We start from the raw sequence: 59,842 nt of genomic DNA on the forward strand, positions 1-59,842 counted from the left end.
AAAATCTCTTATACCGAGTTTGTCTCCCTATCTTATTTACGTTTCTACATTTACATACTTGCATTTTACCTTGCTAGAGTAGGTTGCAATCATTTTGAGTGGTAGAGTAGACACACTAGATAAATTTAGAGTACATTTAGATAGAAATTGAGATGAGTTTTTCTTGTGAAATTTTTGGAGCCATTAGTTTCTAAGTGTGCTAATTCACCCCCTCTCTTAGTACATCTCCGTTCCTCACAAGTGGTACCCCTAATAGACCAGTACAGTCTAGCGAATAGATTTTTTGGTGCTACCCCTAATAGGCTGGTGCAGTCTAGGCAATAGACTTTTCAATTATGCCACATCTATCCACTACCACTAGGACTTCTTGTATATAAATAAAACCCAATCAATTTTCTACTCACACATCACATGACTTGAATTGAATCAAGAAAATAGCGTTTCCTTATCCTCCTGATGGCCCCATCAATCCATCACCTTCACACCCCCATTTAGACATCTATGGTAGAGATTACTACGGAAACCACAATGCTCTTCCTTGCTCATTTTGGCTGTCAAGTTAGCATGGAGATGACGTTGTAGTCCAAGTTTATGAGCATTTCTGTGACACATGCCGTCGATTCTTCCGTCGTCCACATTCCAGAGTACGAACAAATAATACTCATTTTCTTTTCTATTATCTCAACACCATTTACTTATCTCATCTATCACTTTTTCCAAATGGATGAGTATGAGTTCCAGTAATAGATTGACCTATGGATAGAACCACACATTCAAGAATACATCCGTCACTTTCACATCATCATCGAGGAACTATAGAAACAATTGCATCAATAAAGAGCCAGAAACATCATAAGATGCTATATTCTGCCTTGCATGGCGGATCGGAGGAACAACTGGGAGTAATATTGATGTGTTCTAGCTATCGGCAGAGGATTTGATTTTGTATTTGACTTGTACTATTTTTCATTTCCTAAGGCATGTTAGGTGAAGTGTCGGTACACCACTATGGGTATTGTATATGCCACTGTTCATTTGGTCGACATGTTTATTATGATTATTATGGAATGAGCCCTCTCTGTATCAACCTGCAAAAACATATATACGTGAAAACAGGTATAGACATGGATCATATGAAAATATAATTACAATGTTACATACTTGTGTATGTTTAGGCACCAACCTAGTCACATGTAGTGGGAACGCCTTGAACTTCCTGAACTGCCGCATCATGCAATGTTGTGAGTACTCCTCGACGTAGATGTCAAAGATAAGGGTGCAAGTCGTGAGCTAGTACTCCCAATCATGTACCTCGGCCTCCGTGTACGGCCTCCAGCAGACATAGTCCACCATCAGCTCATCGAACTGGTGAACGAAGTCCAGGTATGAGTGGTGTATCTGAATGCTGGATCAACTCGGCTGTGCAACCAAACTAAATTATAGAAACAAAAAGGAAGTAATGAACATATACATACACAAGTAGAATAATACTTACCCTATGTCTGCACCCCAAAAGGACCGTATGGTCGGCCCATCGACGCCGTCCACAGCGAACTAGTACGCGCTATGATCGACAATGGGCCTACTGATGCACTCATATGACCACATCTGAAGCAATATGGGACAGCCGGTGAGGATTGCGTTGATGTTGGTCTTCGTCAGTCGTTGCACAGGCCGCGGTATGTCGCAACCAGCACAGCTGAAGCCCAGTTGTACTGCGGGACCTTCCCTGGGTCAACATCCATAACTTCTCTGGTGTAGGGGATCATGCTCCTCGAGACCGTGTTGCTGTGGGTCTCGGTGAACATGACCCACTCGAACAACTATAGGAGGTACACCACCAGGTGCTAGGAGATGTCCTCATCGCCAGCCTATGGGTCAATGTTATCCACCTATAAAAAAGGAACTGGTACCAGTATCTTCATCCATTAGTAATGTAAAGGAGATGCAAATATAGTACAAGATATATGTACAACAAACTGAATGAGAAATATCTTCGTCAAGCCATGCTTCTCGGTCCCTGGAAAAGGCCTGAATGGGGCTACACCGTCCCTCCGTTCAATGATGGACAGGCGAACTAGCAACAGCGGGATCTGCACAAGGCAGGCCCATTAGGAGCGAGATATTCTCGAGCGTGGGTGCCATCTCACCGTACAGGAGGTGGAATGCGTGCGTCTCGGGATGCCACCTATCAATGAGGGCTGTGAGGAAGGCCCTGTCGTAGTTGAACCATGTCGCCGCTTTAGAGGCCCATGCCAACGCGTCCACCTCCACTAGCTGGCATAGCGGAAGTAGGCCAACAACAGACAACCTGCAAACATAATACAGTTAGAGACGAATACCGATAAAAATTGATATGAAACATTAAATTCAAAATACACAAAGCTCGGGATCCAGCGCTCGTCAATCTGTCCCATGTACTTGCCGGTAAGAAAAATGTTATTGATACACATGATAGACCGAAAATGCTTGAAAGCTTCGATACATGCTCCTAATGCGAAGAAAGATCACTTTATGACGTACTTGCCAGGTTTGGACAACAATGAGTACTTATCAATGTCGTAATACATCCCCGAGTTCTTTTGAGCAATGATCTGCAGCAAATGTGGCAGATTGTCATATGACACTTTTTAGGTCCTGAACCTCATCTCAATTGACTTCCTCTTTGCCCTTCATGCCTTGTTGTAGCTGATAGTGTATTTGTATCCTTCTCAATTTGCCTGATTATGGACCCTGGTTCGTAGTTCAAGTTGTTCACAATCTAGGCGTACATCACATTGGTGACAAAGGCTGAGGTGGTATTCTCGTGGCTGAGCTCAAGTTCATCTATCATACAAGTGTGGTTGACCACAATCGACACCTCCCAATAGTCAAACTACTTCCCCTTAAAGCCGTACACCCACCACAAGCAACCCGTCTTCACGCACTTGAGATCATATTCCTTCTTGCTTGACTTCACAATATAAAACTATCATCAAAGCGATGTCACCTATTGAGTCATTGCATCCTTCATGGCCTGACTGATAGGATACCTACCACCCTGGATCACTCATTCTGCTTATACTCTCATGCCACCTGATTCCCTTCTTTCACCATAAGATTGTTGAAGTTAGAATTGTTTCAGTCCGCGGGAACAGGAGCATCGTGCTCATCATCCGAGATGTCATACTCAGGGAATTCATTAGTCTAAAAAATATCCCGCTCCATCTGTTCAATTAGAGACGGGATTCGATCCCCTTCGTTTGCCTCACCGATCGGTTCAATTGAATACTCCGATGCGAATTAACATCATCCTCATACTCTTTCTCATCACCCTCCTCCTCTACGTACCCCCACCCTGCATCTCCTCCACTGCCTCCTTATTCTTCCATTGCACATGCAACATAAGAGACCAATCTTTGTGCACAACATCATGTAGGTACCTCTTTCACACTAAATCTTTCCATAGCAGGTACACCTCTCAGTACACACCATCTCTCACTCGATTGCCCACAATACTAATGGTCATCTCTTGAACATCGGGATCTATTTTGAAACCCTGTATTAACCAAGCACACAAGTGCTCGACACTTTTGTGCATAGGTCTCTGTAGTATCTAGGCCCTTAGGTAAGTGGTTAGTGTTTCAGTTATTAATGACAACCGTATCATTGTGACTAATAATTTGTTTTGAAGGGAATAAAAAATTTAGTTCATAATGGTAATTGGATATTTTTGTTCCCTAAGGTGATTATGTGGATGATCAAAGGACTTGTGCATCAAAATTAAGGATTTTCTAGCTCTAGCATATGCCATTTTTCTTTAGTCTTTTGATCGTACTATAGAGATAGGCTAAAAGTAGTAGCTTGACCTAGTGAGTCTAGACTTGGTTTGATGCACACTTGTGAAATTCTAGCACTAGGTAGCTCATAGAAGCCTATGGTTGAGATGTCAAGAAGTTAGAGCTCAAGAAAGTTTGAATTGGACGAGTTCAGAGAAAATTTACCTCACCGGATGATCCGGTCTATGTGAAATGATGTCACTAGAGCATATGATTATCTCAAGATAGAAAACACTCTAGATGCACCGGATGCTCTGATAAAAAAAGTGATGGAATCACCGGATGATTTTTTGGGTGACACATAGCCAAAATTGTTAGAAGTGTTACACCGGATAGTCCCGTGTTAGTGTGGTGAGAGCATCGAACTAATTTCAGTAGAGGGGGAATTGCTAGGAAAAAATGAAGTTCAACTCACCAGATTATCCGGTGATACAATGATGATAGCACCATACTATTTATTCCAGAGGCAATTCAAAGTGAAGAAGTTTGAAGCTCAGTTCACCGGATGGTATGTTGATCATGGTATGTACACCAGATCAATTCTTGCAGAGAACAGTTTCTGGGGGCAGAAGAAAGTTCAATCACTGGATGGTCTAGTGAAGGTAAGAAAGTATTACTGAAGCAATATTTTCAGAGAGGGTTGTTTCGGTTGGTTTAAAGGAGTTCCACTCACCGATATTCCGGTGATGGACAAGTGTGTACACCGGAGCTTTCCTACCAGAGAAGATTTTTAGGGCAGAAGAAGTTTAATGCACCGGATAGTCTGGTGATGACATTGAAATCATCACTGAAGCATATTTTCCAGATATAGTTGCAACGGGCAGTTTGGCTAGTTTGTACGCATAGGATGCTCCGGTGTTAGGTTGGTGTTCACCGGATGATGGCACCGGATGATTTCTTAGCAGTAACGGCTAATGATAGCTGGCACAGTGATAATGGAAGTTTGTACTCGCCGGATTGTCCAGTATGAGTAAGAAGGTACTCATCAGATCATCCGATGTTAACAGAAAAAGTGGGTGATTAGGCAACAACTAAAATTTGTATCTCTAACCTATAAATACCCCTCCATTTTATTTCATTTGGCTCTCTTGTGACCCAGAGGAGTTCATATACTGTGTGTGTCATCAAGAAGCAAAAGAGAGCACTTGAGTTGATTTTTAAGTCCCTAATTGAAGATTAATGACATCATTGGTGCTTGAAGAGTAGCAAGTGTGCATATAGTTGTAGTCTAGGCTTTATCTTGGTCAAGTGAAGCTATTGACTTGCTACTCTTATTGGTTGACAACACCTAACCGATATTTGGTGATTAGAGGTGTCTCGGTGAGCTCTTGGAGTTCTTGTGCCAGCCCCGGCAAGAGTTATGTATTTGGTTTGATGCCTGCTAATCCAAAGATGGAGAAGTGACAATCATGAGAGAGCACTTGAGTCTTGGTGACTCAAGAGGGAGCGATATCCTTGATAGATACTCCAACGATGACTAGAGAGAGTGCCAACTCATTGATACCTCGAAAAAATCTGGTGTTCTCTTGTCCATCTCTTTACTATTTCATAATTTAATTTGAGCATTTACATTCTTGCAAGCTTTAACTTCTGTATTTTCTTTATGTTTTTGCTTGCTTATTTTGTTGCCCTCTCCTAGCTTGTTCACGTAGTCGTATTTCCTTTCATCTAGGCTAAGATTGTTATTTGTTTTAGATTTTGGTAGAAGTTTTATTTGCCCAATTCACCCCCTCTTGGGCCGTTTGATCCTTTTAGTGTCGAGATACCCTTGTTTATTGAGTGAAATACGGATAGTACGACCCCTTCTGGATCATATAATATTTCACTGGCTCCATAAAAAAATCCTAAACTGCCACATATCTGATATACCTGGCAAACATCAACAAAAACAATAATATTATTGTGACAGAACAGAAATAATTATGTAAAACGACATCTACAATGGAAAATTGATTACAAATATAGCCCAACATGTAATCTATACTACAACAAAATATTCTCGGATTGCTGCATCAAACACCTCTAAATCATACATCCATCAAATCAGTTATGACTACACTATATCTAAATCATACATCTATTACCATATATCTTAATACTACATCTAATTGCTAAAAACACGTATAAAAAGGATCTAATCGCAAAACTATATCTAACATTAATTCTAAAACTAGATCTACATTCTAACCTACATCTAGTGGCTACTACCAGGTTTGTAAAAAAAAATTCTAGATCTAGCATCTAACCTATGTAAAAACTTAGCACTAGTGGCTATCCTAACAGGTTTATAAAAAAACAAAAAAAAAACATACCTCTTTTCTTCGGTAGAGCTTTGCTCGCACAATTTCCCCCTCTCCCTTCCCCTCCCCTCCCCTCCTCTCCTCTCGGCTGTGTTGGTATGAAATGAGCAGCTGGCGTCGATAGAGCTAGAGCGATCGGATTAAATACCCAAAAGATCTCATTCATTCAACGGGCAAGACCTTTTGGGTGGGTCCGTCCGGTGTCGTAGCCATGGAGATCTCGCCCACTAAACATACAAGATGTTTCTCTCTCCGGTTATTTAATGCACTGAGTGTTAGAACCCACAAGTTCTCGCCTGTTCAACGGGCAAGATCTTATTCTCGCCCATTAAATAGACGATGAGAACAGGCAAGATCTTATTCTCGCCCATTAAATAGACGATGATAACTTACACATGCATTTTTTTTAAATAAACATATATATATATATATATATATATATATATATATATATATATATATATATATATATATATATATATATATTCTCCAAATCTCTATCCATCCTATGGGCCAGTACTGGCATGGTGTGTTTCATGAGGTCCAAGAAGCGACATCACTAAGTTATGGATAAATCTATGATACACTATCGAATTACTAACTAATCTATAATATACCATCTATTATAAGAATGATATATAAAATTTAGATTCATATATCATTAACATAATAATATTATATAAGAAATATGATAAATTATTCAGTGACAAATAATATAATCTCCCTAAGTTATACATGTACCCGGAGACAAAAACTAAATGACAAATTATGTGACGTCAGCGTTTGACACTCAAACAAATCTTGGCTACCTATGATGTGATCAGTGTGAAACAACGATTTTTTATGGATGAGATCTCCGCGTACGATATTCAAGGTACATATATAGGTTGACTTTGGTTTATTATAGCTTGTTTTGGTCCTTCCCCTAGTGTAGTTCGATTTTTGTTCAGTTTAATGATTATTTACCGTATGTTCTAGGTGTGTGACTGTGTGTTGTCACATGCTATCATTCGCGTAAAAATATTTGTGATCCTTCACCAAAAGGAAAAAGAGTTTGAGGTCCATTTTTTAAGTTTCTTGTATTATGTTTTTTATGTATTGTTCCCATGTTATCTTTTGCAGTGTTTCGTGATATACTTTATTTGTTCATTCTCTCAAAAAAATCTACATCTTATTGTCCTAGTAACATTACGCGATCATCGGTAAGCTGAATACATATGCAATATATAGTAGGCATTTTGGTGGTAAGCTCGTCGGTTTGGCCTACATATAGTAAGATGTTGATTTGAATTGCACTGTGGCATTAGGGGCGGATTCAAATATTTGAATTGCACTGTAGGCATCTCTTTGTCCTCTGCTTTCTAATAAATTTTTTTGGTCATGAATAAAAAAAGAGAAGAAGAAACAAATAGGAAAAAAAACTAGAAGAAGACGGAGAGCTAGCCCTGTAGCATTCACCACATATGGCATAACGACTACGGACTAATCGACCGAGAGAAATTTTATAAAACCCATCCACGTAAGGTCTCCGTAAGATCCTCATCCGTACCATACACGCGTGATCGCACAGCTCACATACGTATAGACTTATGCACACAAAAATATGTATCAAAATACTATACAAATCTCTACAAAAGATTTGATCCCATAAAATTTTCTTCCATATGATACTCCTAATTTCAGTGTATGTGACAGATCGCCATCATCAACAAAAGTGAAAAGGACAAAGGAACGACACCTTGCAGTACACACATGACATGAGCCAATGAGGTTGCACAACTTGTCAAACGCACACGTCTTTTGTTGTATGACGTGTTCGATGCCCTGTTCGTGCGGAAGCAAGAATAATTGCGAAGTCCAGTAGTAATTAGGACCGATTTGTTTTTGAAGCTTCTAATAACATCTCCAACTATATATATATTTTTATTTTGTTCCTTTTTTATTCTCTTTTTCTTTTTTATTTCTTTTATTTTCTTTCATCTCCAACAGTTTTTCTTCGAGGGGAATCGCGAAGGGAAATGAGAGAATCCCATTATAAAATGAATGTCCATGAGAATCTTTTTGTGACGGAAACTGTGAAGGAAAATCGTATAGTCTAAAGTTAGAATGTAAAACATATAGTCGAATCTCGCATCCTGCTTTGTCTATTAGAAAAAAAATAATCTAAAATTAGATAATATATATAAGCGTATTTATTAAAATAGATAATATGTTATCGTATTTATAATTTTAGCATTCGTATTCGGTATATTATTTACCGAAAATAAAATTTCGGTACACCGTACGCCGAAAAACCGCGAATCCAGTCATATTTGGCATAACGTGTGTCGAATATAGCATTGTAGCCCATATTCGGCACACCATGTGACGAATATCAACCGTATTTAGCATATTGTGTGTCGAATATGGGCTACAATACCGTATTTGGCACACGGCTATATTGGTCACATTGTGTATTGAATACGATATTGTAGCCCGTATTCAGCACACCGTGTACCGAATACGGCACTGTAGCCCGTATTCAATATATCATGTACCGAATATCATATTCAATACACCGTGTACTGAATATGAATAATATTCGGCACACGGTGTGCCGAATACGGATTACAGTGCCGTATTTGACACACGGTGTGTCGAATATGAGATTTTAACGTATAATATATCGAAAATCTATATTTTAAATGATGCGTCGAATACAGATATTAAATTTATAAATATGATAACATATTATCTATTTCAATAAATATACCCATATATATTATCTAATTTTAAATTTTTACCGACAATTAGAGTTACGGCCCGGTCGTGTCGGCATGTAACGTGCCTTGGAGACCTTTGTCCTGCACCGTGGCCCACATGGTACTTATCTCATGCAGGACAGGAGACAGATTTAATAAAGCAAATTCTAAGTAATAATACGTATTTATATTTTCTTTCCTTCAATTTAATCATTAAATCATATATCCATAGTATGGATAAAATATCATAAATTTTTTTCTAAACAAACTTATGTAGTAGAATTTAGGCTCCGTTTGGTTGCAAGAAACTTTCAGATTCTCTGATGATTCTCTAGAATCTCTGCCAAACGCATCAAAACGTGAAACGTTTCACCTTGAATCACCTGAAACATTTCTCATTTTTAACACTACGAGGAGAATCACCCAAAATGGTGTTTCACCCGTTTCTAGAATCACTCAGGTCATTTTTCTTCAAGAATCCGAATCCAGAATCCCTGCCAAACATTTTCAGAAAATTGAGGGTGATTCACCAGAGAAACGTTTCCAGAGAAAATCTGAAATCGAAACGTTTTTAAAGAGAATCTGAAGCCCTACCAAACACGAGCCCTTAGTTGCTAGATCCAGATCCGGACGGCCCCCACGATCACCGCGCTCCCATGCAGCTCGGTGGGATCCAGCCGTCGGCGTCCCATCAATCAATCGCCTAGCCGGCACCCTCAAATTTAGCCCGTCCCTTACCGTACACCACCTCCCGCTCTACGCCTCCCACCTTTCCCCCAAACCAACAACAGCAAAGAGGAGGGAGGAATCAATCCGCCCCATGCCCCCATTCGTCGCCACCCACGCATCCCTCCTCCTCAAAGCCGCAGCCGCCGCGCCCGCCCACCTCCACCCCAAGCCCTTATTCTCCCCACGCGCGGCCGCCCGGATCCCTGCTGCTCCCCGCGCCCACGGCCGCCGCCTGGCGACGACGACCACGGCCACTGCCGCTGCCGCAAGCCGCTGGTTCCGGTGGCCGCCGGCCGCGTCAGCGCGGGGGCTGTGTGCCGCGTCGCATCCTGGCGGTGGGGCCGGCGGTGAGGGGATGGGATCTGACGGGGCGGGGGTGAGGAGGCGTGGGGTGGCCAAGGAAGCGCCAGTGGAGACCGGGATGTCGAAGGAGGTGCCGCCGTCGGCGGCCCCGGCGCCTCCCAGGCTGCTCACGCTGCCCACCGTGCTCACCATTGGCCGCGTCGCCGCCGTGCCCCTCCTCATAGGCAGTAAGCGAGACCGAAAGCTTTGCTTTTTCCGGTGCTGTTCGTTCATATGTGTTAGCAATGTGGGAAACCCGCCTTGAAGATCAGGGCGTGTCATTCAAACATGTACGAATAGGAGAAATATAAAGGCTGAAAAGGCTAATGAGTCGTACGTTTTTTGTTGCGACTAGATTGCTAGAACAAGTACAAGTTGGTTGAATTGTTAGTCACCTTTCAATCGATCACTGTTGGAGGAACCATGTTAGTGTTTTAACCTTCCTGGTTCCCAGTCTTAATCTTTAATTGCCAGTACCCAGCTCATTCATGTTCATGAAACTTGCACAAACAATTAAAGTCTGCCTTAGCTATCAAGGTAAAGAGTTTATGCTCCAAGTTGCAAAGAATCCTAGGGGTTATGGACTGTGGCACATAAACACAGGTTTTGACTTTTGAGGTCCTACGGTTACACAAAACTCCATCCCTTCTAGATAATCCCGAACTGCAGGACCTGGGCAGCATTGTCGTCCTGCATGACCTGCAGAGATGCCCACACCCTCCTCTGGAAGAAAACTAACGTACAGTCGAACAGGTCAATCGTTTGTATGCTGTTAGTAGTATATAGTATCTGTTTGCGGACATGAACCAGGAATTAATTAAATTAAGGTACGTGGGAGAATGTATCATTCAAAATCTTAAGGAAGGACATATCAAATGTACTCAGCTGCGCCTTGGGCATATGGCTGAGCTCAAAGATGCTGCTAACCTTTTTACTGATGTAATTGGAGAAGTTGTAGCCGTTGGATAGCAAGGAACCCATGTAGCCCATGAGCATCATGGTGCACGCCTGCACGGCACAGGCACACACCGCACAATGCACCTGGAAGAGAAATACCTGAAACTCATACTCCAGCAATGGACACAAGCATCGCACAAAGCCAACATAATCGAAAAGGTGGCTGTAGATGCAGCAGCCTGAGGAGGTTGCGGAGATGCCTGTGCAGGTTGTGGAGGTAATGGTTCATGGAGGACCACAAAACCCATGGTTATGTGCCCATGCCACAACCCATAAATCCTGTGGTTTTATGCCAACTTGAACCACAAACCATGTGGTTCCAAAATCCACTAAAAATAGAATCATTAGAAGAGGAGAGTGGAGAGGAAATAATTCATGAATCATTGAAACATCTACAACCATCGCTAGAGTCCATGAGTCCCGAGTGTCAAAAAGAGTTCTCTTTTCTTTTACCCTCACAGCCCAAGGATTTACCAAAATGACTAGGGAAATATTTTTTGCTCTCAATGATGCTTGTAGTTCATACAATGATTCAATGATTTGCTACAAATGTATCCAGTGGCGGATCCAGCCCAGGCTAGGGAGGGGTGCTGGGCCTTTTGCTCTTCAGCATTTTGGGCTGGGCCCGTGCTATGTGAGAGGGATTTTTAAAAAATTTCTGAATTTTCTCCTTTATTTCTCTGTGCTTCGTGGGCTGGGCCCGTGCTGCAGCCCCCCCCAGCACGGGCCCTGAATCCGCCCCTGAATGTATCATCCATAGAAAGTCAGAAACAGTACTTTGTTTACTGGAGTTTGAATAGTGGGTTTCCCTCATAAGGTACAACAGCTTAATTTCATGCAATTGGACTTTATCACCTTGACCTCCTTGAGCAGCTCTGCTTTTCTCTCCTGCTCTATCGTTAGCAGGTTTTAAGCTCCATGCACAGCTTTAGACACAATATGTCTCTGTTGATTGCTGCTGACCATACTGCTGTTTTATATGCACATCACACATGTTTGGTTTTGTGCTTATGTTTGACCTGATAATGTTAATTTGACTGCAGAAGTATTCTTTCGTGGAGATATATTTATCTTCTTTTTACTTTTTATTACTAAGAGACTAAGAGTTTATTACTTTATACTGCCAACAGCTTTCTACATGGATGGTCCTTGGGGAGCAACTGCCACAACTGGCATCTTCCTTGCTGCTGCAGTCACTGATTGGCTAGATGGATATATTGCTAGAAAGGTTTGTCAAAGATATTGTCTGAATAATATGCTAGACAGGGTTACTATACCAGCGTTTTCAACTCCTGTTATCGTTTCCTGACAAAGTTTACTATACAGATGCATTTAGGAACACCTTTTGGTGCATTTCTTGATCCTGTGGCTGACAAGGTTCCTTTCTCTCGCTGCCGCTCTGATCTTAAATTGCCCTTCCCACCATTTTCTGGCATCTTTTACAACTTAGATAATTAATTTTCAGAAGGTACACTACTCACAGGATCTAACTTAAGTACTCTCATTCTTTACCACAGCTTATGGTAGCCGCAACATTAGTTTTGCTGTGCACCAAACCTTTGGAAACTTCACTGCTCAGGGATGGGCCATGGCTTCTCACAGTTCCTTCCATTGCTATCATTGGGAGAGAGGTAGTTATTCTGCCAATCTACCTTGCCACTTCCCAATTATTTGGTGAAACAATTGGTTTTTAGTAAACTTGACTTGGTGGGAATAAAAAATTCGAAAAGGTAGCATGGCGTATGTGTTTTTTTCTTAAAACTATCATGGTTTATGTTGATATATGTTTTGCTCTGTTGCAATTATGACATTTGCTTTATGGATATTTTGGTGCACTACTGCCTGCTTCCGATCTTTATGTTTATCCCTCAAGGCTACATGATAAGTTGACAACATCACAATTACCATCCTAGCTGTTAACTTGGTGGTTGTTATACCGTGTCTTGCTAGAGCATGAAAGTATGCAGCTATACATGTTTACCTTACTGAAATGTAAAATGTGTTGTGTGGCCAACCTGTATCCCATTTAGTGGAGCCAGTGCAGTTTGCCTCGTAAGTCAGATGAAATAATTCCACCATGTGGCATTGTGGCTTTGTTGAAACAGAACTAGAGCCTGAGCCTACCTTGAATAGAAGGAAGTTAACTCTTTTCACACTTTAGGAGCTTTGACAAGCTATATAAGTTGCTCTAAAAGTTGGGGGAAATCACCATATTCGTCTGATAACCTTCCAATTCCATGTGAAGATATGGGCTACCATGAGCAGCTTTAGTTCTTTTTTCTTCTTTAGCGGAGACATATGTGTCCACTTTCCTTTTGAAGAATAACAATTGTGTCTGCTGCAATGTGGTATGGGAGCTTGCTATGTTCCGCACGAGCTAACTGTAACATATCACACTTGTGTCTGTAGATTACAATGTCAGCTGTGAGAGAGTGGGCTGCTTCTCAAAATAGCAAAGTTCTTGAGGTTCCTCCTGTGCTCTGTCATCCTTCTTTTCTATTTTATTGTCTTGAATTAGATTTTCAACCACTGAACAAATTTCTACTTGCCACAACAGGCCGTGGCAGTTAACAACTTAGGGAAGTGGAAGACAGCGACGCAGATGACAGCATTGACTCTCCTTCTTGCCAGCAGAGACCTAAGGTACTTGGAACTTTTTTCGTCAGTGTAAATATAGCTCTGTTATTGTTTTCACTTTTCTCTTTTCAAGTTATTTATGATACGGTTCCCATCATGTGCTTTGCTTTGCAGTCTACCTGGGCAAGGTTTTCTAGTTGCTCCTGGTGTTGTGCTGCTTTATGTATCTGCTGGACTTGCCATGTGGTCCCTAGTGGTGTACATGAGAAAGATATGGCGGATACTTCTAAAATAGCATTAGCACATAGTGTAATAGAAGAAACAGAAGCAAGGTGACATTCCATTCAAGATTATACAATTTTGGAAAGACTATTGAGTTGATTGATGGACAAGAGCTGGTTGTGATCCTCAGTAACATATGCGTCACTTGTATTTGTCGGATTAGCCGCCCAATTTGCTGAGCATTCCAGTATCTTCTTAGAAGCAAAACATAGCAGGTAGTATGTTGCTGAGGTGATTGCTTAAAGCTATTTGGGACCATCACAGCTTGTGTTGGACAACGGGTGTAATGAGTAAATCAACGACACAGAAGATTGCAACCATATACGAGCACAAGGCCAGGGGGGTTTATGTGTATGTGTGTGCGGAGTTTCTACCATTGTAATATACTCATATCATATGTCAGGAGCACAAAATTATTCTTTGCTGTGAGTTGCATTCTCGTTGTTCAATCTAGTCGTCATTTCATCTAATTTGTTTGGTTACATCCCTGAAGTGTCACTGGGTCTGAATTGTGCGTTGGCAATCTCTGCTGCAAATTGTCCTGTAGTACTATTGCAACTGAAATTTCTTTATTTTTTTAATCTTTCAAACGAGATCGAATTGGGCCTTGAAATTTGGCATGGATGGCCATAACATCACCTATTGCCAAAGATTTTTTGAAAAGCTCTAGTTATGTTTCCGGCGAGTTTGCATTTTTTTTTTCAAAACTTGCCTTATTTTAAGTACAGATGCACCTGTCTAACATAATTTTTGTTTAAAAAGAAGTTGGTGAAGGATGCAGGTGTTATTCTTTTCTTAGTTGTACTTGTTCTTGTTCAGTGGCGAGTGCAACAATTGCTATTGCTTCTCGTGGTCTTATGATCTAACCTGAACTGTTATTACCGTGTTTGATTCTCTTAGGGCTTGTTTGGGAAGCCCGAACCCTACCGGGATCCCCGCCAATTCCCAGGGGAGGGAGCCCACGGGGAACAAACCCCGGGCCAACTAATGTGTTCATTTGGAAGCCCACATGAGATGGACCTCAGGCTCGATCCACTTTGTTCTTATGGGGAAATGTGCCCCACCTAGATAGATTGGAAAGTAATCCCCATCTCGCTTGCAACACTATCTCCATCCGCAACGCTTGTGAAACAATATTGTCGTCTCCTCGATCGGTCCCTACACTCGCCTCCACCTCGGCGGCTACCTCCCCATCTGCACGCTCACTCACCAGCAATAATGTGAGCCCTCTCTACCTCTTCTACTCCCACTAGGGTTTCTCTACTCCTCACACCTTTTTCTTTTAGATCTTGTTGGGGGTGAGTACACTTAGAGACAAGGAAGGCGGCTTGGGAAGGAAAGCCACAACTACATCGGTTGGAGGTCGGAGGCCGTGTCGATGGAGTGGTGTTGTTTGGTGTTTGATCGATAATGCTAGCAAAACTACTTCCTCTTGGAGCCCACGATCTGAGGTACCGTTATGTGCTTCCTTTATCATATTTAGGCCTGCTAATGGGCTCAAACACACCCTGCACCAACCCAAGCCAAATTAAATCAGTCGATTTTCCCAATCCATCTCAACCCACAAAATATGTGGCTGAGATTGACGACGAACCCAAAGAAGAAGAGGAGGAGGTGGTCGAGACTAACTATGAGGATCCAGAGGAGGTGGCTGAGACCAACGACGAGGACCCAAAGAAGAGGACGTGTAAGAGGAGCCTGAGGATGATGACGATGAGGAACCCGATGAGGAGGAAGCGAAGCCTGAGGAGGAAGACAATGGCGACGATGAGGACGATGAAGATGACGAGGGTGGTGGCAGGAAGGAGGATCTCGAGGCAGAGTATGACGACTGTAGAAGTGATGATGAGAGCGGCCCCAACTGCATAGGGTATTCAGGGACTGTTTGTTTGGGCTTCTGCTTTTAGATTTTTCTGAAAAGATGTGCTTTTGACTTGTCTAAAAACTACTTTTAAAAATAGGTTGTTGGCTTCTACAATAATTTTTTAGCTTCTTAGCACATAGCTTTTCAGAAAAGCGTCTCTCAGCGAGTTTCTCAGCTTTAGTTCATTTTTCTCAGAAGCATGCTTCTGACTTGTCCAGAAGTCGCTTATCCAAAATCTCATTTATTCTGGTTTCTCTTCTGGCTTCTAGCAGCAACAGAAGCAGAACCAGAAGCAGAAAACAAACAGGGCCTTAGACTTGTCTATCGACGACGACGACGACGATGCTAATGTCCTGTTGCCATCAAAGCATCTAAATATTGAGTAGATATATAGCTAGATAGCTATTGTAGATAGGGTAGTTATAGTATATATAGCTATTAGTAGAATATAGTTAGAAAATTCTTGCTAGCTGGTGCAAGAATGTAGTGACTCAAGGGATAGATCTAGAGATATCAATTGAGATGTGTTCCAACTTTTGCTTCATTTTGGCTAGAAATGCATGCATGAAGCAGTGAAGTGCATGCGAATCGGTTCATGTTATTGAGGCCTTTTGTGGGAGTAGTTTTGGGGACATGGTTAATTTCTTCCTAAGCATGCAAAGGTTCCTAGGACTAGTTTCATGAACATGGGTTGAGAGAAGATATGGAGTACATATCGACAAATGATGATGTCATTTTTTTGTGGAAATTTTCTTGCTTATATTGTCATGGTTTTTTGCTGCCAATTTTTTGTTGGTTTGTGATGATGAGGCAAATGATAAACTATGATGAAGTGGTTGTCTATACCACTACTATGGCCATTCTACATCTTCTTACACCGTATCTCATCCTTATTTGAGAACAAGAGAAAGAATATAGGAAATGGCCACAATATTATTTTACTCCACATCTAAGTCCATATATGATAACTTTGTTGATTTGTGCCTTAATATGTGGCCCATGGTGTTGCAAATGATAAAATTTAGATGCATTTTGTGTTGCTTTCCTCTTTGAACATGCAAGTGATGAAAGATGAGGCTATTCTTTTCAACTCTTGTGAGTGCAAAGCTCTAATTGGGTGGGTTTTACATGCAAATATATACATGCACTGAACTTTCCCCGTAGCTTGCATTCACCCATAGGTGTCTCCATATTCCGATGCAAATGATGAAACACTCGAATATCATTTTCTTATATTGTCATAGTTTTTTTTTTTGCAAATGATAAATATGATTAATTTAAAATGGGTCGATTATACGAGGCCACATATTGGTGAATGATGATTTTGTAAACATATTTGCTCAATTGAGGCATATATTGCATCTATGTGTAGGTCAATGGCGTGGTATGCCATATTTCATGGCTGAAAGCTTGTGATTTACTCAACTTAGCATGAATGCCATGAACAGGTTCATGATTATTTGGTGCTTGCTTTAGGAAGTATCAAAATCATGCATATGCTTTGTAAGTGTTCAGCTGAACCTTTATCAACTCAATTGATCTCTCTCCGGGTGATAGGGGTTCTAGTAGTAGAAAAGGGGAATCACATATACTTATTGTAAAAGTAATAACATTGTTCTTCTTTGTATAATAATTGTAATGCTTTGCTACAAGTTGATCTATATTTATGTGTTGTTGATGTGATATTTGTACATATGCATGGTGCATGGTTAGCATCCCTGAGGCGAGCACTGGTATGCAAATATATGCATAGCTAGTGTCAGGGTTATTCTAGACGATTCCAAGAAGGACATGTCTGTATTATGGAACCAAATGTTATCAGTTCCAAAGGAAAACGATCTGTAATATGGAATTGAATATTGTCGGATCCAGAGAAAAATGTCTGTAATTTGAACCAAACGATGTTAGTTCCATGGCGAAACTGTCTACAATATGAAACCAAATATTTCCGATGCTCTAGGATAACCATATGTAATATGGAACCAATTGTTATCGGTTCCATAGGAAAACCACATCTTTGAAGGCAAATAATGCAGACGGTGTTTTCACTTATCTGTCTGCAATAATTTTTCATAGAAGATGGTTGTCTAACCGTATACAATATCTTGTTTATTCCTGACCCTTTTGTGCATACGGCACGGAAATCATTTGCTTTGTAACTTTTTAGCTATATGTATTGACCTGTTATGTAGTAAGCAAGAATAGTCCTTTTGAGAAACATATGATTTGCTTCTCTAGTGATACTAATTATTTGGTCTGATCAGGGTACTTTTAGTTACCATAACGAATAATATAAAGATCACATCTAGGTTTATACATGCATGAATACTGATGAATAACTCAATACGGACCCATATAATTGTGCATTTAGAAATTCTTGGTTTCCCATGTCTTTTTGTCACTACCACAACATATATACATGAGCACATGTTCGCTAAACATAAATTTGATGAGATTGTTGTATACACTAATTTTGAGGGTGTGAAGTATATAGACCTTTGGGCTCTTGTTTATCTATCATGCTTGACTGGAATCCTAGATTTGGCCAAATAAAATGGATGGAAATATGCAATTGCAAGTTATGGGTGCAGTTTTGTAAAGTTGCTATTGTTTGCAATCTGGCACTCAAGTGTTGTTTTCAGATAGCAAGCGATCAATTTATATAGGCAAAGTTGAATGTCTCCTATATCTGCTAGCTTTCTTTTTGTCTATATAATAAATTAGTGGATTGAGATTGCTTAAGTATCATTTCATATTATTTACTGGTCAATTTTCAGATTGCTTCATCTAGGCAAATGGAGAAGAAGAGAAATAGAATGTGACTGGATCTGTCATCTCCTTATGTGTGGATGCCATAGATTAACCCTGTTGGATGTTCAACTTCTGCATGAAATGAACTCTAGTATAATTTTATATTTCAGTTATCTATGTAAATTGATGGATGGAGAGAACCATGATTTGAATGTTGGTGCAGATTTGAGATACTCTTCTTGAATTTTAATGGATGGAGGAACCATAATTTGAATGTATGGATGATCTTGTAATTTTGTGCATAATTTTCAATTTGTAATTGACGATGAATGCGTAATTAATAATTATACATTTACTGAATATAATATATTCTTATAACGGATATCCACCGTATATTTCCTTAACCCGATACGGTAAGTTTTAAAACCGTCATGGGGTAAATAAGGCGTGTGCCAATATTCTAGGCAATTTATCATGTTCTATATGGAAATTATCCCCAGATTAGGAAGGAATCTTCCATATACCTAGAAGAAATACAATCTAGGAATGTTACATTCAGGGTTGCCGAGTAGGATATGACTACTCCGCCCCGACTATATAAGGAGGGGGAGGATGTACATCAAGAAGGTGATCCGAAGCGGAAGCAAAAGTAAGTTGATTACATCCCAGAGTAAAGAGCTAGATTGAATTCCCAGCAAGGAGCCGGATCATCAATACAGATCATGTCTAGTCGGGTAGGACCAGAGACACTGTCGAGACCGGTCTAAGGACATATCAATACACATGCTATATATTGAGTCAGGAATCAATCTTAATATATAGGGGCTTTATAGATGATAACAAAACACATTGTCACAACTTAACATAATTATTCACGATTACAAAGGGGACCTTCGAGGCTGAAAAGAAAATAAAGCTCTGCAGCTAGCGTAGTCTTCTTATTCCGTATCTCCCACAGGCAGTCGATGTAGAGCACCTCCTTAGAAATCCTCGTCCTCTGAGAAGTCCTTAGAATCTTCCCCCTACTGAGCAGTATGATTATAGCAAGTGTGAGTACATCTCGTTATATGGACTTATTTGCATAAAGGCAAAATTTAACAAATGATTAATAAAAGCAAAAGTAATTAACAGAAGAAAACAACCTCAAGAACTAACCTTCTTGATATAAACCACCTCAACCGCAATTGACCACCTCAAATATGGTTCCTACAACCATGAATGAACCACCATCCCAAAGTTATCCATCCCAAATCACTACAAGTGTATTCTAATCATGTGTGCCTTTCTTCACCGCTCGTAATTGTGAGCACGACTGATTAATCAATTTTACACTCCGCAAAGGTTGTACACTTTACCTAAAAGTCATGATTATCCGTTGTGCCCGTGTCGATCAAATACTTACACACTTCCGAGGTGTGCAGCTAGAAAAATCACTACAAGACCTTTACAAAGTTTCTCCCAACAAGTGTCTACCCGCTAAGGTTCCACTACCACGTAAATAATAAACTCAATAACAGCCCCCTCTTGTTGCATACGGTTCTAGAGAAATTCCATCTGTTTCCCGTTTCACCCTCTGGTCTTCACTGTGTTAGAAAAAAAACTAATTAGTTGACCATGCCCATCCCAGACCAGGTTTGTGGTTTACTGTAAAGCTCGGTTCGATCGCACTATGAACCATTCCTTAACATGGTCTGGGCAAGACCGCCATCATCCAACACAGAGAAATCACCATTTATCAAACAAAGTGTAGGATCGATAACACTCTAATATGGCAATTAGAGGTAGGGTGAATGATTGTGAAAACCAAATTCAAAGATTAATTCATCCAAATTGAAAATAAACTTAAACTCGGTATTCCACTCAAAATAAATCGTACACACTCTAATAAAAACATGTAGAGAAAGATTTGTTCGTCCAATTGCCCTCAAATTTGGATAGCCGAAACTAGATTCAATACAAAACTTTTCCAATAAGAATAGAGTCAATCAGATATGTGGATCAATAATTATGCCTAGTCAAAGTTAACTATACCACACGGAATCGAGTAGATAAAAATCTAGTCGAGTTGACCAAAAAGCTACTCGAGATCAAATCGAAGCTACTTAAAATTTTCTCAGATCAAACACTAGATGTTCTAGCTAGGTTTTGGATGGATTAAACCAAGATGAAACTCGCTAAAAACATGGAATTCATCAAAAACCAAAATCGAGCACGCAGAATAAGAGAGAAAATTCTGTATTAGCAACTCATCAACTTACAAAACTTGATTTCATTGCACTGATGAGTTTATAAGATGCCCCTACATAGCATCCAACAAGAATTTTCACGAAATCCTAAAACCCTAGATAGATCTACTCTCTATATCAAAAGTCTAAATTTGATCTCGTTCTTGGCGCACACACCCTTTTTTGCCCTGATCGAGACCCTCTTACTATATAGCCCTCCAAACCAACCTTGATTTGGAAACAATTCTAGTCGTATCATACCCGAACACAAACCATACCAAAACATGTCCACCCATAACCGAATCCAACACGTGCTCGAGTCCAACTCCGACTAGCACTCGGTTCCTTATGGGACTGGACTTTTTGACCAATCAGACTGTAGCTTGACCTCACCATGTACTCGAACGACTCCATCATCTGAACACACAACCTGGTTGCCCACGACCTCGTGTACGTCTGCCCTTCTCCATAATGCACCTAGTCGCACAGATGCAACCTTACATTCACGTACACTGTTCTCTAGCCCGAACATCCCGCATGATATCTTCGATCACTAGAACCTCAGTTCCTCCTTGAATTTAGTTCCAAACCTCAGTTCCTCCCTGAACCTAGTTATAATCCTATCGTCAACCATGTTCGCCTTCGAGCAACACCTCCACATGAATCAAATAACAAATGAGTACGAGCACAAGTCCTTCCCGTCTTGACTCAAGATCAGTTCACGTAACACCACACAAACTCCAAGCAAAACCAACACACTAATATAAGCAAACCCAACTACTGATAGTGCAAACCATCTATGCTATCCAAGCATATCTAAGCAATATCATAGCAACTCATGAATATCAAACTAATGTCATTATACTAAATCACTTTGCTTTTCCAATTTCATCATTCGAACTAATTTTTTATCACATGATCTCACACAAAGCCCACATTTGCCTAGAACACATCATAGGCCAGTCAACATGCCAAACTTGTCTAGACCCTAAGTTTCATGTTTCTAAAAACATCATCACAATTTTATCTTATTACATAGAACCATTATAAAAATTATTATACCAAGCGTGTTGATCCAACTCCCAGGCAAGGCTAAGCAGTTCTACCCTTCATCCCAACAAAACTGATGCGACAAGGTAGATATGAGAAAAACTAAGTCAAGCCTATCTTGGGTTTCTCACTGACATCTATAAGCGTGCAACTTTGTACAACAAAAAATATTTAGAAACTTAGGAGCAAAATGCATCAATGACAACTTGCCTTCACACTATTGCTCAATGGAATTTTCTGGCATTTTCTAGAGGCTTCTGAAATTTTCTTGGACTTTTTCGGATTTTTTAGCAATTATTTGGAATTAAAAAGGATTTTTAGAAATTAAAGAAACACTAAAAAGAATTAAAATAGATTATTCAAAAATATTTTACTAAAGAAAAACTCATTTTCTAATTTACCATAATTATTTAGTAATTTATAGAATTAAAAACATTAAGGAAAACTATTTAAATATTATTCTAGGTTTTCTAAATTATTTTCATAATTAAAACCTTTATTTTATCAAAGGAAAACATATATAAAGGAATTTTCAAAATTATTAAAGAATTTTCCAATTTCTCTTATTAAGAAAACCTATTTTCAGATTTATTGGATTATAGAAATTATTTTTAAAAGAAAAATGGCTTTTATTGCGCACTGTTGATGCGGCTTGCTGACTCGGCTCGGGGTGTCTGCCTAAGCTGCCACGTAGGACACAAACAAATGCGTGGCAGACTGACGTGGATAGGCTGACTGGGCTCTTGTTCTCCGATCCGACTGCTAAGATCAACCTGTGGTGAAAGGGTATCTTACCTTCTAATTCGGACTGGACAGTGGCGATCGAACAATGGCCGATGTCCTTGGTTGATCCTTGGCGTAGCTCGAGGACGGCAGTGGCTTCCCACGGAGGAGCATTGCTAGAGAAGAGTAGAACGATGCCGCACGGCTCGGTTGTCGACGGTGAGCGACGGAAAAGGATGCAGGGATGACGATGAGTCCTTTTTGGGGGCATGTGGATGTCGGAGAGCAGCGCAGATGCGTGGCGATGGTGGCTAGAGCTTGGCAAGGGAGCTCCTAGGTGACGCTCTCGCTCGGTAGAATGAGGGGAAAAGGTGTGGAGGCACTGGTGATGCTCGAGAGGGGATCACAGGGGGTGGTTATATAGGTCGGGAAGTGGAAGTGAGCCTGGGATAGGGTTTTAGGGCAGTGGCAATCGAGCAGCGAATTCCTTGCGTAGAGCTTTGATTTCGGTGTGAAATTGATCTCCCCTTCCTTCCTCTGCTTGCTCTTTCCATTTATGCAGTAGCACGGTGATTTCCTTTCATTGTCGAGCGCAAGATTGGGGGCGGGTGTCGATTTGCTACAACACGGGAAAAAGGAAATGGCGGCGACGTGAGGAGGTAGACGGGTCAGCCGTGTGGGCCTGGTTCGGCAGCGAGAGAGAGAGAGAAAGAGCGAGGGGCGCGGGGGGACACGAGCGTGGGATGGGCAACGTGGCTACGGCCTAGAACGGCGCACACGCGGGAGGGAAGGAGAATGGAGGGAGCGGGCTGGGCCAGGGCGAGGCTGTCACATCCCAAAATTCTTAAATATTTCATTTAGCATTCTTGAGCATCATAATTGAAGCTTTGTGCAAGTAATTAATACAATTGAAGTTAAACGTAAATCGTTAAGTTAATGAGAAGTGATGTTTTGTGAAGTAGCTCAAAAAATCACTATAAATTAGTCCATGTTATATGAAGGATATTAGTGAATTTTCCTAGATTTTAGAGATTTAATTTGAATTCTTAAAATTGGAACAAGTTAGAAAAGTTTACAAATTTGAAGACTTTTAGTTGAGTTTTGGCTCAGGATTTTTGGGCCAAACCACTTAAAATAGGTTGCTATAAATTATAGTATCTCACAAAAATTCTCCCAAAAATTTTGGAGCTTGGGACTACCTTTTGAGTAGAGAAAACGGGAAGGAGATACTTAGTATGTCGGTCACTAGTCATTTAGGCCCACCTCTCATCTTCCCCACCAACCTTCCCTCTCTCTATTCACCGTTGGGCTTTCGCGCTCCTCACCAACCTGGGGCTGCCACCAAGCTGCTTGGCTATCACCACTTTCCTTGACCCTAAGCGAGGCCGCCGCCTTTATCTCTCCCTCTCCTCTGTAGCTCTCTCTCTCTGTCTGTCTGTCTCTCGTGCATGTGCACGCCCTTTTCCATCTTCTCCCCTAGCCAAACAAAATAGAGGAGAGCAGCACGCAACCACCACCCAAATCTGCCACATCGAGCACAGGTCTGCCCCGGCCAACCCCCAAGAAACACTTAGGAAGGTCACAGAAGCTCCCCAAGGTCGAATCCCCATCAAATCGAGTGTGTCGGCCTCATCTTCCTTGACACTGGTGTCTTGCTTTGCCACTCCATCGTCAACCTATCACCGCACCACTTCTCTGGCCCAACCAAGAGCTTGGTAAGCTTCCTCGCGCCTTCTTGAGTCTTTTGCGTGTGCTTGATCGACGTTGGCCTGACGCCAACATGCGATTCCACGATGAACGAGCCACCATTGCCCCTTTGTGCTCGCCGCCAACCACCTCCCGACCAAGCACGCCGGCTGAGTTTTGATTAGATGGGTTCCTTGTCATGCGCTGGTTCTTGTGGTGTCCTCGGCTGGTGGAACCTTGCCGCCGTTCATCGATGGTGAGATGCGCCGCCGCACCGGGCGCTCATTGCCAGCCATATTCTGGTCGGGCCCGCCCGCCATAACCCATCAGACGGATTTATGTGCATGAGTTGATGCTCCTGCTACCCTTCTCAGTCCGTGCCGTCGCGCTGCTCTCTGCGACTGAGAGGCCGCCGTGCCGACCGACCATGGCTGCACAGTGTTGCCATGGCCTCAAGGCCATTTTGATCGGAGTCAACAGCTCAGCCGCACTTCCATGTGTAGAGCTATCTAGCCCCCGGTGCAAAAAGGTTTAGGGCAATTCGTTTTCAGATAAAATCCCAGAAATTGTGAAATAGTTTTTTTTGTTACACTATTAAATCGACGAAAAACTTGTAAAACCCATAGGAAAATGATTTTTGCTCCAAAAAAAATAATGATGAAACCACTTTTGTTAGCTTCATGTGGTCATACTCTACTTCTTAAAAATGCTAGGAGCCATGAAATATGTATTGCAATTTCATATAATTAATGATATGTGTTTAATCTTTAATAATTCATAATTAATTGTTGGTAAGTCCAAAATTGGTGAAACCAATTAATCTTGTTATATTTTGCCATGTTCATTAAAAATACTCACTCTTTTGTTATACATAACTAAACTTTCTCTTTAGGATTAAGTTTTGGTTTAAACTTAATTAATCTAGGAAATGTTAAACGATTAACAATAACCCAAATTAAAAAAATCATTGATGATATAGATTCATGACATGATGCATTGAACCTCCATAAATTGTCTTGCATTGTGGAGCGTCTCTCATCGCATATCATCAATCCACATTGCGATGCCTCATTCCTTTAATTAGAAAATGACGTTTCAGAGAGTCTTGTGCTTGAACCCGGAGTTGAACCCGTGGAATTTATGAGTGAAGAACAAGAAGCATCAGGCGAGCATCTATCATATGTCTTCTATATTTTGGTGAATTATTGGTCAATATGCTAGATATTGTTATATGTCGTATATGCATATTTAGCTAGTCGATGTTGGGAATCGGGTAGAACCTATCTTGTTGCATTTATCCCTATCTGGTTATTGATGATCTTAATACTTGTAACTTGGGGATAACCATGTTAATGTCTAACTTAAAAATTATCTAAAATACTTGGCAATGCATAGGTTACCGGTAGAAGTCGAGTGGTAGTTCATCCATCGTTTGTGAACTATAGGGCTCTCAATCAGTGTTTCACAAGATTGATAAGTTTCGATGATGAGTATGATGAGGTGAGATGAGATTTGAGCGGGTGATAGGGGTAGTTCAGGAAAAGAGTCACGAATGACATGGGCCTGTTTGAGTCGATTAAGCACTGATCGTTGGTGTCGTTAGCTTAAGCACTTTTCATACTCTCCATATATCCGAATATAATAAAGATGAGCCAAATATCTTTTGTAGTTGTGACCCTTTGGCTTGAATGTCTATGGTGTGAGCGGGCGGGCTTATAGAGGCATCTAGGTTGCTCTGGGAGTAGACCTAACTGACCTTCGTAACGAGAGGTGCATGTTCCAATCAGTCGGGCCTTAATTGAGAAAGTTATCATTTGTGCCAAGAGGATGGTCTCGTATTATGTGGGTAAAGAAGTACTTTCCTGCAGGGTGTAAGAACTATTCTAATAGCCGCGCTCTTGATCATAAGCATGCTTAATGTCCATTGGTCATCATCGTAGAAATTCATTCAGTTGGTGGGATGGAAAGTATGTGGGCATTTAGAAGAAGCATCTGTTGATATTAGTTGAGTTGAGCAAGTTTACATTCTTGTAGGTTTTGATTATTGTCGATCAATATCAATTGTTCATATTATTATATTGATTAAAGTGCTTTTCGCTAAATCAACTTAACCTTGTGGTTATTCTTTGCTATTCAACTAAATGTATTATCCTTGGAGTCAGGAATAGTATATACTCATATTGTGTAAGACTTGCGAGTACCTTCGTACTCAGGGTGTTGCCATTAAATTGTTACAGGTAACGACAAACTAGTGTATGGATATTTCTATCCCATCGAAGATGGCGATGGATATGAGTAGAGGATGTCTGTCTGAACTAATCCTGGTGGTGCCTTTTGGGAAATGGCGCCACCGATATTTTGTTTATTAATACTTTCTGCTACGTATGAAAACTCTAATATTAAGTAGAAACTAGTATGGTGAACAATGTATGTAATATAAGTTAAACCTTTACACTCTATTCATATCTTATGATGAAATTATGTTGTAAACGATATATGCTGTGATCTTAGACTTTATTGAGCATATATCAGGACTACTAGAATTACTCTCATTTTAATTGAATAGTGGTTACGACGGATGTTTTTAGATGAGTGTTAGCACTCGACATGTCAAATAACGGGTGTCTGCTAGCTCTTATCTTTATAGACAACCGACACTGTCAATTAAGCTGTGTGCGATTTGGACAATTCTGACAAGCGCTGAGCATAGAAAGGGAGGGCAGGCCAGAACAGTTGGACCGAGAGAGAGAGAGAAGAAGAGAGGGAGGCCGGGGGGGGGGGGGGGGGGTAGAGTCGAGCTGGGTCGGGGAGGCGAGGGGCGGGCTAGACCGAGGAAAAGAAGGGGGGAGAGAGTTGGTTGACGGAGAAAGAGAGAGGTTGGGCCCGGGGATCTTTTTCCCTTTCCTTCTCTTTTCTTTATCTATTTCCTCTTAAATTTCTTTAATCCATTTATTTCACTCATTTGATTACCAAAAAGAGACTTTAGGTTTTTTTATTTCTTGAGAAATTTTTTATGTAGCAAATTTGAGCTGTTACAGACATCCATTGAGATCCATGATATAGTCATACTACGACAAATTCATCTGGCAGGAACTTCAGGACCTAGAACATGAAAGAACTAGCCGAGACGCTTAATATTGGATCTAAAGAAACTCTAGTTATAATCGTCTTTTTCTGAGATTAATAAAGGCAAATAAGGTGTAAAGCTATTATTCTAAGAAAGATCTGAACTTTTATAACAACTAGTGTCTCTATCTTTGATACATAAGTTAACCAGCAGGTATCCTTGCTTTATACAAGCATTCATATAATTGACTTTACCGATCGTCGATAGAAATGATCTTGCAATGAGGTTCTCATTTTATTAAAATTTTCTGATTTTTCTTTGATTTTATAGGACCATTGTTGTTCGGGGGAATTTCTCCCCTTCGATTTTCAAACAATGGCAGTGAATATAACCCCTAGGCAGAAATCCCCCAAAAAGTGACCTCTAAGTCTCCCTAGCGGATTTCATTTCTTGGGTTTTCCTCCTTTACTTCCAAACAAGGTCTTATAAAATAGAATACCCTATGAAATTTGAATGAAACTGGGAAGATTAGTGCACCTACGTCGCGTCGTTTTATTTTTTGCACAGAGTATAACAAAAGAAGACTAAAAAAATGGATTCATCATTTTTGGACATCTCAATTTTAACATGTAGATGACACTAATACGAACATAACTAAATTTGTTTCATATTTTTTTTGAGTTTTTGATATTTTCCTTTACATTTTAGATTATTTCAGTCGATTTATCATTGTAACTATTATTTCTTTCGCTATTTTCAGAAAGTTAAAAAAATTATGTATACTTATGTATACACACGAATACATATATATATATATAATACATACATACATACATATATATATATACACACACAAGACCTATGTAAACAATAGCTACAATAATTTAATCATGCTAAGAGCATCTCCAACCGACTACTCATATTTGATCCCCTATTTCTCTTATTTAGGGACTCATCCTCTACTTCTCAGCGCGTTCTAACCGACCCCTCATATTTGACCCCATATATTCAAATCATATCTATTTTATTAATATCTGGTAACTCTCTCTCCTCTCTCTCCCCTCTCTCCCTCTCTCTCCAGAGCCTCTCTCCCAACACCGGCCAGAGCTCCCTCTCTCTCCCCACTCCTCTCTCCCCGACCTCCCTCTCCTCGAGATCCCTCTCTCCACGCCTCCATGGCACGGGCGGGCAGGTGAGGAGGCGACGGCACAGTGTGGGCGGGCGAGCAGGTGCGGGGAAGTGTGGGCGGGCAAACGTGGGGTAGTGCGGCGGTGCGGGAGGGGCCGTGCGCGGGCGTGACGGAGCGGGTGAGGGGCCAGATGAGGGGTTGGATGAGGGACCTCTAGATGTAGGGGGTGAGGGAGGAGATTTAAGGGCTCCTCAAATGAAAGGGGCCGGATAGGGATTGATTGGAGACCGATTTTCAGCGTTTTTTTTAAAATATAGAATAGAGGTGGAAAGAGAGCTCAGTTAGAGATGCTCTAAAGCGGTATAGCAAAGCCGAATTCAATCACCCACGCTAGCCGTTGATGAACAAGCGAATGATGCTGTCGTCGTGGCTCACCACCGTGCCGCCGGACCCTCGGTTATACGGTCACCTCATCCAGCTCTGCGCGGACTCCGGTCACCTCGCCGCCGGCCGCCAGCTCCACGCCCGCCTCGTCGCCCTCTCTGTGACGCCGTCCAACTTCCTCGCCTCCAAGCTCATCTCCCTTTGCTCCCGCGGCGCACGCAGGGTGTTCGACGCCATCCCGCAGCCCAACCTCTTCGCCTGGAACGCCATCCTCATCGCGCTCTCGCTGCACACGCCCGATCCCTCCGCAGCGGTCCGCCTCTTCGCCGCCTCCAGCATCTTCCCCGACGAGATCACGCTCTCCGCGCTCCTCAAGTCCCTCGCCGCGTCCGGACCGGCGCTCTCCTCACTCGTCGCCGGGGAGCTCCACGCCGTCGCGCTCCTGCGCAGCTTCGGGACCGACATATTCGTGTCCAATGGGCTCATCACTGAGTATGCCAGCGATGGGGACACGCGCTCCGCTCGGGCAGTGTTCGATGAAATGACGCGGCGAGACGTCGTGTCCTGGAACTCGCTGATATCAGCGTACGCTCGTGCAGGGTGGTACCGGGAGTGCCTGGAACTGTTCCAGGAGTTTGCACGGGTTCATGCTGGTGGCAGTGTAGGACCGAATAGTGTCACGGTGACAAGTGTGTTGCATGCTTGTGCACACCTCAAGGCTGTTGATTTCGGTGTTCGTGTGCACCAGCTTTCTACCGAGAACGGACTTGACATGGACGTCGCAATGTGGAACCCTATCGTCTGTTTTTACGCCAAATGTGGTCGGTTGCTGTATGCAAGAGAGTTGTTCGAAAGGATGCCTGAGAAAGATGTAGTCAGTTGCAGTGCCATGATTACTGGGTACATGAACCATGAGCATGTCGACGAGGGAAGGAGCTTTTCTGCCGAGCAAATGCTCAAGGAATCAGCATTTGGAACGCAGTGATTGCTAGGTTGGTTCAAAATGGCCGCCGGTCCGACGTGCTTGGATTAGTGCATGAGATGATTGGTTCTAGCATACTACCTAATTCAACCACATTTTCAATCATCATTCCTTCAGTTCCTTTGTTCGCAGATATACAGGGAGTAAAGCAAGCTCATGGGTATGTGATCAGAAACAACTATGATCAGAGCATCAGTGTTGTGAGTGCATTGATCGATGCTTCCTCAAAAGCTGGATTTCTTGATGGGGCTAGGAAGGTGTTTGAATTGATTGGTGACAGAAGCAAAGTTGTGTGGGCATCAATCATATCAGCTGTAGCGGCTCATGGAGAAGTCGCGGACGCATTGCGTCTGTTCAATGAGATGATCAGTTCTGGCACTAGGCTGGATACCATAGCTTTCGCTGCTGTGCTTACTGCTTGTGCTCATGCTGGCAAGGTCGCTGATGCTCGTAAAGTTTTTGACTCCATGCAGGTTGTGTTTGGTATCACTACGGTGATGGAGCAATACGCTCGCATGGTTTCTGTACTCAACCGTGCAGGGATGCTAAAGGATGCAGTTGAGCTTGTCAACAAAATGCCTTGGAACCAAATGCAAAGGTCTGGGGTGCATTGCTTAATGGGGCAGCAGAAGTTGGTGATGTTGAGCTCGGTCGAGTTGTGTTCGATTGATTGTTTATGATTGAGCCTAAGAACACTGGTAATTTCATTGTAATGGCTAATTTATACTCAAATGCTGGGAAATGGGAAGAAACTGAGATCATAAGGAGCATGATGTGGGGAGTTGGATTGGAGAAGGTTCCTGGGTGTAGTTGGAATTGAAGGGATCAATGGTCTGCATGTTTTTTTGTTGCTGCAGATGCATCAAACAAGCGGGCCACAAAAAATAAACTTGGTTGTTGATTGTTTAATTGGGTTGAATGATAGAAAGGAGCTTGTCCTCAACCAGTGTTAGATGAAGACAAGTTATATTGATGGCATTCAATAGATCTAATAGTTGAGATGTGATTATCATGCCTGAGAGGATACCATACTTTTAGAGCTATTTGGACCACATCACTCGACTGTGTGGTCGGTCATATTGATTTGATTGATTAACTAAATTTCGTAGGACCAATAAACATGGGAATTGGATCCAATGAGAGCATCCTTCCAGGATCTTCTTATCTGAACCTTTTGAACTGAAAGCTGGCCTTAAACTCTATTTCTTTACAAGACAACATATACCAAAGCAACAGGTAATTTCAGATATAAAAACTTTGGAAGCAGTGGCAATCTAATTTGCATTTTCAGGACTGCAGCCATCAGCGGTACCCGAGTCCTGGATCGAATACCAACCAAGCAATGTGCAGAACATTATTCACTTCATCAACAAAAGTTGCTTTAATGCTGTGGATCCAGTGAATAAAGGTTATAACTTGCAACATTAACCTACTGTATTCAGTATTTACTCTATAGACAACACCATAGCTTATGTATAAAGAAGTAGAATACACTGTATTGTTGTACAATCCATCATGTTTTCCTCAACGTTTGTTCTCTCCGTCCTGCTTTGCATGTCCCCTATCCTATCCTATCCTGGCATTAGAATCAGAACCGCAAAGAGCTAGCACGACAAGATCTGTCTTTTAGTGCCCTCGTGCCTGTGGATCACGGTTCACATGCTTGGATCATTCTACTTCATTATTGCCCAGCTCATTGTTAAGGTTATAAAAGTCATCTCCTAGTCTAGGGTTTCCCCCCATCCACCTCTCTATATAGTGCCCATTGGGCTTCAATGTATTCATTCATCATTTGTGCAATTTATACAAACTTAACACTCATGAACTCCAAAAAGGAAAAGCACGCAAGCAGTTCTCTGATTTGCATCCAACATGTTCTGGCCTTACTACCAGAAAGCCATCACTTTTATTTTGTTTTGTGCCCAGGGCTCACATGCTAAAACTTCACAGGCTGAAAGCTGCACTGATCTCCACATGCAGTGACTGACTGTGCAAACGAGGCAATGTGATAACATCACTGGTGGCGACTTTGATGAGATGTTTTGAAGCAGGCCACAGGCTATGTGCAGCCTTGTAATCTTTGATGTGTGGTCCATCTCACCCTGGAGCCTTGGAGTTCAAGTGAAGCTAAGTGAGTATAATCACCACATCTCTTTAATCATAGTGTACAGCCTTGTATTCCCATCTGAGCGCACACAGAAAAAAAAACATAGCTTGAGAGGTGGGGTATTTCATGATTAGGAGCACAGAGTGCCTAGAAGTAGAGCCATCACAAGTTACCACAAACAAAACAGGCATCAAGACAGATCAGGGGGAACTTTTGTCACTTCATTTCCCTTTGGCTTTATCTCTACATTTTGTATGTTTCTAGGAAAATGGTCGGGATCGAAACCTGGCCATTGGCTAATTATGTCCAATTGTCCATTCAAAATATTTTGAATGGTTTTGGTGGTATTATGCATGTGGATACTGATATCTTGTGCACGTGATACACCTCCCAGCAGGCCACTGTAATAACCAGCGGTGAGGGACTACAGAAGCTGCGTCCTTTGTGCATGGGCTATGTGTGCTTGCATTCACTTGCCGAAGAAGCGTCGTCATCATCATCATCGATCGTCAGTCTCGGCGCAAAAGCACCACTCCCAGATCAGGAAAGATGGTCACCGTTTCGTAGTAATCATGCCGGGAAAAAGGGCAGTGAACCAGCAGTGGAAGAATACTACTGCACTGCAGTACCCAGAAGTTACCATTTCCAGTGGAATCTGGTTGAGTTCTTGGAGCAGGTACAGTCCCCATCTCGTCATCTTTGTCATTCTACTTTGATCTCTTTTTACTTTCTTTAACTGTTGCTTTTCAAAGCATAATTTTTTACTGCTTAAAGCTATATTCTAACCATGGTGTCAAAGATCCTGCTGTGGCAACTGCCCTAGGACCCTATGTGGTACACTGTACGGAGCCTGGCATGATCCCATGAGAAATGTCGCAGCTCTCTGTCTGTTTCCTTCCTGCCCATTATTCGCGCTTTCATGACTGTTAAGCTAGTGGATGGAGGAATTTTCGTACTGTACAAGAACAGCAGCAGCTCCTGTAGCAGCACAAGAATGTAAGGTAGTGCTTAGTTGGTTGAAGGAACTTGAATGAGATAAGATCATCCTAAATGAAATGGTTCTAGATGGGGTAGTATAAATAGGTTGTTTGGTTAGATTATGAGATGGTATGAGAATGTGTTTGGTTGGATGCATAGGATGATATGAGAATGTGTTTGGTTAGAAATATGAGATGATATGAGAATATGTTTAGTTGCTTAAAAGCTATATATTATATCCATGTATAACTTAATTATTATAAAAATAATAATTTTTTGCTTGTTATTATTATATGAAATGACAAAAAAAAACATATAAATAGAGTATTACAAAGTGACTCACTTTTTTTTACTATATAACTTAGGGCTAGTAATAATTATAGAAATTAATCTATCACATAGGAGAAATATTAATGAATTTTCTCAGATTTTTAATAATTTATTTGAGGCACTAAAAATTATTAGAAATTATAAAGTAGTATTTTTTGTGAAATTTAGTTTAAATTTAACATAAGTGTTTTAGGTGGATTCAATTAAAATGAGTTGTACATAAATTATAGAACATGTACAAAAAATTCTAGAATTTTTAGAGCAACAAAATACCAATTTTTAGAACAGCACTGATTTTCTGGTGCCGTTCATATGGGAGTACTGTTCACACAACGAACCTGACGGAGTTGTGCAGCGATTTTGACGGACGAACGGTACATCATCTCGTGGGGATATTTCAGGCATATGTATCACCTCATTCTGTATGAGTTCATCTTATTCGGGCATCCAAACGCTTGAATGAAACCTAGTTCTGCACCGTCCCATGCAGGTGCGGGCTAGTACAGGCAACCAAACGCACTCTAAAGTACATGCACATTCACAAATCACTCATGCCTCAGAAAGACACAAGTTGGGGCGGTGCCGATCTCATTCTCGTCAGCGCAGCGCCAGCGAATTCCTCGCAACATTTGATATGGAAGGTATGCTCACACCGTATGTCTATGCTTGTCTCACCAAACTCTGCATGCTCCTCTCATGCTTATATTGTTAGTTTTTTTTAGGGAATATTGTTATAGTGTATTTGAGAGCCACATGAGACGACAGCTCAAATGTCATTGTTAATACTGCACATCTTGTCGGTTATCACTCGGAGTCAGTTTAGTTCAAATCGCAGAAGCAGCACAGGCAGCTTGTGAGGCAGGGCGACAAGGACACTCGAAGCGTTTTTGTCCTGGTCCTCCATATAATGGTACGTACTACGTACATTCGTCCAGATCAGTTCCACCTGTAACAGAGAATACTCTTTGTGTTATGTACCTTTTTTATTTTATTTTATGAGCTATATGCATCTTAGTTATGCAAAAAGCTAGAAGTAAACTCTTGTATAGCTATATCATTTTAATATAACGATGAGAATTAATAAAATTTCTATTCTCAAAAGAAAAACATTCTTCTAGATATTTTTTTATAAAAGAAAACAACTGAGAAGTCGGTGGCTGCTGGGAATTCATATGCTGCTAAAAACCACGAGGAAAAGAAAATGCAGCAAGAGGACACAAGGCGATGGGGCCGGGCAACAAGCGGGTTGAATGCACCAGCAGGATCTGGCTTTCACGTGGTTTCCTTTCTGCCCTCCGCTCCTCTCTCGCTTACAACATTGCAGAATCAGGATTGCAGGTTGCAAGGCCGGTGATAGCCCCACATGGCCACATGTCCCCTGAGACCGTCTCTTTGTTAATTATACGGGTAAGTACAGTATTGCTTTTACTGTACCATCTATTTTGCAAGTTTTGTTGGGTTAGGGCTTGTGTCTTGGCACTTGGCAGGTGCCAAGTATATCTTGAGTTCAACGCACAATCTCAAGTGACTGCTGCAACGTTGCATTCAAGACTTTATATATTTTTTCTCTTTTCTTAGCAAGAAAAAAAAGAGTTCTGCGCGTGTCTTTTGACGTCGGTAGATTTTCAGAGACACAGAAGTAAAAGAAAAAAAAGGGGAAATGCAGTAACTGAAGAATGTACTGCAGTGTAGTGAAAGAGAGCGATGTTCCCAGTGACGCCAGTAATGCACCTCACGGGTGGCGGTCACGGACAAAACCGGCTCCTGTGGTCATAAAAATCCATGCTTCTTTTCTAGTACTCCCCCTGCCTCACGGCTGACACCTTCCACTTCAAGCCTCCTCCAGTTCAGCTGCGCTGCACCCTCCCCTGCCGCGCGAGCTTAAAAGCAGAGGCGCACGCAGCAGAAGCGCCCAAAGCCGCCGTCACAAGGTGAGGATTACTGCTAGTGCTAGGTAACCAGAGCCCGAGCACAAGCACAAGCACAAGCTGGTATCGCACATCCCTCCCCTGCCAAGCTTGGATGCGAGAAGGATAGGAGAAATGGCTGCGCAGACCATGCAATGCAGGTCGGTACAATTTGCTAGAGTTGCTTGCGTTCTTGGATAGTTTCTTTTTGCAGCATCGGTTCCTACGCTGTTCCTTGGATTGCTACTTGGTTTCTGGCTAGCAAGGATCAGTTCTTGAGCTGCTTGTTGTTGGCTGATGGGTATCCTATGAAAGGATCAATTCCTGACTTGTTTCTGCGTTTGTGTTTTGTTGCATTGATTGCAGGGTGAGTGGTGGGGGTGGGGAGGGTGGTGGTGGCACGAGGACGTTGGAGTGCCTGAGGGGAAGGCTGCTCGCAGAGAGGGTGGCATCCAAGGCTGCCAAGGAGGAGGCCGACCAACTGACCAGAAGGGTATCTTATCTTACTTTCTCTCACACACACATCCCGTATTGCTATTGCTTCACATTCCAATTGAGATTTTTGCCTTTTGAATGTTAGTTTGATGGTTGATTCCGCTGCAGCTGGACGAGCTGGAGAAGCAGCTCGCCGACGAGGTCAAGGTGAGGAACAAAGCGGAGAGGAGGCTCAGGAAGGCTATCAAGAAGCTGGAGTCCCTTAAGATCCTGGACGTGGAGCTCTCGGACGGCTCCATCGGGTCGCTATCCTCCAATGGCCGCTCCGGTCACCAGGAGCCGGAGTTAGAGAGGAACAATCATGGCTCGTTGAGCAGCATTGGTTCTGCACGGTCTGGCCCTCCCGGAGACGCTGACAGTGCCGGGGCCTCCTCCGCCGGTTCCTGCAATCAGGTGAACTCCTCCCAGGACGGGAGCTGGTGCTCAGTTGTGTCCGAGCAATCCCAGGCCAGCCCTTGCAAGGATCTTGGGGGCACCTACAACTACTGCAGTTCTGGGGAGAGTGCCGGTGATCATGATTCAGATAGGTACGCATACAGATAAACTGATGACAACAAGTACTTTGTTGGTTGAAAGTTAAATACTAGCTATATTGCTTTAGGGGTTAATTTTCTTTACATAATAGTTATTTCCGGAGTTTTTTCTTATCTTTTCTCAAGAGAAATTGCCTTTCCTCCAGCTAGAATTTGGACAAAGAATTCCTCCTTAATATTTTCCTTTTTGAAGCTCCTGCCGGCTAGCTTCAATAGGCATCTTTCACCATGTTAGGTATCGAGGACACAATTAGTGCTTCCCTTTGCGTTAGAACAGAATGATTGCCTTTTAGGATAGGAAAGGAGGTGGAAGGATTGTCTGGCATTACACGCCACATAGACTGAAGCGAACCAACCTTAGAATTTCCCTTGTCACGCCAGCCAATGTTAATATAGATGTATAAAATCATCATGCACTTGCGAAACATAACTGAAAATGAGCAGAAGGTGGCAGTGTTACTAAAAACCACAACACTCACATGTAACAACATAGGATATGGGCATGGGAATATTTAGAGAAAACCTTGCTAAGAAACTGTATTTGTGCAGCTATCTTGGCAATTCCTTTCTCACTCATTGCAATATATATAACTCATTTAATGTTTTCTTGCGCCAGGCACCACCTTGATGCTTCCAATTTCTCTGTAAAATCAGAACAAGACTCCCGCGACGATGACGATGACAGGGACAGGCTAGCGCTGGTGCTGGTAGACCCTCAGCTCGTTGTAGGAGCGGGCGATGATTCAAGAAAGGAATACAAGGAGGCGCAAACCGCAGATCCCCAGGCAGGGACTCACGAGGAAGAACAAGAGGAGAACAAGCTTGCGATCGTTCTAGCCAACCCGCAGCCCCAGCCCGCCGCGGAAACGGGCGCGCCGAAGCCGCACTGCGACGTGGAGTCCGTTCTCCTGGCGCTGCGGCGGGTGAAGGAGCAGCTGCGCTACACGATCGAGCGGAAGTCGGAGCTTGTCGCGCACCGGGAGCTCTACGGCCACTAGCAGCGGAGTGACGTTCGTAGTGTTGTTTAGGGTAGTATCTTTATAAAATGGAATAAGATCTGCTCATGTGGTTGTATTGTCATACTCGGGAGGAGTCACACTGTTTACAACAAATGTATTCCTTGTTTCTTTTTCTTTCAGTTATGTATACAACGAGATTAGCCTACCGCAACTTGTTTAGACTAAAAGACTCTGTTGTTGTATGTATGTATAATGGGATTTTTTATATATACTGCCATCCATTTATCGAGCGATACCTTATAAAGCTCGGTGGTCAGAGCATATTAAATGGTTTTTCCTAACGTCTTGTCCGCTGAATGAATGGGGTTTTTGTTGCTACGACGTCTACGGGTTCATCCAAAAGGTCTTGTCCAAACAGTGGGCGAGATCTTTTAGGTATATAATTCGATCGGCGTCGTCCTGCCTACGTCAGCGCCCTATTTGCTTCGAACTCGGGCGAGAGGGGAGGAGAATTTGCAGCGAAGTAAAGAGGTATATTTGTTTTATCTGTTTTTTATAAATCTGATAGGATAGCCACTAGCGCTAGGTTTTGATATAGATTAGAGGTTAGATCGATGATTTTTTTACAAACCCGATAGGATAGCCGCTATACATAGGTTGGAATATAGATCTAGTTTTAGAATTAGTGTTAGACATAGTTTAGCAATTAGATATAGTATTTAGACATATGTTAGGTATTAGATGTAGGATTTAGACATAGTGTAGGTAAAACTATGGTAGTAGATGTAGGATTTAGATATGTTTGATATAGCGACTTGTATGTTACTAACAGATGAAGATATTTGTAATTGTTTCTTTTTTTGACAAGCAAACAACATCCACCCACTATCAGGCGACGAGAACGTGTCCCACCACTTGGAGGTGTAGCTCTTGTGGTTGTTTAGGTAGGTCATATTCACCAAGACCCACAACAACACAGTCTCGAGGAGCATACTCCCCTAAGTCAGAGAGGTGATGGACACCGACCTGGGGGAGGTCCTGTAGTACAGTTGGGCTTCTAATGTGCTGACTATGACATACCACAGCTTGTGCGACGTATGCACGAAGACGGATGACAACGCCACTCTCATTGGGTGTCCTCTATTGCTTCAAATGTGGTCCTACGAGCGCATCGCCATTGGCAGGTCTGTTGTGAACAATAGCGCCTACCAGTTCCCTATGGACGGCGTTGACGGTCCAACAATGGGATCGTTGTGGTGCAGACGGAGGGTAAGAGCTCTAAGCTTTGCACGTATTTGTTAATTACTTTCTTTCTTTATTTGTCTAACTTAGTTTGGTTGCACAACCATCTTGGTCCAACGTGCAGACACATCGCGTGTATCCAGACTTCGTTTACCAGTTCGATGAGCCTCGAAACAGGTCGTTATGGATTCCTAGAGGAACCACCCTATGGGATGGCCATAATGGCACGAGCGTCTATTATGCAGGTGTGGCGATCGAGCTCGAATGTCAACGTCCTTCGAGGTCTAGACTTTTGGTAGGCAATTGTTTATGTGTCCGGAGCTTGACGACGATTTCATGGTGTGTCTCTCTCTTTACCTTTGTCCACACCTTCTAATTATACCTTCAATACATCACTTCTAACTTTGGGTTTATTATCCTAAGCCTTGTCGTTTCAAGGAATTGGTCAACCTTGCTAGGCCGACATACTGTAGGAGCTACATCAAAGAGGCTGAAATAAAATGCGAGTATGAGATTAGGATGGAGGAAGCACGACTGAGGTAGGAGACACAACACGAGCGACAACAAGAACGTCAACACCGAGAACAAGAATATAAACGATAGGCCGAGGAACTTCAGAGGCGTGAGGAGAAAAATTGTTTTCAGCAGGATATTCTAAGGAGACATGAGGCTGAACTTCACAGGCGTGAGGAACACCTACAAAGGCGTTAAGCACTCATGTGCGCAAGAAGAGGCTGAGCACGAAGCAGAACGTCAACGAAGGGGAGTCATCCTTGGTCCACCCAGTAGAAGACTTTTTCCTATCTGTATCAATGTAATATTACCGTCAACTTTGTGTTACCTATACATATCCAACCATGATAATAAAATTGAAGGCTTCTACTACAACTGATCATATTAATAAACATGGACTCCATTTTTAGACCAAGTCTTTTCAGAATTAGCATTCTCATCACTTTCTTTTTCAAACCTAGCCTTTTCATATAGTCTTTTCTGACCTAGACTTTTCAGATGTAGCCTTTTAAGACGTAGGCTTCTCAAATGTAGTCTTTTCATAATTAGGTTTTTCAGAAGTAGCCTTTTAAGACGTAGTCTTTTCATAAGTAGCATTTTTAAAAGTAGTCTTTTTAGAAAATAGCATTTTCAGTTGATATGACAATACCTTCCTGCAGAATCAACTGCTTAGTCCATGAGCTAGGATGAATCTATTATATAAATAGATGATCTTCTGCCCACATGTAGAACCACATCAGTAGCCTCAACCTCCAAAACTCGAACGCAAATAGCGTCTAATCCATTCCCCAAGAAGTACATGTCGGATACTACGCCTGATGGAGTCGAAGTGCCCATGTCCTGGGGTGGAGATATTTGTAGGGTGATGAAGTTCTTTGAGTTCTCATACACCTATGAAAGGAGGTTCTTCATGTGTCGTAACTACGAGTACGATCCACCCCAGTGAAGCACCAATATTGGCTCCTACAGCTAGGTAATAACTTATGGCCAAACTACTCTAGAAATAACTAAGATTTACCATTTAACATTTCATTCCTCATTGCAGTTGTTGTCACCACTATATGACTTCTTACAATGGTTGTATACTGAGCAGTCCGAAGAGGATGTGTTCTCCTTCACACTGAGCACCGCGTCGTTTGGATATGCTTCTATGAGATAGAAGCTGACGAAAGGAGGGAGGCTACACGCAAGCGCATTTAGGAGGGGCAACAGAAGATGAGGGAGGAGCGTAACCACATAATGGCGGAGACCCGTGAGGCGGAAAGGGAGAGGAAGCGTCATAGGGCATGTCGAGCATGTGAGCCAGGACTATAAGCGGCGAGGAAGGAAAAGTATCCACGTTGCACTTAGTGGACCAGATGTTGCAATCATGTTATTTACATTCACTAAGACATGACACGTTACTAATTTAAGTTATAATGGTCGTGTATCATACATACCAACGTCCGTGTATGTCGCAGTTCCCATTAAAATCATCGTGTTTAACTATATGTTACGTCAAATTCGGGTATCCAAAATGTTGTACAAACATCTAATGACACTGAACGATTCGACAACAAAAAAAATTACTTATTCTATCGCAAATTAAATTAATTCGACCAAAGCAATGTATCGTTCATTTACTAGGCGAGACATTGATGTCACCCAATGAACAAACAATACAAAGGTGTCGCACTCTAGGAGGCACATTGCTTTCTCCAGTTTTTTAATGCCCTGACGCCGGAGCCTACATAATCTTACATGTTCATCGAGCGACATCTTATTCTTACCTGATGGATAGATAACGATAGACTATTTCTGCCATTTCCTAAAATAGAAGTGTAGTCTTACAAATATTAAAAATATATATATATAAAAATCTGTATAGTGGATACAACTAGATATAGAGCCCAACAAATTATTTTGGGCGAGCCTGGACAGCAGATTTAGTCCCAACAAGGACCAGAATTTTCCTCAGCCCGTCCCGAGAAATGCACATGTATACTTGCTGGGTCCATACCGTCTTTGCATCACGGTTCAAAAATGCAACGGTTATCGAGCAAAAACCATGGTTACCAACTTTCTCGGTCCGGCTCGGTTTCAAAAGTCGAGCAGTAACCGAATTTAAATTCAAAAAATTCAAACCAATTTAAAAAAAAAATCAAAAAATCCAAAAAAAAATCCGATAAAAAACTAGAGCTAATTTTAAGAGTATCTATGCAAACAAAATTCGAAACAAATCTCGTTTGGAGCTCCAAATTGGCGAGCAAAGTTCGGAATTCATTTAAATGGGCTATTTTGTTAATTGGGCCAAATGAACAGTACTGATCCAGCCCGTTTTGGCCCACGTTCAGTGGATAAGGTTGCGCCGGTGTGGAGGGCGCTGTGCACTGCAGAGAATCCCCACCCCATTTCCCGCAGCAGCAGATGCAGCGCCGGTGACTGCCCGACCGAATCTGGTGCTCTCCGGTGGAAATCCGGCGACGCAGGCACGATTGTCGAACGGTGGAGCTCGGTTACCGACCGCATCCGAGCGGTAACCAACCGTCTGCACCGAGCGCGTCGAAACTCCTCGCCACAGTTCGGTAACCGACGATGAAGCTTCGGTAGCCGCTAATAATCTTCAATTTTGCATGTTTCTCGGTCGGTAATCGTGGATATGTGGTCGGTAGTTGTAGATTGCGTGGTATTTCGACGATGCAGTGCGTGATACGTTCGGTTGTGGACCGTTTAGTAGCGTTCTTTCGTGTATTATGGTTGGTAAGCGGTGTTAGAAGGGCAACAGTTCGTCGTGTAGTCGATTAGGAACATGTAGCGGTTGATTCGCTCGGCTATGGACCTTATTACATTGAATTGTCCGTATACATGCGAATGTTGGTAATATTCGTGCAAGATAATCAGCCATTTACTATCGATTTTAGGTGCAAATGCTACTAATATTCGTTCAAATAAGTTTATTAGTAGGCTAACCTTTGATAATTTTTGTTCAATTGAGTTGACTAGCGATTTGAACATGTATGGAGATATTTATTAGTAGGCTAACCGTCGAGTTTTCTTCTTCCAACAGAAAAATTGCTAATTAATCGATGATGGATAAAGATGTGGTGTGGCAGCATGGGGAAAATTTGGCCCCGAGATTTAGGTGCAATTACTGCATAAGGAAAGAGAGGCAGTGGTGCCACAAGGTTGAAAGAACCTTTGGCAGGATGTGAATCGAATGTTATATATTGTGATAGGGTGCCTCCAGATGTGCGTGATTATTTCAGACGTGAGCTGGATAGGGCAAGAGATAAGAGGAAGGGAAAGACTGAGGAGAGGGTTCGAAGGCAAGAATCAGCTAGAGTTCAGGTAGATTTGACAAGCGACAATGAGGACACGGAAGAGGAACATGTGCAGCGTGCCATGGCTCAGTCGAGGAACGAGGAAGAGTTCAGGAGGAGGGCAGGCGAGTCCTATGAGTATGGAGGTGGTAGTGGTAGTGATAGAGGGGGCTCTGTGTTAAAGAGAATGCTTAGGAGAGCATCTTCAACAAGAGAGCCACCACCAAGTGTCAGAGATTACAATGTTGCTTTAGCAAAAGCCCCTGTGCAACCGAAGATTGACACCGGGTCATGGAGTGCTAAGGGAAAGAAAGTGAAGGAAGGTATTGGTTCGGCATGGTCCAAATTTTTCCACACTTCAGGCATACTTGGTAGAAGGACGGACGATGCATTCTTTGTCACTGCAGTGAAAGAAACACAGAAATGGGGTGAGTGATTAAGTTTGTAATGAATTTATTGTTGTCATATTTCTTTCTTTTTAAAATTTGACCATTTGTTCCATAACAGGCGAGGGTGTACCATCTCCAACTGGTTGGGATATAGATGGTAAGTATCTGGACGAGAACGAAAGTGCATTGAAGAAAATATTTGACAAGTGGAAGCTAGAATGGACAAAGTATGGTGTTACCATAATGTGCGATTCGTGGACGGGACCGACGCACATGAGTATTATTAATTTTCTCTTATATTGCAATGGTCGTATACTTTTTTACAAGTCTGTAGATGTGACTGGCTACAGTCAAGATGCAAAGTATTTGAACAAGGTACATTATTTTCCTAAGTTGCTAACATAGTATTTCAATTGTTGCATATTTATTTGGTTTATTCTTTTATGCAGGAGATAAGAGAAGTGGTAAATGATTTGGGGCCACAAAATATTATGCAGATTGTGACTGATAACGGGTCCAACTACAAGAAGGCCTGTCAGGTTCTCAGAAGGGAATATCCTGCTATCGCGTGGCAGCCTTGTGTGGCACACATGATAAATTTAATGTTGAAATCGGTTGGTGATTTTAGAGAACACGACATGGTCATCCAAAGTGCAAGGTCCATATCATGATGGCTGTACAATCATTCAAAACTACATGAAATGATGAAGGCTGCGATTGGTGTAGAGTTGGCGAGGTGGAATGCCACAAGATTTGGCACGAACTACCTATTTCTTGATAGCTTTCTACACCGAAAGGATAAGTTCATGCAATGGATGGCATCTAGTGAGTTCCAGCAGTCTCGATACATTAGTTCTGATATTGGGAGAGATACACATAGTTGCCTATCTAGCTTACCATAGTGGGACAATCTTAAAATGGTTGTCGATTCCGTCTAGCCATTGTATGCATTCCTCCACTTTGCTGATCAGGACAAGGTGCCAACATTGAGTGAGGTGCTCCTGAGATACACCGTTGTGAAGCAGGAGTATGAGGCATTGTATCGTAATGATAGAGATTCTTTTGAAAAGTACATGGCATTTATCGATCGCAAAATGCATGATCTAGCCAATAGGACCTACATGAATGCCGGTAATACACTCCTACCACTTGCTATCTTATTTGTACTGATGCTTGTGTTTCTAATGCTTGTGGTACTAATGCTTCGATCATCAACTTGCAGCGGCCGCTTTGAACCCCCGCACGCATTACGCGTATGGCATGGGTCCAACCTTGTTCGAAGATCTCCGTGCGGCATTCGAGAGGATGATTGATGTTAGTACTGCCACAGAAGCACTTATTAAGGCTGAAACTGTCGGAGAGTGAACTCCTCAAGCGAAGATCCGGAGAGACCCCCTTTGAGATTCGGCCGGGGGGATGATTCTGAACCCGCTTCGTAGGTGAAATAAATGGGAGTAAATGAGATGCAGGTGGAGGTGGAATGATCAGATGCAGGAAGTAGTAAATGCTCAGGGGATTTTTAGACAGGTTCAGGCCGCACTGAGCGTAACACCCTACTCATGTGTGTATGCTATAAATGCTCTGAGAATGTCTCTCTGAGTATCTGCTGGGTTACAAGAATATTTGTCTAAGTCTAAAGCTTCGTGCTCCTTGTTCTTCGAGACTTCTCTTCTGGTTCGTCTTCTGTTGTCTTGATCTCAACCCCAACTCAACCCGAACCATCTCTCTCCGGGGAGCCCGCCCCGCTTATATACCCACCGGGGCGGTAGCGTGCCCAGAAAGGATGGCGCGAGTTTCAAGGTGCCATAAATGGAAAGCAACCATCATGGGCTGCTACGCGAGGTGACGGGGAGGGTTGAAAACGTGCCCTCGTCTGGTCTTGTTCGTCATCATGCCGTTTTTCAACGGGCGCCACGGGGAGGGCCCACCGGGCAGCCACCGAGTAGCCCGGCATACCCGCCCAGTCAGAGCAGGTTTGACACAGCAGGGCGGCAAGTGGGGTGCCTCGAGTTCTGCGACGTTATCCCGAGGCACGCCGGATGACGCGCGATAGGACCCGTGCATTAAATGTCCCCACGCCTCCCTGCCAGACCGTGACAGGGACTGACAGCAGGCGTGGGGGGAGTGGTTGGAAGTGACAGGCTACGCGCCCTCTTAAATGCAGCATCGGGCCTCTCACCAGTTGACACTTCACCGCTGGGCCTCTGTGGGGACCACCGGCAAAGGACTTCTCAGGCCCTCGGGGAACTGTGAGTGCTCGGGAGCTACTGTTCGCAGCCCCGAGCACTCTCTCCCGGATATGCCCTTTCCTGGTCCTCGGAGAACTGAGTGCTTGGGGGCCACTGTTCACGGCCCCGAGCACTCTCTCCCGGAATTGACTTTTTGGGACCTCGGAGAACCGAGTGCTCGGGGGCCACTGTTCGCGGCCCCAAGCACTCTCTCCAGGAGCTTGGCTTTTCTTATCATCGGGGAACTTAGGTGCTCGGGGGCCACTGTTCGAAGCCCCGAGCACCCTCTCCCGGAACTTGATCTTCTCAGACCTCGGGGAGATATCCCCCGAGGGAGGACGCCACGTGGCACTCTGTTGTTCTGGCCTCGGGACTCGGAGACCCCTGGTTCCTGTGTCACCGACAGAAACATATCGGACAAAGTCTCTCTCGTTCACAGGTCCTCTCGCTGCACGGATGACTTGTGACGGCAGGACTCATCCTGGTACAAAAACCTTTACATATCTATCCATTGCATCATTTTATCTACTTTTCCAAGCCTCATATCACTTTACCTACTTGCAGCGCAATGGTGGTCTATGTTTGGTTCGTCTACACCTACACTATCAATGCTTGCCAGATACCTAGTGTCTCAGTGCGCTTCATCTAGTGGGTGTGAGAGGAACTGGAGTACATTTGCTTTTATCGACACCAAAGTTTATAACTGTTTAAGTTACAAGAAGCTCCATAAGTTGGTATATGTCAACTACAACATGAGAATACAGAACAACTTGGATGCAGGTATCAGGTCGACTGTTGATGATGATCCATTTCACAGCTTATGGAGCTCACATTGAACGAGAATAACAATCTGCTTCGGGACTGGATTGAGACCAGCAGATCAAATGCAGCCCCTGAGCTTGACGAGGAGAACACAGATAGCGACATACCCTTGCCTACTCACCTGGTGACAGACACAGCGAATACACTAGACTTACAACAGTGGGCTGCTACAGTGGTTGGTGACACACACATGGGAAAGAGGAAGAAGCAAATGACGCATACAAAGAAGAGCAAGAAGACTAAGGGTAAAGGCAAAAGACAAGTGCAAAGCAATTAGAGCATGGATAGTGACCCAAAGAGTCTAACTTACCAAAAATCGAAGGACAATAGCTCAAAGACTGATAGTGATGATGATGATGGTCAGGGCGGCGATGTTCCTCCATGCCAATCCTCTGTCGTTCCTCCCGTGCAATTCACTGGTGAGAATTAGTTCTCGCATGCCATATAGGATCAGGACCACGGTGCCCCATCCTCACCAATAGGGATGAAAACGGACGGGATAAATTTCGTTCTGTTCTGATCCGTTTTCTATATTTTCTCATCCGTTTTCGATTCCGTTTTTGAGAGAAAATGTGAAAATTGAAAACGGTTATGGTGTTTTCCCGACCGTTTTCGGATTTCTCGTTTTTAATCTAGAATTTCCCGTTTTTCTAATTGAGATCAAACTTCACAAATCACAATGTAGCCTACATGCCAAGCTCGGCCGGTCAATCCAAACATAACCCCTGTCCCAAAGTTCAACCAGATCTCAATGGTCTAGTCTCAGTCGGCTGCTGACCTACCGATGTTATTCAAGCTCTTGCGGCACCTACAATCCTAGTCTTTGTGTGATTGTATGTTATGTCGAATACTCGAGTTACGACATGGTCGTTGTTTTTCAGTTGATACTTATGTCATTACGTGGTTCATCTGTGTATGATATAAATTACTTTTGTTGGTATGAATTAATTATGTGTCGCGTCGATGTTTGAAACCATTGTTCTACGGATAGGTGTTCTTATTTTAAATTATCGGTTCCTGACTGATACCCGCATATTTATGTTTGGATTGGTTCGTTTTTGATATCCCGACATTTCTGAGTTCGTACCCGTTTCCGGCTTTCCCGTTTTTGATTCCGTTTTAGAGAGAAAATGTGAAAATGAAAACGGTTAGAGGGTTTTCCCGACCGTTCCCGTTCGTTTTCATCCCTACTCACCAAGGCATATAATACAGGGTGGCTACGATGGACCACAAGATAGTGGGAGCTATTCCAACAGCTATGGTATAGAGAGTAGTTCTGGATCGTATCCATACCATTATCCTATCCCCGATGCTCAGTCAGAGCCTCATATTCAGTGGGTTTATGAGTGGTAAGACCCTGAGTTTTATGCTATTTTACAAGGACAATGGTCAACCACTTCTGCATGGACAGAGCAAACATGGGCTGAGTTTAAGGCGGAGTTGCTATTGACACGACAGATAATGCTAATGTCCACCGATGAGTACAATATGGCCGAATTTAATCGCCTCCCAAGCTGTGGTTCTAAAGGTGATGCAAATTTACCTTTTGCAACTACTTTATTTCCATCCATGTTATTATACTAATTTTTTTCATCTCGTAGGTTGCACGTGGCATGGATACCATGGTAAGTACTGATGGATGAGATGTAATTGCGTTTTTAGCTTTACTACGGATAATTTGATATATATTTATTAATTTCAGGCACTGCATAGGTAATATACGCATATATTCGAAGCAACAATTATATATCCGTGCTCGCATTGCTCTGTTTGTTGCCTTAAAAACTTCCAAAATATAGCAAATGTCATGCTAATTTTTTTTTCTAATGTTACAAAACATACCATGATATTATACTATTTTTTCCATGATTTATTGGTGATTTTTTTTTTGTTTTTTATGATTTTACTACACAATTATTGATTACGCATCCATACCGCTCGGTAACCGACCCAATTTGACTGATTACTGAGCAGATAAAATCGTAATTTATACTTAAATTTTAAATTTATTCAAATATATTTTATCCGAATTTTTTAAAAACTCGACTGGTTACCATGGTAATTGCGAATTTTCAGTTGCCGCCGAGCGACCTCCGATCGGTAACTAAAACCCTGATCGGTAACTAAAACCCTGTTCTGCATCGCACTTGCATGACGTAATCAGATACTCAGATGCCATGCTCCCTTATATGGCTTTGCATATATTCGTTGCAGCACGAAGCAAATGAAACATACAAAAATAACGAGTGCTGCGTTGTCTTCTAACAGTTAACTAGTCCAACTGGGAGTACATAGATAAGTAATCATCGTCGCCAAACGGGGAGAAACAAGAGGTACATAACCATCCACAAACCTAGCTACGCTGCCCAGCAAGTCCACAAAAACAGCCCTCAAGATGACTAGGAAACACATGACGCCGTTCACGTAGTTAGAGTACAAACTATTGCTTCATCCAAAATCTCCAGGGATAATATCTGAGACCTGCAAGAAATGAAGTCGATTCATTCCATGTTAGGTAAACTACAGCAGCAAGCCTTGACAGGGAAACATTATTATGGGACGATAACAACATCTAACCTCACCCAAGGCAGAGTGCTTCAATCACGCTGTGCCTGTCACAGTGGCTGCGTCCTGTGTTAAGCATATACAAACAGATGATGAAAAGAGCTTATTAGAATCAACTGGAGGTGAAAGTTCTGCGCAAAATCATGTGGAACAGGAGGCAAAAGTTCTTCACAAAACCATGTAAAACATACCGGCTTGGAGTCATCCTTGCTGTTTCCCCGAGGTGATCCACTAGATGTTTCTGCAAACCTAGAAAAGTTGTGAAGAGGTGTAAGCTAAGCTGATTACTAGGTTAAAGTTCCACAGAGAAGAATCAATAATGGCATGACGCTGCCGGATTCACTAACCTGAGGGCCCGTGCCTTTCGTTTTTCTTCTTCTGCCTTGTCAACATTTGTACCCTGACCAAATCGTTCTAAACGAGCTTTTTTCTTAGCCTCTTCAAAAGAAGGAGAGGATGAGGCAAGGCCAAACCTGGCAATTCCATTCGTTCAACTATGCATCAGTTCACTACTTGGGAGCATACGAAAAACCTAGAACACTATAGCAGATTTTTTTCTGAGTATAAACAGAGGTATTAACACACCTCTCAGCCCTGGACTTCTTCTTCTCTTCCTCCTTTACATTTGAAGATCGAGTCCCAAACCTTGTACACAAGACAAGTGAAAGACACTTAATATTTGTAATATATCATTTGGAAAGTCGAACAGCCAAATAGGAATGATGCGAAGTTTTGAGTATGATGAATCAAACCGAAAGGTCAGAGGATCTACTATAAAAATAGAGACACTTCTTTCAGCTGCATTTGCAATCAAATTGAAGTGAAGAACAAACAGTATCAGAGAAATATGATTTTCCTCAACTGGATTGAAGAGTCAGGTTTGCTCAGTTTTAAGCACCGTTGTCAAATCACTCAATCTCCTTTAGTGAAACTTACATCAAAGACTACACAAATGAATAGATTATATATTTAAAATTGACCGCTTCAATTAGTTTCAGTATAAGCCCCCAAAAGGTAAATTTCAAAAACCTTCTCAGACAAAATGTATCACCGCAGTCATCTCATGGATAGAGAAATAAGTTGACTGCCTTAATTAATGAAATGAAAGTTAATAGCTCGTAGGATTTATAATACAACACAAAAAAAAAACTATTTTCATCATATAAAATAAATTTTACAAATTTAGCATTATAATAAAGTTACACATGCCATATGCATAATATTTCAGAACAGAGGATCAAGAAGCATACAATAATAGCACAACATCATTTTATTACCCGGATCTTACCACCTAAGGCGAAACTAATCTAGCACATCTCAAACTTGTAGCTCACTGAGGTTAGAACATCAGACTCAAAGTAAAACTTCCAACACTTTTAGACTGCGAAATAAAATAGAGATGGCTCAGATCTAAAACACTGGTGGTTTCACAACATAGTCAATAATTCAATATACCCAGGAAGCTCCCTATGAGAAATTGTGATTTTTTCTCGCAAAATTACCAAGATACAACTGGCTGTTCTTTTCTCTCGCTGTGATATTTAAAGTTTATCAAATATCTCCAGTACTAGAAAAAAACAAACTAAAATATTGTGATTTTTTATTTACTAGGTTTGCATCTAATTGCCTACAATTATGTTTGGGTATTTAAAGGCTGGGCATGAATAAAAATAATTATGTAGCTAAAGCTTTTGAACTCCTATAGCCTATCATAAACAATGAACCTGGAAATGGAAGGTGGAAATCAAGGATAATGTTCAACACCGCACTACACAAGCAGTATCAAGGTGAACATGAACTACCAAACTATAAAGGCTCAAATGGTTTCATCAATCAAGTAATTGAGTTAGCAAGCGCATGAAACATATCAACTATAATTCATGCTAGGGCGTAGATATTTAGGTCCTGCAATGCACAAAGATTCATAATTTCATATCAATCAAATCACTCCCGCGGGAAGTATGAGCACCCGTGGGAAGTATGAGCGCCCGAGGACCCGAGGAAAACTAACCCCACCGCTGCCGCCTTACCTCCTCCGCTCCAGGACCGTCTGCCGCCATCACCTCCCCCTCCCCTCTGCCGCCTCCTTACCTCCTCTGCTCCAGGACCATCCATGCTGCCTCCCTGCCTCCTCACCGGCCGCCACAGAGAAAGGGAGAGGGAGAGAGGGGGGGGGGGGGACCAGCTGCATATCTGGTGATCCGGAGGCTTTCTGTTCTTGGTAGGATTAGGGTTCAGAAGGGGAGGGAGGGGTGCATAGATGGGCTTTGGGCTTGAGAGGGGCAGTGGGCTGAGTTGAGTTGTGGCCCAGTTCTCTTCATTTTCCGTGTATTCTTTGAAATATTGATCAAGGTATGCCTTTCAACATTCTTGTTTCAAAGTGTCCTCGTACATTCACATGAGTATGGCGACATCTTGCCTCACCTCATACTCGCCTAAAAGGTGTGAAGGTAGTCAGGCGCCTTGACTCACCTTGCTGCCGTGACAACCATGTACAGGATAATACACAGTAAAACAAAAAGGGGAATAGTCTTCGTCCTAAAACTTGCGAATTACTGCAACATCATCCACTTGTTTTGCACTATTGTGAATAGGCGCAAGTGTAACCTTTGAAGCACACAGGTATTAGAACTGAAAGCTATGACGCTTAGACCTTACATTATACATTACTGACTGTAAGTTAATACCCTACCATCCCAAAGAGAATAATTCTGCTCTACAATATACACCCAACGACCAAAAATAAGTGCTGGATCTCATCTATGTGGATTATTCTATGTCTAAGTCTAAAAGTAATAGGCTAATTGCTCGGCATTACCCAAATACTGTGGTTAAATTAACATTTTCAACACTAACTTAACACCAGTAGACATACTACACACAGATACCACTGAATATTAAGGATTTATCAAGGAAAACCTATAAACCCTAGGAAAGGGGATCCATAGAACAATCACCTCTCGGCACGGCTGCTGCGCTTCTCCTCCTCGGACATCACCACCTGCGTCCCAAACCGCTCCGCGCGGCGCATCTTCTTCTCTAGATCCGTGGCCCCTGCCGTCGCGGTCGCGGCAGCTGCAGGGTTTTGCGCGGGCGTGGAGGAAGCGGCGCTCGGAGGCACCTCCCCGGTGGCTGCGGCCGCCGGCGACGGCGCGGCGGCGTCTGCGGGCGTGGAGCTCTGAGACGCCATCGGACGGAGAGGGGAGAGCGCTCGTCAGGGAGGTCGCGGTCGCGGGGTGCGGCGAGAGATATTTCCCTTCTCTTTTTCGTCGGGGAGGTCGCGGTCGCGGTCGCGAGGTGCTGCTTTTCTCTTTTTCTGCACAGTCGCTCGCCGCTACTCTCGTTTATCTCTCACGGTTTTAACAGTGTACGTGACCCTGATACGGTGGTAAGATCTACATATTAATATGTGATATGATATATTTTATATGTAGACATTCTAATCAGATGATACGTTTGTAATCTCGTATCTGCTTTTGCTCCCTCCGTAGCCACTGCCCCCTTTTTTCTCGAGCTCTGGCAACAACTGCTACCACTCTTTAAAGCTTTATTGTTCGATCCGAGCATATTATCGTGATCGCTGCACTCTCCTGGCTCTGTTTTGCTGAGCCCAAAACGCTCTATCTGAGCCACCTTTGTCGCCTTTTTCAATTTCTCGCCGACAGTAAGATCTCGCTCCAATCCCCTCCGTCTACACCATCTAGGGCATCACTGCTAGCTAGCCGAGCCCCCAATTCGAGCCCTCATACGTCGAGATGCCCTGGTCTCGTGCCGCCTCTGTTTCAACCACAGAGCTCTATCACCAGACCAATAGGTAGCCTCTAGACCTAATCCAAGAACGAGACCAATGTCGCCCTAGCCTCTAGCTGCTTCGGCCAAGCTCAATTGACCCGAGATGCCACGGTTTTCTCTCCCCTCTCCGACGGTCGAACACCCATGGCGCTGCCGCTCGCCGTGTTCTCGATCCCTAGAGCCCTATCGGAGCCGCTTATCTCCTTCCTCTCTCCTCCCCCCCCCCTCTCTCTCTGTGCAAAGTATTAGAGCTCGAGTCACCATGGTTTGCCCGGCTAAGCCCAAGCATTGCTGGTCATCCATCATCTTCATATACCTTCGGCCACCCCCGCCCAACGCCCACTTGCTCGCCCATGAGTGTAGTGGTTGCTAGTTGTGGCCAGGCGTGTGATCAGGAGTGAGGACGCCGAGGGAGGGGATGACACGGCAACGGCGACGCTCGAGCTAGTCGTCGTAGGTGGAAGCGAAGCTTGAGCTCTGGGCGTGCACGCTCCTCACACTTTGGCGCTACCATAACACCACGGACATGCTCAGTGACTACATCCCCAACTGTGGCAAGTCTTGCTCCAGCGACGAAGCGACCTCCTCCTCCTTCTCACCGTCCTCCTACTCATTCAGCTCCAGCGATCTCAGCGCCGCCTCCCGGACCGAGCTCCTGTCCCTAGGGCACGACCACTCCGAGATAGCTGGCACACACCGTACGCTCACAGGGTAGTGGCGTCATTGGCGCATGGCCACAGTCGAGCGTGCCGGCACTGTGCCTACTTGAGAGCGCTGGGAACCTGCACCTGAGCCGGTTGAGGTGATCGAGGAGGCTGGGTCGGCACCAATGGTGAGGAGGCGGAAGACGACGGTGGTGGACGAGACGTCTCCTCCTCTCTCTAACCCGCACGCATGCAGAAGACCGGGAGAGAGAAGAGGGAGGAACAAGATGATGAGATGCCATCTGACATGTGGGTCCCACTACCACATCAGTGCCACGTAGGATGAAATCACCATCAAAACTAGTTAAGTAGGCAAATTGCACCGAATTGAATAGTTGGAGGAGGTGGTATATCTGGTTTTGCGGGAGGGGGGACATATTCGAGCAATAGTTAAGGGAGGCAATATTTACTTTTTTTTCTCCCTAAATACATTGACAAAAAGTGCACACATAATGGGCCTCATTTTGGCCTGGTTTGTGGCCTCTTTTATCTTCTTTCAAGAGTTAATACTTCCTCCAGTCATAAATATACGTGGTTTTAGAGAAGGTTCGGTTAAACTTTTAAAATTTTAGCTAACAATAGATTTCAAAATATTTAGTTTGAAAACATTAAAATCATATGGGTAGATTTGTCTTGAAAATTGATTTCATAATATCACAAATTCAATAAAATTTGTAAATATATTCTAATAAAAATAGTGGTCAAGTGTTTTATCCAAAACGTAATGTATTATATTTAGGTGTAATCATGTCAACTTTGTTGTAGGAGTTACCCTGTAAGTTTCTCGCTTGTTAAGTCCCCATGTATTGTTGGGGAGTACTCCTATGACAAAAAAAAGTGATGTTTTGAGATGAGATTTCGTTAACATATGTGGTATTACAAGGTATTTTTCGAGACACAACTACATATAATTTTTCATATGACAAATACTGCATAGCATGATGATGACCCAATCAGTTCTCGCTCCGTCAATAAACCAATAAAGCAAACTCTCTTCAAAACATATTTTTTATGACCATAAGGAGTATATTATTACTTTGAACAAATGCATATATTTGATATCTCTTTAAGTAACGTGTTAGGACCGGTGACACCAAAAAAGAGGAAGTGAATTAGGATTTTTAAAAACTATTCAACTCAATTTAACAAGATAAACCCAAACTAATTTTTTATCTAAATATGATATAGGTTTATCTAGTGTGGTAAATCTATCATAACAAAGTTTTGCAACCAAATATTAGCAACTACACATGCAATTTTAGAAAAGTTAAATGTGAAATATAAAATAATGCAATATAAAATTACGGAATGTAAATAAGATAGAGAGCACAAATTCAGGATGTCGATTTTTTTTATAGTATCGGCGAGTTGTGCCTCACCCCTAGTCCACGTTGAAACCCCTCGCAACGGACAGACTCCCTAGTTGATAGCTATGTAATTATTGCCGTTAGATCTCCTACTACTATCATGGGACTGAAGGCCGAATTTTACAAGACAACATTTAGATTTTTGGGAGACACAAGCGCCAAAACTAAAAAGGAGATTTCGTAAAGAAGATTGAAAAGGAGAGGGAAAATGAAAACAAGTAACACTCGCACCACTCCCCCTTAATTAGAAATCCCCAGTCCGACGCCACCTCCCTCTATTGTGCTCCTCCTATGTCATCGTCATTGCCTCTTGCCATTTCCACCACTCTTTGTTGTCCCCTGCCCCACTCGCTAATCACGGGCATTGTAGGAGACCCAACGTCGCCCGTAGGTCATCACTGGTCGGTGTAGCACAGTGCTCGAATGTTGCAATGTTGCATGAGTTCCCTCCGCTCGTAGAAGGAACACCTCTCCCCATCATCAGATCTCGTCACCATCTTGCCGCCAGCAACGTCATCGACCATGACCTCCCTCGTCGTCGACCCATATTTTGTTCAAAATATGTGTATTATTCTAATAATACCAGATTCTGCTCAAGGTATATTTCATAACTATTTACTTATGCAAAATAATCTACTGCTAGTAGCAGACTATATGACATATTAAACATCAAGAATGATATGGACTCACAGTCGAGTTGAGGGGGAATGATTTGACACAGTAACAATTTTGTAGCTATGCAGATCAAAGAGAAAATAGTGCATAGCGTCAACGAGACAATGCATGAGCGATCGCGCAGTTGCACTACCTAGAAGCCTTATTATCGCCCCTCATGCAGGCTTCATGATAGCAACGGCTCGGAGATACTGCTCACCCTCAACCTTGGTGCACGCCAAGAAGTGGGTCAGCAAGATCCAATGGCTCAACACAAACACAACATGGATCACTAGAATGTGAAAGATAAAAGTATTTCGTGGGTGAAAGAACGTGGATGTCTCCGTGCCTTATTTAGGGGCTGGCTCCCTCCAGGAGCCGTTTCCCCTCTAATTATGTCCACTAATTGCCAATCATTCCATAACTGACCAATTAATCATGAGATTATGGCATTAACCATGCATTGATCAGCTCTTGAAAAGTACAAAACAGTTCAAATGGAGAGGGAAAGGAATACATAGGTGACAAAAAAGATTACGTTGGCTTAGAACCACGTCATGATTGCACGCGACAAGTCACACAATTTTTCATGCCAAAGTACGCCAGTGCCTACTCTCTCTCTCTCTCTCTCTCTCTCTCTCCATCCATTTGTTTCTCTATTTCAAAGAAAGGAGGGAGCTCTACTATTTATATTGGTGTACTGTGTACATCATCTTACACTAGTAAGATGGGACTAAGCCACCAATACCTTTGTTTTAAAATTCATGAATGAGCCCCATACTCATGAACCACATTACAACATATTTGCTCTCTCCTGTGCACTATCCAAGGTGAGCACAAAGTCCCTTCCATTCCTCCTCTCCCCTGCCTAGATCTATTGAAGTTCTACATGTTCTTATAAATGGTCATTGGATGATTTATTTGTGGTAGCAAATTTATTTGTTCTTACAAAAACTTGTGGTTCGCTGAATGTTTTGATCGAGTTTCTCACTCAACAATGGTTTTATTGAGTTTCTCACTCAACAAGAGTTGTATATACCTTGAAATGCAATGATATTGATGCGGAGTTGTGCTGGGGAAATCACAATGAATGATTTAGTTCTGTTATACAATGTTAGTGTATACATGCTAATGCAAATCCTTGTGCATATACGTGTCTCACAATGAATATGTGCATTTGATTTCTGCAGGATTGGCGGCCCTCTAATTTATGTGTCATTTTGGGGCAAGGTTGGTACTTGTTTGCTCGAGTAGATTAAAAAAAATATTGTGTTCTTGTTAGCTGAGTTGTTGTAAGCTGAGTATATATTTTGTGTATAGCCGAGCTGCTAACTAGATGAAAAAATTGAGGGTTGAAGGTCTCGCACTCCGCCACCCCTTCCTGCCACATGCCGACCCGCATACCGTCGAGGCCACCCCAACGACTAGGGTTAGAGCTCGGGGGCTGGACGCGCACCATGCGACGGGTCATGACAAATTTACCCCATAAGATTTTTTAGCAAAATCAACTTGAAATCCGAATTTTCTCTTCTTAGTGTTGAAATAAATAGGAAACTAGCAGTTTTCGATAAAAACATCGAGCGTGTTTAATTCTCATCCCGAGATGAGTTGGACTGCGGATTGATTTTGATAACATGGAGGGGTCATTCTTCAAAAAAAGAGGGACACTTGTGAGGATCATGGTGGGGCAACATGGGTGGAACAAGTCAAGAATAGATTACAAGTGTAAAGATAGTACTTACAAGTGGAAGCTGTATGGTAAAGCAAGAAAAATTGGTTCAAGTTAGAAAGTACAAACTTGTGCATATCCCCACTCGTGTCATGCACCTGCTGATCGATTTGATCATGCACAACTGACAGCTGCGTTATTGCTTATGTGATACGTGATGAAGTGAAAGAGAATTTGGAGTTGAGTATAATGAGCATACATCAATTGGTTCGACAACGATATAAAAATGTGAAGTTGCACTACAACAAGTTATGGCGTGGTCAGGAGTTAGCCATAGCTCAACTTTTTGGTAGTTGGGAAGGATCATATGCACTCCTCATACCCTCTTTGGAGGCTATAAAAGCATCTAACCCGGGAACAAAATATCAAATTCTATCACAACTCACAACTCCTAAAATTTTATCACAACCCACAACTCCTAAAGGCCATGAAGCATTCAAATGTGTGGCTTGGGCTTTTGGACCATGTATTGAAGCTATTCCTCACATTCGATCAACAATTAGTATAGACACTTCTTTTTTATCCGAAAGGTACCGACACAAGTTGTTGATTACATGTGGGTACAATGCTGAAAATATGTTACTACCTCTTGCTTTCGCAATCATGGAAAAGGAAGATAGTGACAATTGGGGTTGGTTTATTAGTTGGCTGCAGAGAGAGGTGATTGGTGTTGGTAAATTCATGTGTGTTATTTCTGATCGTCACAAGGCTATAAAGTGGATATTCAAGCAATCGCACATTGGCTGGAATGATTCTTGGTGAGTGTGTTCATAAATTTTGTTCACAACATATTGCTGGGAATCTTTACAAGCAATGTAAAGATGATGATGTGATAAACATATTCAAGTGGGTTGTCAAGAAGAAAAAACCACGTAGATTTGCAGAAGGCATGGATGCAATTTCAGAAACTTGTCCAAATGCAATTGTTTATCTAGGAAATGTTGGAAAATATCTGCAACAAGATAAAGATGAACCCGACAAACCAGGGATGGTGTTTTAGTGCAGTGATGATGGTTACTATTGGGATATAATGACAAGTAATGGTTCTGAATCATTAAATAATGTGTTCAAGTACTCAAGGAGATTACATGTCCTGGCAATAGTGGAGGAAACATTTAACAAATGCTTACGATGGTTTGTTGATAGAAGGCAGTCTACCCTTGATCTTGCAAATTCAGGGAAAATATGGTCCCAACGGGTTGAGATTGTTAGTGAAGAAAGGTAAAAAGGTTGGATCCATGCATGTGACATCTTACGATGATGAAGGTGGAGAGTATGAAGTGAAGGTTTACCATGAACGAGTTGCAATACACCAAAGAGACCATATTGTGTATGCTCAAAGGGATTTCAAGTATAAGGTAATTGTGCACAACAATGCTCCTCCCATGTGCGAATGCTTAAAGTCGAACCTCACCAATATTCCTTGTGCTCATGTACTTGCTATTTGCAAGCATATAAATTATAATGAGAATCAATTTTTCCATCCATGTTACTCTACAACAAAACCCGCAAACACTTAGATGGGTCAATTCCATCCATATGAAAATTAGAATGAGTGACCAACATATATTGGTCCAATCATTGTGCCAGAGCAGAGGCTGATACAACGGGGGTGAGGAGACATAATAGAATCCCAATGTACATGGATGAAATGCAAGGCCGACGATTGGGCCATCAAGCACATCGTTTAACGCGAGAAAAAGATCACCCTAGTTTGTCCTTATAACTTTTGCCGCTATAATTTTCTCATTGCATAGTATATGGTTTTAGAACATGCTAATATTGAATTAAACTTGCAGGTGCATAATGGAGCCGCTATCAATGAAACCACAATCCAATCACGTAGAGGCTTCAACATCATACTATTTGGTGTTTTTGTAAGGGTTTTTATCTTCAGCTAGGTGTAGTAGCATTGGTCACCCGCTCTGTCAGAGGATTAACTCCAGTCGCATGGATCCCGAGAGACCCCTTTTTAGAGATTCGGCCAGGGGGATGATCCTGAATACGTTCGTCGGAGAAATAAATGGGAATGAATGCAACGGCCGGTGGTGGGGGTGTTCACCTAGTGCAAGAAGAAGTAAATGCACCGGAATTTAGACAGGTTCGGGCCGCACGGGGGCGTAATACCCTACTCCTGTATGGATACTATAACTGTCCTGAGGAAGTCCCTCAAGGATGTTGCTGGTTACAAGAATGTTGGTCTATCTAAGAGCTTGGGGCTCCTTGTTCTTCTGCTGGGACTGGGCTCAGCCTTTCCTGCCGTGTTTTTCTTGCGCTGTGTTCTTGTCTATTCGTTGCCTCTCAACCGTCTTCTTCAGCTCTCTTTTTTTCGTCTCTCCTTTTTCTGTGCCGCCGGTTGCTTTAAGTACCCGCCGGCAGTAACGTGCCCCGAAACGGAAGGGGGGCACGAGTTTCGAGACACCATAAATGGAAAGGGCGTCATCATTTCCTCTGGGCGAAGTGACCGGGGGTGGAAAATACGTCGCACGCCCGGTCACCCGTCACAATAAATGCCCTGGCAACGGGCGCCGTGGAGAGGGCCCACCGGGCAGCCGCAGAGCAGCCCGACGTGCTCGCCCTGTCTTGTTCTCCTGCCACAGCAGCGCGGCAGACGGAACGTCTTGGTCCTTACGACGTTATCTGAGACAGGCTGGATGGCACGGGACGGGACCCGTGCAATTAATAACCCCACGCCTCTCTGCCAAAACGTGGCAGGAACTGACGCTGAGTGCGGCGGGAGCAGTTAGAGGTGACAGGCCATGCACGCTCATTAAATGCGGCCTCGGGCCTTTGACTGGTTGACACCTCATCGGTGGGCCCCTCGGGGGCCTTTCTGGGTCATCGGGGTATCGAGTGCTCGGGGGTACTGTTCACCTCCCCGAGCACTCTCTCCCGAGAATGCCTTTCCTTGTCCTCGGGGTACCGAGTGCTCGGGGGTACTGTTCACCTCCCCCAAGCACTCTCTCCCGGGCACACTTGTACGGATCCTCGGGGAACCGAGTGCTCGGGGGTTGCCACACGCAGCCCCGAGCACTCTCTCCCGGAACTTAGCTCTCCTGGTCGTCGGGGGGACTATGGTGCTCAGGGGTGACCGTACACTCCCCCGAGCACTTTCTTCCCGGTACTTGGATTCCGTGGATCATCGGGGATCTGGGGTACTCGGGGGCCACCGACTGTGGCCCCGAGCACCTTCTCCCGGGACTTGATCTTTTCTCATCTTGCAGGAGAGACCCCGCGGGATGGCGCTATGTGGTGGAAGGCTGGCCTGGCCTCGGGATTCGGGGACCCCCGGTTCCTGATACAGCGACAGTAGCCCCCGGGCCCATTGGCAGGCAATGGCTCAGAGACTGCGGATGGGCCCTTCGTCGCTAACGAGGCCGAGGCCGATACCGACGCCACGTGGCGAGCTTCCAGAGGGTGGTCCCGCGGTTCAGGTCTTCCGGACGACCCAACGGGAAACCGAACGGACGCGCGTCCACAACTCCCGAAGGGTGTGACAACGGGATGGGCGGCGCGTGATGACGGAGCAGGCGGTACGCGCGGCAGTCGTGCAAATCGAGGAAAATACGCCTCGCAACCGCTGACACCGCACGACCTGTGGGAGACTCGCCTGGCGGTTGTG

The 59,842-nt window shown here is 42.9% G+C and overlaps 3 protein-coding genes and 1 pseudogene across 5 annotated transcripts; 3 read left to right on the plus strand and 1 right to left on the minus strand.

The window, feature by feature from the left end:
• Window positions 1–9,585: 9,585 nt before the first annotated feature.
• On the plus strand, window positions 9,586–14,181 carry LOC133916363 (cardiolipin synthase (CMP-forming), mitochondrial-like). The gene is made up of 7 exons (XM_062360002.1): window positions 9,586–10,118; window positions 12,018–12,115; window positions 12,214–12,264; window positions 12,405–12,518; window positions 13,297–13,353; window positions 13,445–13,530; window positions 13,639–14,181. Exons 1-7 carry the CDS (start codon window positions 9,680–9,682, stop codon window positions 13,757–13,759), a joined length of 966 nt encoding a protein of 321 aa, XP_062215986.1. The 5' UTR covers window positions 9,586–9,679; the 3' UTR covers window positions 13,760–14,181.
• A 14,418-nt stretch (window positions 14,182–28,599) lies between these two features.
• On the plus strand, window positions 28,600–33,878 carry LOC133916364 (pentatricopeptide repeat-containing protein At2g37310-like; annotated as a pseudogene).
• On the plus strand, window positions 33,819–37,183 carry LOC133916365 (uncharacterized). The gene is made up of 6 exons (XM_062360004.1): window positions 33,819–33,932; window positions 34,141–34,429; window positions 34,652–35,090; window positions 35,296–35,422; window positions 35,533–35,951; window positions 36,574–37,183. Exons 3-6 carry the CDS (start codon window positions 35,065–35,067, stop codon window positions 36,953–36,955), a joined length of 954 nt encoding a protein of 317 aa, XP_062215988.1. The 5' UTR covers window positions 33,819–33,932; window positions 34,141–34,429; window positions 34,652–35,064; the 3' UTR covers window positions 36,956–37,183.
• Window positions 37,184–47,641: 10,458 nt separating this feature from the next.
• LOC133916366 (protein MODIFIER OF SNC1 11-like) lies at window positions 47,642–51,318 on the minus strand. 3 transcript variants are annotated; one of them, XM_062360007.1, is made up of 6 exons: window positions 50,932–51,318; window positions 48,560–48,619; window positions 48,322–48,447; window positions 48,166–48,223; window positions 47,992–48,040; window positions 47,642–47,890 (listed from the first exon to the last, which is right to left on the minus strand). In XM_062360007.1, the coding sequence occupies exons 1-5, from the start codon at window positions 51,162–51,164 to the stop codon at window positions 48,011–48,013; spliced, it is 507 nt and encodes a 168-aa protein (XP_062215991.1). In that variant the 5' UTR covers window positions 51,165–51,318; the 3' UTR covers window positions 47,642–47,890; window positions 47,992–48,010. The 3 variants fall into 3 exon arrangements, with proteins under 3 accessions (XP_062215991.1, XP_062215990.1, XP_062215989.1); XM_062360006.1 differs by having other exon boundaries at window positions 47,980–48,040; XM_062360005.1 differs by having other exon boundaries at window positions 47,987–48,040; window positions 50,932–51,317.
• Between the last annotated feature and the right edge of the window lie 8,524 nt (window positions 51,319–59,842).

Source organism: Phragmites australis, chromosome 4, assembly GCF_958298935.1.
Source record: "Phragmites australis chromosome 4, lpPhrAust1.1, whole genome shotgun sequence".
In the NCBI taxonomy this organism is placed as follows: Eukaryota; Viridiplantae; Streptophyta; class Magnoliopsida; order Poales; family Poaceae; genus Phragmites; species Phragmites australis.

Excerpts from the sequence above, each read along its gene's own strand:
- LOC133916363 (XM_062360002.1), top strand. The coding sequence starts at position 9,680 with ATGCCCCCATTCGTCGCCACCCACGCATCCCTCCTCCTCAAAGCCGCA. Across the intron at positions 13,354-13,444 it reads AAAATAGCAAAGTTCTTGAG|GCCGTGGCAGTTAACAACTT; the intron begins GTTCCTCCTGTG and ends TTGCCACAACAG. Across the intron at positions 13,531-13,638 it reads CTTGCCAGCAGAGACCTAAG|TCTACCTGGGCAAGGTTTTC; the intron begins GTACTTGGAACT and ends TTTGCTTTGCAG.
- LOC133916365 (XM_062360004.1), top strand. The coding sequence starts at position 35,065 with ATGGCTGCGCAGACCATGCAATGCAG. Across the intron at positions 35,091-35,295 it reads GCGCAGACCATGCAATGCAG|GGTGAGTGGTGGGGGTGGGG; the intron begins GTCGGTACAATT and ends CATTGATTGCAG. Across the intron at positions 35,423-35,532 it reads CCGACCAACTGACCAGAAGG|CTGGACGAGCTGGAGAAGCA; the intron begins GTATCTTATCTT and ends ATTCCGCTGCAG.
- LOC133916366 (XM_062360007.1), bottom strand. The coding sequence starts at position 51,164 with ATGGCGTCTCAGAGCTCCACGCCCGCAGACGCCGCCGCGCCGTCGCCG. Across the intron at positions 48,448-48,559 it reads AAGAAGTCCAGGGCTGAGAG|GTTTGGCCTTGCCTCATCCT; the intron begins GTGTGTTAATAC and ends TGGAATTGCCAG. Across the intron at positions 48,041-48,165 it reads GCAAGGATGACTCCAAGCCG|GACGCAGCCACTGTGACAGG; the intron begins GTATGTTTTACA and ends TGCTTAACACAG.